This window comes from Anabas testudineus, chromosome 2 (assembly GCF_900324465.2).
Source record: "Anabas testudineus chromosome 2, fAnaTes1.2, whole genome shotgun sequence".
Taxonomy (NCBI): Eukaryota; Metazoa; Chordata; class Actinopteri; order Anabantiformes; family Anabantidae; genus Anabas; species Anabas testudineus.
Window position 1 is genome coordinate 339,119 of NC_046611.1, and position 66,354 is coordinate 405,472.

Consider the following 66,354-nt stretch of genomic DNA (forward strand, 5'->3'; position numbering starts at 1 on the left):
AACACAGCTACAGTCCAAACATGACTCAAGAACTGTCTGTAAAGTCACAGCTTATCTGAACTTTGATTTGATCATTCCAGGTTAAACAAAAGTACATTTCACAAATGAAAAAGAGTGTTTGTTTTGTGATACATAAGTCAAAGTGGTGGATCAGCGGGAGACGAGCTGTGGTCTGAGCTCAGCAGGGTTTAAGGCTCTAAATGATTTTCAGAATAAAAGCTGACACAGTTCTCCAGTCTCCCTGGACGTCGGAACAGCAACTAGATTAGGTTTTGTATTTTACATGAAGACCATGTCCTGCAGTTTCTTGACTCCATCTAGTGGACTGGGAGTAGAAGTCCAGATTACCCAGAATGCTTAGAGAGACAGTCCACCGGGGTTGAACTAACCAAGTCAAACCACTGCACAGGGACAGACGCAGTTTCATTTGCAGCTCCTGACTATGTCCAGCAGTTGGTGCCATCAGACAGGAAAACAGCAGCTGAACAATAAAACCTAGAATTTGGCTTTTCCGGAACCGAGTTCTGCACAAAGGTGAAAATAACAAATATTTGACTTAGTGTTAGTTAAACGTGACTGAATAGGTTTCTTCTCAATCTTCATCTGGCAGCTGCAGGATCAAATGGAAACTTTCAATAATCCAATAAAGACCTGAACTATAAAAACCACGTTTGCACAGATTTGATCTAAATTGTGACTTCACTGAGACCCAGTCATTGTTTGCTGACTAAGTCTCAGCTTGTTGGTCCTACAGGTGAGACGTCCTCCGTCTCTGTTAAAGCAGACGTGATGTTTTCTGACTCCACCGTTCAACCCGCTGTGTGTTTTAGTTGTTATGAATCAGTCGGTGATGCTGTTGGACTAACAGCGTCCTGTAACTGCAGCTTAGCCACAAACAGAACATTTCAATTATTCATGACGTTAATGCTGCTGAAGGAGGAGAACAAGTGATTCATGGTCTGAGACAGAGACACAGTGAGACTGAGACACAGTAAGACAGAGATAGAGACACACTGAGACTGAGACACAGTGAGACAGAGACAGAGACACACTGCATCAGCTCCAGACTCCTTAAGTCCTGCGCCAGTGAACTGTGTGGCGTTCTGGAGCATGTCTTTAACCTGAGCCTAAAGCTGAGGGTGGTACCAGAACTTTGGAAGACCTCCTGTGTGGTACCTGTGCCTAAGACACCACATGCCAGAGATCCCAGCAGCTTCAGACCAGTGGCCCTTACTTCACACCTGATGAAGACACTGGAGAGACTGGTCCTGGGCCACCTCCGCTCCACAGTGGGCCCTTCCCTAGACCCACTGCAATTTGCCTACCGACCTGGCATCGGAGTAGAGGACGCTGTTATCTTTCTTCTACACCGTGCTCTTACTCACCTGGAGAAGCCTGGCAGCACTGTGAGGATCATGTTTTTTGATTTCTCGAGTGCTTTCAACACCATCCAGCCGGTGCTTTTGAAAGACAAACTGGAGAGGGCTGGCGTGGACCTTGATCTTACAGAGTGGATCCTGGACTATCTCACAAATAGGCCACAGTTTGTGAGAGCCCGGGACTGTACGTCTGACCGGGTGACCTGCAGTGTGGGTGCCCCCCAGGGGACTGTTCTGGCCCCCTTCCTCTTCACCCTCTACACTGCAGACTTCAGGCACAACACAGACAGCTGTGTTCTGCAGAAGTTCTCTGATGATTCTGCGATTGTCGGCCTGATCACTGACGATGAAGACGCGGAGTACAGAGGACTTACGCAGAACTTTGTGGCCTGGTGTCGGCAAAACCACCTTCTGATCAATGCGAAGAAAACCAAAGAGATGGTGGTGGATTTTCGCCGACGGCAGCCTGCTGTCCCCTCACTGGTGAACATACAGGGAACAGATATTGAGAGAGTGGACTCTTATAAGTATCTGGGTGTTCACCTAAACAATAAACTAGACTGGACTCATAACATGGATGCACTGTTCAGGAAGGGTCAGAGCAGGTTGTACCTCCTGAGGAGACTGAGGTCTTTTGGAGTGAAGGGAGCACTCCTGAAGACCTTCTATGACTCTGTAGTGGCATCAGCCATCCTGTACGGTGTGGCCTGCTGGAGCAGCAGCATCACAGAGAGGGAGAGGAAGAAGCTGGACAAAGTAATCAAGAAGTCCAGCTCTGTCCTGGGCTGTCCCTTGGACTCAGTGCGAGAGGTGGGTGAGAGAAGGGTCCTGGCAAAACTGACATCCATGCTGGACCACGAGTCTCACCCACTGCAGGACGCCCTGTCTGCTCTGGGGAGCAGCTTCAGTGACAGACTGATCAACCCTCGCTGTGCGAAGGAGAGATTACGCAGATCTTTTCTCCCTGCTGCAGTCAGACTGTACAATGAACACTGCTGATACTCATATTACACCTGGACAATAATCATAAACCAACTTACACAATGTACATTTTCAATACTGCCATCTAGTAATATCCATATACTGTACATACTCATACTGCTACATATACTATACTTACATGTATATATTTTATTTATTACTGAACTGTTTATACTGTCAGGTTTCATAGCCTATTTATCTCGGACTGTGCCAGTTTAGTCTTTCGTCTCCTTTGGTCAGACTGTCTTTCTGACACTCTAGTATTTAAGCTGTTGTAAAAATGCAATTTCCCCATTGTGGGACTAATAAAGGTTTTCTTATCTTATCTTATCTTATCTTATCTTATCTTATCTTATCTTACACAGTGAGACTGAGACACAGTGAGACAGAGACACAGTGAGACAGAGACACAGTGAGACAGAGACACAGTGAGACTGAGACAGAGACACAGTGAGACAGAGACACAGTGAGACTGAGTGAGACTGAGACTGAGACACAGTGAGACAGAGACACAGTGAGACTGAGACAGAGACACAGTGAGACTGAGACACAGTGAGACAGAGACACAGTGAGACTGAGACACACTGAGACTGAGACACACTGAGACTGAGACACACAGAGACTGAGACACACTGAGACAGAGACTGAGACACAGTGAGACTGAGACACAGTGAGACTGAGACAGAGACACAGTGAGACTGAGACACACTGAGACTGAGACACACTGAGACAGAGACTGAGACACAGTGAGACAGAGACACAGTGAGACTGAGACACAGTGAGACAGAGACACAGTGAGACAGAGACACACTGAGACTGAGACACACTGAGACAGAGACTGAGACACACTGAGACTAAGACAAAGTGAGACAGAGACACACTGAGACTGAGACACACTGAGACAGAGACTGAGACACACTGAGACTAAGACAAAGTGAGACAGAGACACACTGAGACTGAGACACAGTGAGACTGAGACACAGTGAGACAGAGACACACTGAGACTGAGACACACTGAGACAGAGACTGAGACACACTGAGACTAAGACAAAGTGAGACAGAGACACAGTGAGACAGAGACACAGTGAGACTGAGACACAGTGAGACAGAGACACAGTGAGACAGAGACACACTGAGACTGAGACACACTGAGACAGAGACTGAGACACACTGAGACTGAGACACAGTGAGACAGAGACTGAGACACACTGAGACTAAGACAAAGTGAGACAGAGACACACTGAGACTGAGACACAGTGAGACTGAGACACAGTGAGACAGAGACACACTGAGACTGAGACACACTGAGACAGAGACTGAGACACACTGAGACTAAGACAAAGTGAGACAGAGACACACTGAGACTGAGACACAGTGAGACTGAGACACAGTGAGACTGAGGCAGAGACACAGTGAGACTGAGACACACTGAGACTGAGACACACTGAGACAGAGACACAGTGAGACAGAGACAGAGACACCGTGAGACAGAGACACAGTGAGACTGAGACACACTGAGACAGAGACAGAGACACCGTGAGACAGAGACACACTGAGACTGAGACTGAGTGAGACTCAGACCGAGACACAGTGAGACAGAGACAGAGACACACTGAGACTGAGACAGAGACACAGTGAGACTGAGACTGAGTGAGAAAGAGACACATTGAGAAAGAGACACACTGAGACAGAGACACAGTGAGACAGAGACAGAGACACACTGAGACTGAGACACAGTGAGACAGAGACACACTGAGACAGAGACACAGTGAGACAGAGACACACTGAGACTGAGACACAGTGAGACAGAGACACAGTGAGACTGAGACACAGTGAGACAGAGACACAGTGAGACAGAGACAGAGACACACTGAGACTGAGACACAGTGAGACAGAGACACACTGAGACAGAGACACAGTGAGACAGAGACACACTGAGACTGAGACACAGTGAGACAGAGACACAGTGAGACTGAGACACAGTGAGACAGAGACAGAGACACACTGAGACTGAGACACAGTGAGACAGAGACAGAGACACAGTGAGACTGAGACACAGTGAGACTGAGACACAGTGAGACAGAGACAGAGACACAGTGAGACTGAGACACAGTGAGACAGAGACACACTGAGACTGAGACACAGTGAGACAGAGACAGAGACACACTGAGACTGAGACACACTGAGACTGAGACACACTGAGACAGAGACTGAGACAAACTAAGACTGAGACACAGTGAGACAGAGACAAACTAAGACTGAGACACAGTGAGACAGAGACAAACTAAGACTGAGACACAGTGAGACAGAGACAAACTAAGACTGAGATACAGTGAGACAGAGACAGAGACACACTGAGACAAACTGAGACTGAGACACAGTGAGACAGAGACAAACTAAGACTGAGACACAGTGAGACAGAGACAAACTGAGACTGAGACACAGTGAGACAGAGACAAACTGAGACTGAGACACAGTGAGACAGAGACAAACTGAGACTGAGACACACTGAGACTGAGACACAGTGAGACAGAGACAAACTAAGACTGAGACACAGTGAGACAGAGACAAACTAAGACTGAGACACAGTGAGACAGAGACAGAGACACACTGAGACAAACTGAGACTGAGACACAGTGAGACAGAGACACACTAAGACTGAGACACAGTGAGACAGAGACACACTGAGACTGAGACAAAGTGAGACAGAGACACAGTGAGACTGAGACACAGTGAGACAGAGACACAGTGAGACAGAGACAAACTAAGACAGAGACACAGTGAGACAGAGACAAACTAAGACAGAGACACAGTGAGACAGAGACACACTGAGACTGAGACACAGTGAGACAGAGACAAACTGAGACCGAGACACAGTGAGACAGAGACAAACTAAGACTGAGACACAGTGAGACAGAGACACACTGAGACTGAGACAAACTGAGACTGAGACACAGTGAGACAGAGACAAACTAAGACTGAGACACAGTGAGACAGAGACAAACTAAGACTGAGACACAGTGAGACAGAGACAAACTGAGACTGAGACACACTGAGACTGAGACACAGTGAGACAGAGACAAACTAAGACTGAGACACAGTGAGACAGAGACAAACTAAGACTGAGACACAGTGAGACAGAGACACACACTGAGACTGAGACACAGTGAGACAGAGACAAACTGAGACCGAGACACAGTGAGACAGAGACACAGTGAGACAGAGACAAACTAAGACTGAGACACAGTGAGACAGAGACACACTGAGACTGAGACAAACTGAGACTGAGACACAGTGAGACAGAGACAAACTGAGACTGAGACACACTGAGACTGAGACACAGTGAGACAGAGACAAACTAAGACTGAGACACAGTGAGACAGAGACACAGTGAGACAGAGACAAACTAAGACTGAGACACAGTGAGACAGAGACACACTGAGACTGAGACACAGTGAGACAGAGACACACTGAGACTGAGACACAGTGAGACAGAGACAAACTAAGACTGAGACACACTGAGACTGAGACACAGTCAGACAGAGACAAACTAAGACTGAGACACACTGAGACTGAGACACAGTGAGACAGAGACACACTGAGACTGAGACACAGTGAGACAGAGACACAGTGAGACAGAGACACACTGAGACTGAGACACACTGAGACTGAGACACAGTGAGACAGAGACACACTGAGACTGAGACACAGTGAGACAGAGACAAACTAAGACTGAGACAAACTGAGACTGAGACACACTGAGACTGAGACACAGTGAGACAGAGACAAACTAAGACTGAGACACAGTGAGACAGAGACAAACTAAGACTGAGACACAGTGAGACAGAGACACAGTGAGACAGAGACAAACTGAGACCGAGACACAGTGAGACAGAGACAGAGACACACTGAGACAGAGACAAACTGAGACAGAGACACAGTGAGACAGAGACACACTGAGACTGAGACACAGTGAGACAGACACAAACTGAGACTGAGACAAACTGAGACCGAGACACATTGAGACAGAGACAAAGACTAAGTGAGACAGAGACACAGTGAGACAGAGACACAGTGAGACTGAGACAAAGACTAAGTGAGACAGAGACACAGTGAGACAGAGACACAGTGAGACAGAGACAAACTAAGACTGAGACACACTGAGACAAACTGAGCCGAACTGAGACGAACAGAGACTGAGACACTGTGACAAAAGTGACAAAACATCATTTCAGGCGTTCAGACGACTGTTGCTCTTCTGAGTCTCGTGCCGACTCTGGACTTTGTCTTCCTGTGTCCTCGGCTGCAGCGAGCTGAACAAAGATACAGTTCAACTGTTCTTGTTTGTTCCTGATGAAGCTCAGAGCCAACGATGCCATTAACTTCAAACGCCTTCCAGACAGAGATGTGGGCATCGATAACATCCTGTCTGCCCGACCGACATCCTGTCTGCCTGTGACCTCACAGGTGCTGAAAGATGCTGTTGTTGCTAACGGACCAATCACCATCTGCCCTCACTGCTGGAGGGGGGAGGAGGGGGAGGCTCGCTGGGACGTGTCTCTCTCTCTCTCTCTTAGCTGAACTTTGTTGATTGAGGAGTTTCTTCCAGGTCCCTGTGGAGCTGGCAGCCTTCACAGGATATTCACTGGAAGGAGTGGTGGTCCAGTAAGACGCCCCCACCTCCTGACGCTGTGGGAGGCAGGGAGGCAGACGGAGGGAGACAGAGGACACACACAGATCCTGAGATTTGGAGCGTCACTGTCATGGACTCGAGTGTTTGTGCTCTGGAGCTGCTGGGGGTCTTCCTCTCGGGGGTGGCCTGGCTCGCCTCCCTCACCACCACCCTGATGTCCACCTGGCTCACCCTGTCCACAGAGCTGCTCGCTACCGAGACTTTCCAGCTGGGGCTGTGGGAGACCTGCGTGGTCCAGGAGCTGGGAGGTCTGGAGTGCCGACCCTATAACAGCCTGCTGGGTCTGCCTCAGGACGTCATGTTGGCTCGAACCTTGATGTGCGTGGCCCTGGCTGTGGGGCTGCTCGGGTTCCTGCTGGCCATCCCCGGTCTGCACCTGGTCAACAGCTGTCGCGGCCAGGAAGACTTCAGGTGCAAGAGAGGTCTGAAGATGTCTGGGGGGCTGCTGGGCCTGGTGGCTGGGATCCTGGTGCTCGTCCCGGTCTCATACATCGCCCACCTTGCGGTAACACGGTTCTTTGATGAGACGGTTCCAGAGATGATCCCACGCTGGGAGTTTGGAGACGCGCTTTTCTGCGGCTGGACGGCCGGATTCGTCCACCTGTTGGCGGGAACACTGCTGGTGGTCTCCTGTCTGTGTCTGCAGAACCCAGACTTTCACATGCCTGGTCCCAGCCCAAAGGTCGGGGTGCCGCTGGGAATCCCTTTCATGAAGACCAGATTTGAGTATGTCTGAGACTGCTTCCCATCAGGGACTCCACAAGTCTGTCCCAGACTGATTTAACAGAATCAACCGAGTCTAGATAGTCCACATGGTCCACTTTACCAGACTCAGGTTTCTGCATATCCAAGTCCAAAGATAAAACCAAATTTTAATGAAGCTAAAGAAATAAGCTTTCTGTTTTCATCTAAAAATATGTTTATTTGTATTTATGTTTATATATGTTCTTATATGTTGTTGTATGTTTTAGATGTGATGTGAGGGAGAGACTGAATCTACTGATGTTTGTTAAAAATCATCTTTGTGTTGAGACTATGATTCAAACAGAAGAAAATCGATAAATATCAAACTACAGACGACAAACGTGTGAACATACATGTTTGAGAATAAAAACACGTTAAAGAAGAATTCATTCTCGTATTGATGGTTCTCCGAATATTAACGAGCTTCTCTGAATAGGAACAAGTTTGTCTGAATTTTAATGAGTCTCCTCTGAATATTAACAAGTTTCCTCTGAATATAAATGAGTTTCCTCTGAATATTAATGAGTCTCCTCTGACTATTAACGAGTTTCCTCTGAATATTAACGAGTTTCTTCTGAATACTAATGAGTTTGTCTGAATATTAACGAGTCTCCTCTGAATATTAATGAGTTTGTCTGAATATTAATGAGTTTCCTCTGAATATTAATGAGTTTGTCTGAATATTAGCGAGTTTCCTCTGAATATTTCTGTGTTTAACGTTGGTCAGAAAAGAAAAACATGTTCATCCAGGTTTTAGAGATTAAAGAAACATTTCACAGTTTTCTGACATTAAATCAACGATCAACTAATTAATTTTTCAGTTCAGTCACCTGAAGTCAAGTTTTTTGTTTCTGGTCTTGTTTTCTCTCTGGTGGTTTGTGGATCTTTTTTCTCTGTTTCTGAAAAACAGAGGTTTTTCGTCTGTCTCATGTCAGTGAGGTCAGGTCCTTATAAAGTCCAGGTTACGGGCAATGAGAGTTCTATACAGGACAGCGATGCGGCTCAGTCCTGATCCTGACTCTATCACGTGGTTGTGGGACAGTTCTTATTGTTTGGTTTTTATCCTGTGTTCCATTATTGTTCAGGGATTCTGTCTCGGCTCAGTTCGCTCAGTTCCTACTGAAATCACAAAACCCACAGCATGTTTCACACACAGACGTCCACCAGAATTTCTCATCTGGCCACAGGTTTCTGGCTGTTTAGAGTTTTTGCAATTGGGGGAAACCACATGTTGATCAGCAGCACTGATCCACATCCTGAGAGCTGCTGTTGTTCTGCTTCAACAATACGTTCATTCACATCTGTCGGCCCGCAGCAGCTGGATCCACATCAGTCCATATCAGTCCACCATCTGCACCATGTGACCCCAACACAGAGAAACCACGACAACCTGCCAAAGTATTTCAGTTAAATTAAACTAAATGATCCAAGATGAGAAATAAGGTTGATCGCAGCACTGAATCTGTCAACCTAACTGGACTCAGCAGGATTGGCAGGTCTGGGGCCTCACACTGATAGATAAACTGAGGAGTGTCACACTCTCTCAGATAAGTGAGGATGAAAGAGTCGGAGCAGCAGGTTCCCGCAGACCACCACCTTCTCTTTAATTGCCCTTTTCCTTTCTGGGACAATGGAGCTGTGGTTTGGAGAATCTGGTCTGGTGCGTCATGTGGTCCCAGTGGAAGGTGACCCCCTCATCCTCACATTGTTCTACAGCAGCTCTCATCATGAAAGCAAACAGGGAAACGCTGCCACTCTCAGCTCGCTCTGCCAACACGGTTCAACCCTCAGCCCCTCACAGACCGAGTCCAGGATGCAAGGCAGGTCCCTGCTGGTTTCTTACAGCAGCAGGTCTCTGTCTGCCCTGTAGGAAATCCATGATGTGTTTGTCAGATGCTCAGCAAAGAAGGATCCTTGTGGTCAGGGCCATGTGACGCTCTGGGGACCAAGCCGGTTCCGGACGGACTCGTCTAAACCAGATTATGTGCGTCATCCTCACACAGACCCTGCTGCAGGTTTTATTGTCTTATGCACAGCTTGGTGTGAAACTAAATCCTCACATTTGTATGTTTTCGTGTGTACTTTTGTGTACTTGTGTGTACACAGATCTGAGGTTGTAAAATGTAAATTTCCAGTTCAGGTTCTGGAGGCAGACACCCTCTTCACATTTAGGACTAGACTTAAAACTTTCTTTTTTATATAAATCTTATAGTTAGTTCTGCTGCTGTAGGTTAGTCTGCTGGGGGACCTCTACTGATACACTGAGCTCCTCTCCTCTCTCCTTTCTACTCTATCCATTCTAATTCTACCATTTCATGTCATTAACTTTGTGTCTTCTCTCTCCTGTAGTTGTGTTTCGTCCTCTCTGTCTCCCTCTCTCTGTACTTTTCTGCAGGTATCCTCCTCATTGGAGCTGTATATCTCCAGTGTCCAGTTACTGGTCCTACCAACCTGTCCAGTGTTTTTGCTGCTTGTTGTTGTTTTTTGTTGCCTGCTGTTCTTTTCTCTCTTCTCTTTCCACTCACCCTAACCGGTCGAGGCAGATGGCCGTCCACCCTGAGCCTGGTTCTACTGGAGGTTTCTTCCTCTAAAGGGAGTTTTTCCTCTCCACTGTCGCCTGGTGCTGCTCAGTGGGGTTGTTGGTTTTCTATATAATTCTGTGTCTTCAGTTATACTTTGTAAGGTCTTAAACCTTAAACACTGTAAGGAGCCTTATGATGACTTTTGTTGGGATTTATATAAATAACATTGAATTGAATTGACTTAAATTAAATCCAGAACCGGCCTCTGTGAAACTCTCTGAAAACCAAACCTAGTTTCAGTGCCGCTAATCAAACTGCAGCACCAGGAGCAGGAAGGAAAGTCCGAGACCTGGAGACCAGACGTTATCTACAGGATTCTGATTATCTAAGGAAAACAGCCAGAGTCCAAAACAGACTTATAAAACCTCAACAGTCCAAAAACAAACCAGTTTTAGAGACAGAGACCAACGTATGGTGACCTGGACAAACTTACCTGTGCATCACCTGAATGTGTGGTTTTATCAGTTTTCACAGTCTGTGGACTTTAAAACACCTGAATCAGACTTCCTGTGTCTCCAGGTCCAGCTATTTACTTCCTGGTTCAGATCAGATGTTTTGCTGATTATGACCTAGTTTCCAGAAATCCTGCAGTGGTTCATCACCTGCATGCTCTGATCACCTGTGTTCAGTCTGTCAGCTGGTGTTGGTGTTGATTCCGTGGTCCAGCTTTCCAGTCCTGTTAAACCTGGTCCTGAGGACTTTGGCTCTGTAAGTCTCTGTAATAGATTTTTTTGGTTTATTTGGAGGCTGGATTATGGATTTGGAAGTACAAACTAGTACCACAGTAATACTACACAGACATGTATTTATACTGTGAACATTTCTGTCTGACTCAAACTCTTTAACTCGTTTCTGACATCTAACTGATCATTAAGAGAAAACCCAGAGTTCAGTGTCGGACTGAGGTCGCTGCAACTTCCTGTGTGTGTGTCTTTGTTTACTGGGAGGCAGCGCATGGACCAGAGCTCCCAGTATCATCACAGTCACATCTGGGAACAAAAGGTCCCATTGTCATCTAAGTCCAGCAGCAGAGGACAGGAAGTCATTCAGAGGATCACATGAGGGCCTTTCAGAAATCAGGATGTCCATGTGTCAGAATAAAAGCTTCATTCAGTTTTATTTTGAAAACCTCAGTTGAAGCAGTAAGAGACCAGGTGGGTCAGTTCAGGTAGCTGAGTATTGATCATAGCAGATAAAATCTATAAATCATCAAATATCCAGTTTAATAAGAGGGAGTATTCTTTAAATCATCACATTTATAAATCTGTCAGGAAAATATAAATATATAAAATAATAACATGATGATTTGATATGATTGGTTGTTGATTAGTTTCAAGAATTAGCTGCTGAGTTCTGGTCGACAGAACAACAACAGCTACACACTGATATTTTGTCACAACTTAAAAGCTTTGTCTCTCAAAATGTATGAGTTTTTAGTGAATATTTAGTTATTATTACGTTTATTAGTTTCAAGTTATTTCAGTGACCTTTGTGGGTTTTTCTCTGTTTAATGGAAGGGTACCAACAACTGAGTCCACGTCTGTCGAAACTAAAAACACAATAACTCTTGACTTTTACAAATGGAAAATATCATTTACACATTTTATCTTCTCAAAGTGTTGAATGTGTAGCTGTGTTGTGGTTCTGCTGATGTCTCCAGCAGGAAGAGAACTGAACCAGATCTCAGCAGCTGATTCTTCAATAACAGTACAGCAGGAAGCTGCTGATGCTGATTTAACAAAGACAAACACTGTTCGTCGCTGGTGGAGGAGAGAATATCAGGATCAGTATGTACGGATCCGTATTGGTGTTGTTGAGTTAGAAACCTGCTCTTACCAGGATACCTTGAAGGTTCGATCAGACAAGTAGGACCTAAGCCAGGCCAGAGCTGTACCAGTGAAGCCCTGATTTCCTGTCCTAGCCCTGTCCTCACCTGTCACCTGATTTGTTTCACCTGGTCTGCCCTGCTCCTTTTTAAAGCTCCCCCCGTTTTGGATACTGCTCTCCAGCGCCCCTAGCCTTGTTTCTTGTCTGTTTTTGTATACTGCCAAGCTTTTTGTTTTTAGCTCTGTACTTGGACCCTGCCTTGCCCTATCCCCTTTGTGTTTTGCCTGGACTATAGACCTGACCACAGATTACGGACTTTGAACCTAACCCCTTCTGCTGCGGCTTTTGTTTTTACTTTGCTCTCTAGTCTTGAGTTGGTACTTTCAGCTGAGCCACTTCTCCTGTGTTCTTTTGTTACTTTGCTCTGCTGTCTACTGTTTCTCCTGTTTTTACAGCTTGTTTAATTTTTTACTTTTTTTTAATTGTATTTTTTTTATTTGAACTCCATAACCATAAGGCTGACACAAACATTCGAAAATAAGATTTAAATATCTAATATGACTTTTTTCTGTGTTATAAATCTGTCTCTTGTGTTGTGCACAACATTCAACTCTGTCCTTTCAGAGGTTCAGATCCATTTTTTCAGATGTTGTTTCAGTTTTTCACTGAAAACATACAATGCAAACATTCATTTATAAGACTTGAAAGTCTGCAGGACTCTTTGGCTACTAAATAATTTCAGGTAAATTTCTAACTCTTGCTAATTGTAGGGTAATGAATACTAAATGTGATTGTTTTCTCATTTTCAAACTTTTCATGTTCAGTGTTTGTAATTTTACTAATTACCCGATAATAAATCAATAATATTGAAAATTCCAACACATTTTACACAGCTTGCACTTATTTTATTTAAATTGGGAAACAATGTCATTTACTAAGTTACCGCAACATCCTGTATTAAAGGTGGGGGAGGAAACCTGAGAAACTCATGAAGATACGTAGCTCAAACACTCTCTATACATAAGGACTACACATTTAACAGAAGATTCATGAGGCAGCCTATGAGGTGGAGGAAGGGTCAGGTCTTCCAGGTTCTCCAGTTTTCTCGAAAACCCAGAGACCTGTCCAGGAGAACCCTCCTTTTCCTTAATGGTAACACAAACACACACATGAGCTTAGATTAGATTAATTCTTTATTATAAACTCTGCTGCCAATGCCTTGTTTTACCTCCAGTATTAAATAACTGATTATTTACACTTGGCTCTTTAGTATTTAATGGAACATGTCATTGTTCCCATTGATTAAAGTCATTAATCCAGTTCCACTGCTCCTATTTCCTGTTGTCAGCAGCACTGAGGATGGCGGCAGCGCTGTCCTTCGCCTCCTGCAGCAGCACTGATGCTCTCTTCTCAGTCTGCAGCACAGAACAGCAACAGAAAACCAAACAAGTTATGAACGAGTACGTTCTGATCTTTACCAAACACATTGAAAAAGCTTGAGGATGCTCACAGCCAGTCTGAAGACGTCGTCTGTGATGTCTTTCAGGTTGATCATGACGTTGTAGTACGCTCCAAACACTGCCGTCTCTAAAGCTTTAGCTGCTACCTGGAACCCACAAACACGAAGTAGCACGAAACTACTTTTGACACAAAACGTGAGGGATTCAAACCAGTGACATTTGGGTCTATTTTGGGAGGTGTCACTTTAATTGAACCTCACGTTTAAACTTGAATTTTCCAAAGTAGTTTAATCCGGATCAAAAAGGAAATCCGTGAATGTCAGCTGAAGCAGCACACCTGTCTATTCAGGTAGAAGCTGAGTGTCTGGGACTCACCTGAGCATCAGATTTGCAGGCGATGTTTCCGTAGGCGACCACTTCTTTAAGACACGGCCAGAGGACGCTGATCTTCTCAGCCAGAGACAGCGGGACGCTCACGGCTCGCTGCAGACCGTCCTGCATCGCAGCTTCTCTCCTGACACAGAAACACATCCGAGTGTCACTGCAGCTGCTGGTCTGAGCGTTAATGTTCAGTTTTTACCTTTGAACCTCCTCCGCCGTGGTCTTCGGCATTTTCAGCGCTGCCTACAACAACAAAACACAAATTCTATCAACACAAATCCGACATGAACAAAGTTTCAGACGAGCACAGAGTTTGTGCTTCGTTCAGACTCTGAGCTGACCAGCATGAATCACCCTCGAGCTGAACGGCGTGGACGTTCGCAGCAGAGAAAAACAGACAAGCTCAGACAACACGTCCGGGGCTTTTCCAGTCTAACCCTAACCCAGCTCGGTCGGTGCTCAGTCTGATTCAGTCTGAGTTTGTTGAATGACCCCCCCACACTAAGACCAGCAGCACTGAACAGGGACACGTGGACTGTGGGACACACACTGACCATGTAGCTGTTGAAGGCAGACGAGTCTGCGTCCACCATGTGCAGCAGCTCGTTCATGGCCTGGTGAAACGGAGGAATCAGCCTCCTCATCACAGAGTCCAGGTTCTCAAACTGCCTCTTCCCATAAGTCATCTGTCCCACCATGGCTCCCAGCGCCGCACCCTACAGGACACACACATCATGAAGACTTAGACAGGTGGTCTGAACCTGGAGGTCACTTCACCTGTCACCTCAGTTTAACCTCTGACACTCACGTCCTGCTGGTTTTTCCAAGTTCTGGATCTCTAACCTGATCTGATGCAAAAGGTCCGGTTGGATGTGGTTTAAGGAAAGTATATAGAAATAGATTGAAAAACGGAACCAGGTCTTTAGGAAGCCAGTACTTTAGTATCTCAGTACTTTAGTATCTTAGTACTTTAGTATCTTAGTACTTTAGTAACTCACTATTTTAGTATCTCAGTACTTTAGTATCTCAGTACTTCAGTATCTCACTACTTTAGTATCTCAGTACTTTAGTATCTCAATACTTGAGTAACTCAGTACTTCGGTATTTCAGTACTTCGGGAACTCACTCCCTAGTATCTCAGTACTTCGGTAACTCACTACTTTGGTGAATCAGTACTTTAGTATCTCAGTACTTTAGTAACTCAGTACTTCGGGAACTCAATACTTTAGTAACTCAGTACTTCAGTATCTCGGGCCTTTAGTAACTCAGTACTTTATTAACTCAGTACTTTAGTATCTCAATACTTGAGTAACTCAGTACTTCGGGAACTCACTACTTTAGTATTTCAGTTCTTCAGGAACTCACTACTTTAGTGAATCAGTACTTTAGTATCTCGGGCCTTTAGTAACTCAGTACTTTAGTAACTCAGTACTTCAGTATCTCAGGCCTTTAGTAACTCAGTACTTTAGTATATCAGTACTTTAGTATCTCAATACTTTAGTAACTCACTACTTGAGTATTTCAGTACTTCTGTAGCTCACTACTTTAGTATCTCAGTACTTTAGGATCTCAGTATTTTAGTATCTCAGTACTTCAGTATCTCAGTACTTTAGTATCTCAGTATTTAAGTATCTCAGTACTTTAGTATCTCAGTACTTTAGTATCTCAGTATTTAAGTATCTCAGTACTTTAGTATCTCAGGCCTTTAGTAACTCAGTACTTTAGTATCTCAGGCCTTTAGTATCTCAATACTTCGGGAACTCACTACTTTAGTGTCTCAGTACTTCAGTAACTCACTAGTTTAGTATCTCAGTACTTTAGTAACTCACTAGTTAAGTATCTCAGTATTTTAGTATCTCAGTGTTTTAGTATCTCAGTATTTTAGTATCTCAGTACTTTAGTATCTCAGTACTTTAGTATCTCAGTATTTAAGTATCTCAGTACTTTAGTATCTCAGGCCGTTAGTATCTCAGTACTTCAGTATCTCAGTACTTTAGTATCTCAGTATTTAAGTATCTCAGTACTTTAGTAACTCAGTACTTTAGTATCTCAGGCCTTTAGTATCTCAATACTTTAGTAACTCACTACTTTTCTATCTCAGTACTTCGGGAACTCACTACTTTAGTATCTCAGTACTTCAGTATCTCAATACTTTAGTAACTCACTAGTTTAGTATCTCAGTACTTTAGTAACTCACTAGTTAAGTATCTCAGTATTTTAGTATCTCAGTATTTTAGCATCTCAGTATTTTAGCAGCTCAGTGTTTTAGCAGCTCAGTGTTTTAGTATCTCAGTATTTTAGTATCTCAGTGTTTTAGCATCTCAGTGTTTTAGTATCTCAGTGTTTTAGTATCTCAGTGTTTTAGCATCTCAGTATTTTAGTATCTCAGTATTTTAGTATCTCAGTGTTTTAGCATCTCAGTGTTTTAGCATCTCAGTGTTTTAGCATCTCAGTATTTTAGTATCTCAGTATTTTAGTATCTCAGTGTTTTAGCAGCTCAGTGTTTTAGCAGCTCAGTGTTTTAGTATCTCAGTATTTTAGTATCTCAGTGTTTTAGCAGCTCAGTGTTTTAGTATCTCAGTGTTTTAGCATCTCAGTGTTTTAGCATCTCAGTGTTTTAGTATCTCAGTGTTTTAGCATCTCAGTGTTTTAGCATCTCAGTATTTTAGTATCTCAGTGTTTTAGCATCTCAGTATTTTAGTATCTCAGTGTTTTAGCAGCTCAGTGTTTTAGTATCTCAGTGTTTTAGCATCTCAGTGTTTTAGTATCTCAGTGTTTTAGCAGCTCAGTGTTTTAGCATCTCAGTGTTTTAGCATCTCAGTGTTTTAGCATCTCAGTGTTTTAGCAGCTCAGTGTTTTAGCATCTCAGTGTTTTAGCATCTCAGTGTTTTAGTCTCTCAGTACTTCAGTATCTCAGTATTTTAGTATCTCAGTATTTTAGTATCTCAGTGTTTTAGTATCTCAGTGTTTTAGCATCTCAGTGTTTTAGCATCTCAGTGTTTTAGTATCTCAGTGTTTTAGCATCTCAGTGTTTTAGCATCTCAGTGTTTTAGCATCTCAGTGTTTTAGCATCTCAGTGTTTTAGCATCTCAGTGTTTTAGCATCTCAGTGTTTTAGTATCTCAGTACTTCAGTATCTTAGTATCTCAGTATTTTAGTATCTCAATGTTTTATCATCTCAGTATTTTAGCATCTCAGTGTTTTAGCATCTCAGTGTTTTAGTATCTCAGTATTTAAGTATCTCAGTACTTTAGTATCTCAGGCCTTTAGTATCTCAGTACTTCAGTATCTCAGTACTTTAGTATCTCAGTATTTAAGTATCTCAGTACTTTAGTAACTCACTAGTTTAGTATCTCAGTACTTTAGTAACTCACTAGTTAAGTATCTCAGTATTTTAGTATCTCAGTGTTTTAGTATCTCAGTACTTTAGTATCTCAGTATTTAAGTATCTCAGTACTTTAGTATCTCAGGCCTTTAGTATCTCAGTACTTCAGTATCTCAGTACTTTAGTATCTCAGTATTTAATTATCTCAGTACTTTAGTAACTCAGTACTTTAGTATCTCAGGCCTTTAGTATCTCAATACTTTAGTAACTCACTACTTTTCTATCTCAGTACTTCGGGAACTCACTACTTTAGTATCTCAGTACTTCAGTATCTCAGTATTTTAGTAACTCACTAGTTTAGTATCTCAGTACTTTAGTAACTCACTAGTTAAGTATCTCAGTATTTTAGTATCTCAGTATTTTAACATCTCAGTATTTTAGCATCTCAGTGTTTTAGCAGCTCAGTGTTTTAGCATCTCAGTGTTTTAGTATCTCAGTATTTTAGTATCTCAGTGTTTTAGCAGCTCAGTGTTTTAGCATCTCAGTGTTTTAGCATCTCAGTGTTTTAGCATCTCAGTGTTTTAGCATCTCAGTGTTTTAGCATCTCAGTGTTTTAGCAGCTCAGTGTTTTAGTATCTCAGTGTTTTAGCATCTCAGTGTTTTAGCAGCTCAGTGTTTTAGCATCTCAGTGTTTTAGTATCTCAGTATTTTAGTATCTCAGTGTTTTAGCAGCTCAGTGTTTTAGTATCTCAGTGTTTTAGCATCTCAGTGTTTTAGCAGCTCAGTGTTTTAGTATCTCAGTATTTTAGTATCTCAGTGTTTTAGCATCTCAGTATTTTAGCATCTCAGTGTTTTAGCATCTCAGTGTTTTAGCATCTCAGTGTTTTAGTATCTCAGTATTTTAGTATCTCAGTATTTTAGTATCTCAGTATTTTAGTATCTCAGTATTTTAGTATCTCAGTACTTCAGTATCTCAGTACTTTAGTAACTCAGTACTTCAGTATCTCAGTACTTCAGTAACTCACTAGTTAAGTATCTCAGTATTTTAGCATCTCAGTGTTTTAGTATCTCAGTATTTTAGTATCTCAGTACTTTAGCAGGAGACAGTATATGTCTGCAGATGTATTTCTCTATTTGGACTCGTTTCCGTGTTGCTCCTCCACCAGCCACATCGTCTCCGATCCTCCTCCAACACAGAGAAACCGGTTTAATCATACCAGAGCAGCAACAGCAGCAGAAACCGATCCACCTCCAGGAGCCGCTGTCCGAGCTCCGACACTCTGAACGAACTGCTGCAGAGACAGAGACGCCAGCCGCCGGTCGTCCTGAGACCTCACCATGTACCTGCACGGGTAACACAAACAATATCTTCTCTTTATTGTGCCACTGACAAAGTGTAGACGTCTGCCGACTGCTGTTGGATCAGTTCCAGCTGATAAATAATCTTTTGCTAAGATTAAGGGCTCAGTCGTATCACACGTCCAACCTGAGAATATTAGTTAAGTGTTAAACATCCAACAGAAACCGCCAAACTGTGGAGAAACTCACTCTATGATTCGCTCCTTGGGGTTGAACGGACCCAGAGAGTCGAGGCCAAGTTTACTGACCACCTGATGACACACAAACCAACAAATGGTCACCCAGTCCTGGGATAAAATCACTCTTTGTGTGGTTTTACAAAGACTCGTCTGCTCACCAGACGAACTTTGTGCTCCTCTTCGAGGATGAAGAGCTGGTCTCTGTGGATGTAGAAGTTTGCCGAGTCCAGCAGAGCTCTGAGAGGGATCAGACCGACGATCTGAGAGCCGACCACGGGCAGCTTCAGATCCTGAACACACCAACAACAATGTGCTTACAAGTCTGTTTTTATTTCCAGTGCTGCATATCTGAACCTTTCACTTGTCTCTTATTTCACAGGTTTTAACTTCAGAACTACAGTTTTCCACGTCCTGAACTGAACCTGTGTCGAGCTCTAACCTCAGCATCCCTGCAGATCTCCTCGTACACAGCGTGGAGGGGCGTCTGCTCATAGTCCAGGATGTTGGTGGACACCTGAGCCAGGTTGGCCTCGTCCAGGTACCAGCCCATACCCTGCACCGCCTTCAGCAGACCAGGCTGGCCCAAACACAAGGACAATATGAAATGAAAGAATCCTCTTAAAAAGATTTCTAACTTTTTAAATCAACTGTGTTCAAGCTAAAAATCTGTTTGTGTCCTGATCATCACAGACCAAACGTGAAATGCTCCTCAGGTGTTTTTACTCTTACATCCTTTATTAGGTCAAACAACATAATAAACGGTAAGTAGTCTGAAGATGAAAGAGAAACTACAGTGAAAAGCAGCACAAAAACATGTATGACCTCCCCAATTTGAGAACAGACTCAATGTCCCAGCATGCACCTGCTCCTTCCCTCGGCCCTGCTCTCTGATGTCCAGAGCGATGCGATGGGCCTGTTCTTTAGTGCCGATCAGGTTCACGTTGTAGGCAATCAGGAACTTCCGAGCACCGGTTACCGTGGCGCCCCATGACGGCACGAAGGCTGCGGGACCAAAGTCAGGGGCCCAATCATCGCGCTTCAACTGGACGAGAGAAAAAGACACAATGTCAACAGCCCCATCTGAAGAGTGGAGACAGAACATGTTTCTGAAAGTTGAACCAGTTTCATTTTAACATAATCCTCATAAACTGGTGTCCACTAATCACTAATGTTTGATTTATAAATCCTCTAAAGCTGCCTTAACATGGTACCACAATACCTTGTGACAGCTCTCAGTCAGTTTCTGTCCTTTCTCTGGAGGCTCTTCTCATTTGCATCTCTTTAGAGAAAAGAGAAAGTCTGATCATTGACATCTCACCTTCTCAGGTAAAGCTTCGTACTCTCCGGCTCTCACCGATGGGAGACTCCTCCTTGACTCTTTTCGCGCTGCTTCTCCATAAAGATAAACTGTGGGGGAACATGTAACTAAGTAAATTTACAATTGTACTGCACAAACAGCAGTTTTACTTTTAGTACAGTACTTTAATTCTACTGCTCATACTTCAGACTGTCCTTCTTCCCCCGCTCCGTCTACCCTCCCTGTGGCTCTGTTTGTTTCTGGGATTTCCCTGGTTTTCTGGACTCGGATTGCCATACGACTGCGGCTTCTAGGATTGTGTTTTTGGCTTGATAACGTTCCGATTTGTTATGACCGACCCTGGACTGGATATCGACCTCGCTTTGTGTCATGGACTTGTTAACGCTTTAACTGACAATCGGGCCCTGGACTGGCCCCGCGACTAGAGCTTTGGATTACGGACGAAGAGTGTGCAACCAGGAGGACTGGGCTTAGCTTTTATTTCTCAGTGTGTTTTTGTTACTGTTACTAACCCACCTTGTTCCGGTCTCCAGTGTTTTTCTCAGTAGTTACGGCCGGCCGCTCGCTACTCGCGACGGCGGCCATTTCCGGAAGTAAATCTTCGACCTACGAACCGGACTTCCGGCTGCCCGCGGCCATCTTTGAAGTGAAACCAAACCTGGATAAATCGGTGTCTCTAACTATCTTTAGACTGAAGAAGCTACTTGATGAGTAGAGAAACGTTTCAACCTAACAAGAAGTTCAGCTGCCATGACACAACTTCCAGATATTAAAGCTGCAGGTTTAGAGACTTAGACAAAAACCCTACATAGCCTTTTTGAGTGATATTGTTGAAATCTGTTTGCTAATACTTGCTATTCATAAGAAACCTGAATGACGTGTTTTTCGCTTTTCACAGAACGTCCTCGTTCATTCATCAGTTTCCTGTAGAGTCTCACCGGGCACATGCAGCATGTCAGCCAGTCTCTGTCCGAAGACGTTGGCACAGTGGACACAGTCATCCATGCTGACGTTCTGGACGGGGATGAAGGGACAGACGTCCATGGCTCCGGTGCGAGGGTGCTCACCTGAACAGGTAACACATACGTTAGAAATCTCTTTCTTTGTGAAACCTGAAGGTGTGATGCTGCTGACCGCTGACCTGAGTGTTTGCTCATGTCAATGAGGCTGAAGGCCTGACGGGCGGCGTTCAGAGCTCCCTCTACCACCGCCTCTGGAGAGCCCACGAAGGTGTAGACGGTCCGGTTGGTTGAGGGCCCAGGGTCGACGTCCAGCAGGCTGCAACCGGAGGTGGAGGAGATGGCAGCAGAGATGGCATCGATCACCTGGAACATGAGAACAGCTGTCAGTTTACTGCAGAGAACCAGAACCTAAACTTGTTGAGTTGATTACTCACACATACTGCAGTAACTGTAGTACCTCTAAGTGACTACATGGGACTTTACTGTGCAGTTTGTTTGAATGTTAATACACTGAATCTCTAACAATGTGGGAGAACTGGTCTTTCTTTACTAAATTTTAACAACATCTGTCTGGTGACGTACTCTGTGTTTAACTACTGCACAGTCCTGAGAGGCAGCAGGACACAGGTCAAGGTCGAGGTTTTTCTTACAGTTTAGACCTCACAGATTTTAAAACAGTATAATGAAACCAAAAAGCTCTGGATTTTCTGATCTACTGCTTCTCCTCAGTTCAGTTTCATGTTGTGTTCTAAAACTTTTTGTATCATTTGGAACAAACTGAAAATTCACTTTTGACAAAAAAAAAAACTCAGCTCGAGGTAAATTTACTCACCGGCATCAGCACATAAGAACATAAAGACTTTTTAATCTGCTTCTGAAACAACCTGTGGTTTAACGCATGTCATTATGATTATCGGAGCATTAACAAACTGAATTGAATGGAAAATGACTCAATCCTGACTTAACCGTTTATTTTCTAATAATACTCTTATTAATTAAACAGTACCTACCAGATTCTAACACAGTGGAAACCAGGATTAAAGTGTTGACTGATGTATTTTTAATGACTCTGCTGCTGAATGAACAGATAATAAATTTAAAACGGCTCCGACACCTCTCCACACTCGGTTTGTTCCTGGTGGAAACAAACATCCTCAGACTGTGGAGGAACAGCAGCTGACAGAAGAAATCACAAACCTCTTTGTTTCTGCCCTCAGAGAAGTTGGGGACACACTCTACCAGCTGAGCCATGCCGTCTGCAAACGGAGCGACAAGCAAAGGAGTTTGTCTGTAAGACCCCAAAAACCCTGGGACACCCCCCCACACGTTTTTAACGAGAGCCCAGGGGGTTGAATGATTAACAGCTCAGCAGCAGCTCTGTATGTAGGTCACTGACAATGATTACACTCTCTCCTTTGTACAAACACTGGCTCTGAGTGTCAACATGTGAAAACTAGAACTAACAGTTGTACCGATACTAACAGTATTCATACTGCAGTTAGAGGATGTAGCAGTACACGTGTCTGTGTACTCACATTGAAAAACCTATGACTTGGAAATAAACCAGAGTCTGACAATGACGTCCTCTGCCTCAGTCCAGCGGTTTATTTGGGATCTATTGATCCTCACTCACAGAAAATCGAAGGTTGAAGGTCAAGGTCTGACAGAGGAACTCCTCTCGGCGTTGGACACGTTGATTCGTTAGTAACAACATAAGAAATCGCAGAGTGAAGCGTCAACACGATTCTGTTTCCTCAAGGTTCATCATAATTATACTCTTACATCTGTTCAGAGCTGCGTTTTGAATCCAAGTGATGAGCTCTACAACTTTTATCCCAACAGTGACAGTCAACCTTCCAAAGTCCTGCTGGTTTAGACCTATGCAGTTTTCTCCACCGTTTTTGCTCTTTGTAAGCCTCTCTATGCTTTCTACATTTGACTCATTAGGCCACAGAATTGTAACTCAGAAGACGAATTTCCACCTTGTTGAGTCTTGTGACCTGAAATTTGAACCTGGATAAGATTAAAGCAACAAACAGTTAACGTGTTGGGTTATACTTTATCATCTGACCTCCAGCAGACAGTAATAAGTTAATCAGTGATCGTCAGACTTTGTCAGGTCAGTGTTGATTGTTTTCTACAGGGACTGAACTTCACTCTGTCAGAAACACTGTAGATGGTGCTGTGTCTGCTGCTGCTGCCTGTAGGTGGCCCCCTGCAGGCAGAATTACAGGTTAAACTGAAAACAAGTTTTATTATCTCTAAAATCACCTTTTAAAAGGTGATGTATTTTTGCTTAAATCCAGAACTGAATTTAAAATTCTTCTCCTCACTTATAAATCCCTTAATAATCAGGCTCCATCTTATCTTAAAGACCTCATAGTTCCTTATCTTCCAAGCAGAACTCTCCGTTCTCAGACTGCAGGTTTACTTGTGGTTCCTAGAGTTTCCAAATGTAGAATGGGAGGCAGAGCCTTTAGCTACCAAGCCCCTCTCCTGTGGAACCAGCTCCCAGTTCAGGTTCTGGAGGCAGACACCCTCTCCATATTTAAGACTAGACTTCAAACTTTCCTTTTTTATAAAGCTTACAGTTAGAGATGGATCAGGTGACTCTGAACCATCTTTTAGTTCTGCTGCTATAGATTAGTCTGCTGGGGGAACTCTACTGATAATCTGAGCTCCTCTCCTCTCTCCTTTCTCCTCTATCCATTCTAATTCTACCATTTCATGTCATTAACTTTGTGTCTTCTCTCTCCTGTAGTTGTGTTTCCTCCTCTCTGTCTCCCTCTCTCTGTACTTTTCTGCAGGTATCCTCGGCCTGGAGCTGTACATCTCCAGAATCCAGTTGACCTGCCCAATGTTCTTGCTGCTTGTTGTTGTCTTTATTGCCTGCTGTTATTCTCTCTCTTCTCTTTCCACTCACCCCAACCGGTCGAGGCAGATGGCCGCCCACCATGAGCCTGGTTCTGCTGGAGGTTTCTTCCTCTAAAGGGAGTTTTTCCTCTCCACTGTTGCCTAAAGCTTGGTCAAATGGGATTGTTGGGTTTTCTGTATCATTTTTTGTATAATTATTCTCTGTAAGGTCTTAAACCTTAAACACTGTAAAGTGTCTTGAGATAACTTCTGTTGCGAATTGGCGCCATACAAATAAAAGTGCATTGAACTGAATTGAATTGAATTAATGCTTATCAATAATCAATCCATTTTTTTTCACATTAGCAATGGTTCAAATGTATCAACAGCAGCTAAATCAGCTAAATCTCCAGCAGACACAGACAGACGGTGGTCAGCCAGTCGATGTTAGCTGGTAGGTTTTGGGTTTGGGAAAGCCACTGGTCAAAGCAATGAGCCTCAGAAACAGACTAATGTCAGCTGGTCGACTTTCAACCTCTGTCTGTCGTCAGTCTCTCATCTTTGCCACCTCACAACAAACACCACTAGCTTTGTGCCGGGCGGCACACATCATCCTGTCTCGTTTTCTTTGCGGCTTTAAGTGTTGTAACATTTTGCTGTCTGAATATTAAGAAACCCTAGAAGATCTAGTTTGTGTTGATAACTGTAAGTCTGTGAAACCATCAACTTACACAAATCCTGCCTTTCTTTTCTTTTACTAAACACTTTATATTGAATACTAAAATATACTTTCCTTCTACTTCGTATTGTTTTGTGTTTATTCCCATTTTTGTTTTTCCGACATTTTTGACTTTAAATCTATAATGTGTTAACACTTATTTAACTGGTGCCAAACTTTAAATCCAACACAATTCCAACTTAGCACACTGACTAACTTGCGTTTTAATACTGTAAATGAATCCAATAACACAAAAATGTGAGCTGTTCTAATGCGAATGTATAAAGTCGTAAACTGTGGATCAGATAATGTCTGAACTTGTCTCTGAATGGACTAAACTGGTCTGTAATGGTCACCTGTTGTCTAAAGGTATATTTCCAAAGGTCTAATTAGTTGATTAGGGATATAAACAGCATCTCAAAGGTTCAAACATAGTTCAGTCAGCAACAACCTAACCGGTTTGACCAGTTTATTAAAGCTTTATTTAGCAGTAATAGTATAAATTTTGCCTACAGGTAATCCAAGTACACAAACTGAGAGCTCCCTGTTTTAACGAGGTTTGTATTACTGATGTTTTATTTGTTTGCTGAGCATGTGATTGAAAATATGACTGGTTATATATTTTAAGTCATATGAATTATAATAAAACTTTACAGAAACACTATCACTCACTGATTGTTGAGTTTCTGTCTCATTCTGTCTCCAGTCAATCAATATGAATTAATTCACCTTTTAACAGGTGAGTGTTGTTCCTGATGCTTTACATGTGATTAGCAGTGAAATGTAGCAGCGAAACAGACAAAAAGCAGCATTGAAATCTATCAAACAAAACCTGTTCAAACGTGAGAGGCCAACTGAAGTCATGTTTGCACAGTCTGATACTTAAGGAAGAACTTTGAGCCTCTGTGCTGTGTTTTACGATTTTATTGTGCAGCTCTTTATGGTCTCACCTGAAGATTTTCACACTGCAGCTCAAACAGCGTGTGATGATACCGAAGTGGACTATGGACGTCCACAACCGTCTCTGACCTGCAGACGTTCACCAACATGGATGTTTGGATTTTGTTTCTTTTCGGTAAGAAAACTTCTCTTTCTGTGACTTGTTTTTAAATGTTCCAGCAGAGAAGTGTTGGGTTGTTCTAACTGTATATTTTCAATATGATAACACCTGTAGAGTCACAAAGTAGAGCTGGAAAATACTGCATTTATCATAGTTACTCCTTTAACTTCATCCAACTTAAATTCCCTAAAGGTCCCTTTTAATAAATTATGTGCAGAAATACCTGTGGGGTCGAGATTGAAACATTAGATATTGAAATATCTATGTAGATAATAAAAAAGTATATTTATCATATCATTTGTTCACAGTCCTCTGTATCTACCTGATGTTGGCTCATTTCTGATCAGTCTGTCCTGATTATTTAATATTTACATATATATTTGATAGAATAAATTGATTTTGTTATTTTATGTTATGTTATTTATGTAATAACTGGGTTATTGTCTGACTTTTCATCCTGTTGTAATTTGTCCAATACTTTGGTTTTTTAACTGGAAGCTAGTGAAAAAACATCAACCCCTCTGTAGAAATACTAAATCCATCATCTTTTCAAGAGTCATTATTGTCTTGTTCACTACAATCTGATCCTCTAACAGGTGGATTGATGATGATTGTGGAAGTTTTGTTGACTGACAGGTCGAACTGACCATTTCTTTGTTTTTGTGTTGCTGCCAAACTAATTATTGTGATAATCACTTGTTTTATCACAGTTGTTGCACAGTCGTCTAGAACCGGAGCTCAGTCCACCACAACTTCATCTGAAATCACCGGTATAAACACCAGCACCACTGATCCCAACACGACTGCTAGTTTTCTTACTACTACTGTTCCTTTCACTACTACTGACCCTACTTACACCCCTAACACTAGTTTCACCACCAGTGATCTTATTAACACCTCTACAGAAGGTATTCAGAAAAGTACTAATACAACCATTGTCCCAGAAAGTACATATCCACCTCCTGCATCCAAAGGTACTACTGTAACTCCAGAAAGTACTTATACAACCACTGTAACAGACGTTACTACCGTAACTCCAGAAAGTACTAATGCAACCACTGTACGATACATTACTACTGTAACTTCAGAAAGTACTAATGCAACCACTGTACCTGATGTTACTACTGTAACTCCAGAAAGTACTAATGCAACCACTGTACCTGATGTTACTACTGTAACTCCGGAAGGTACTAATACAACCACTGTCCCAGAAAGTACAGATCCACCTACTGCATCCAAAGGTACTACTATAACTCCAGAAAGTACTTATACTACTGTAACTCCGGAAAGTACTAATGCAACCACTGTACCTGACGTTACTACTGTAACTCCAGAAAGTACTAATGCAACCACTGTACGATACACTACTACTGTAACTTCAGAAAGTACTAATGCAACCACTGTACCTGATGTTACTACTGTAACTCCAGAAAGTACTAATGCAACCACTGTACCTGATGTTACTACTGTAACTCCGGAAGGTACTAATACAACCACTGTCTCAGAAAGTACAGATCCACCTACTGCATCCAAAGGTACTACTATAACTCCAGAAAGTACTTATACTACTCTAACTCCGGAAAGTACTAATGCAACCACTGTACCTGACGTTACTACTGTAACTCCGGAAGGTACTTATACAACCACTGTACCTGACGTTACTACTGTAACTCCGGAAGGTACTTATACAACCACTGTAACAGACGTTACTACTGTAACTCCGGAAGGTACTTATACAACCACTGTACCTGACGTTACTACTGTAACTCCGGAAGGTACTTATACAACCACTGTACCTGACGTTACTACTGTAACTCCGGAAGGTACTTATACAACCACTGTAACAGACGTTACTACTGTAACTCCGGAAAGTACTTATACTACTGTAACTCCGGAAAGTACTAATGCAACCACTGTACCTGACGTTACTACTGTAACTCCGGAAGGTACTAATACAACCACTGTCCCAGAAAGTACAGATTCACCTACTGCATCCAAAGGTACTACTATAACTCCAGAAAGTACTAATGCAACCACTGTACCTGATGTTACTACTGTAACTCCGGAAAGTACTTATACTACTGTAACTCCGGAAAGTACTAATGCAACCACTGTACCTGACGTTACTACTGTAACTCCAGAAGGTACTTATACAACCACTGTAACAGACGTTACTACTGTAACTCCGGAAAGTACTAATGCAACCACTGTACCAGACCTTACTACCGTAACTCCAGAAAGTACTAATGCAACCACTGTACCAGACCTTACTACCGTAACTCCAGAAAGTACTAATGCAACCACTGTACCATACGTTACTACCGTAACTCCAGAAAGTACTAATGCAACCACTGTACCTGACGTTACTACCGGAACTCCAGAAAGTACTAATGCAACCACTGTACCTGACGTTACTACCGTAACTCCAGAAAGTACTAATGCAACCACTGTACCTGACGTTACTACCGGAACTCCAGAAAGTACTAATGCAACCACTGTACCATACGTTACTACCGTAACTCCAGAAAGTACTAATGCAACCACTGTACCTGACGTTACTACCGGAACTCCAGAAAGTACTAATGCAACCACTGTACCTGACGTTACTACCGTAACTCCAGAAAGTACTAATGCAACCACTGTACCTGACGTTACTACCGGAACTCCAGAAAGTACTAATACAACGACTGTACCTGAAGTTACTACTGTAACTTCTACTGTAACTTCTACCCCTCTACCTACTTTTAGTAATACTACTCTTTCTCCTACTATGATGAGTACTACTCCTCCAATTACTACTACTCCTGCTACTACTCCCCCCACCTCCACCCCTGTAGTCTGTCTTAACGGTGGCGTGTTAGTGGACGGTGTCTGCCTCTGTCCTGATGAGTGGGCCGGAACCAGCTGCACAGCGGGTAAGTCTAGGTTAACAGCTGCAGATAACGAAACACAACAGTTTAATTATTTAAAGTACTAACAGTGATTTAAAGTACTCAAGTTTTTTGCCACCATCGAGCCAAATGACTATAATAATAATAATAATTCTCTCCACATTCCACATAATCAACTTTCTCTATTTTCTGGTCAAAATAGAATCTGCTCTCATTTTTACTTGGTGTTAATCAAACATTAAACTTCTACTATCATAGAAAATTTCTGTGAAGCTGAAGTACTAGACAAATACCGTTTCCCACGTACACCAGTTGGCTGGTTTGCATATTCTGAGAATACTTGTCTCACAGGAACCAGCAATGGTGAGTTTCTACAGCACATCAATATACAGATACTGCTCACCCACCTAGGTGTCAGTTGATTTACTGCCTTCTCTATGCACCACACACTACCATCATCTGGTAATCAATAATACTGCTGTTTCTGTTTCCACCACCCCCATCAAGCTGGTAAACCACAGGCTTCGACTAGATGTTCCACCAAAACTGGACCACCGAGTTTCAGCCTTCCACCACAGGTCCTCCAGTGTGACCAGACACTCAGCGACATACAGCACAATGTGAGAAGTACTGTGTTTTATTCACAGTAAACATGTAAGAAATGAAATGACATCCATGAAATTCCGAAAGGTTCACAAAGTTTTTCTTGCCACTGTAGCTGAACAAATAGTTTTTTTTATGAGGTAAGGTAGAGGTAGAAGTGAACACATACATTCTAATACATCTGCCTAGGAATACACAGTAATAAAGAAAATACCATATCTTCCCTCTCTCAGCTCACCAGTGTGGCTGATTTAGAAACTCTGGCAGCCAGCACTCAGATTCTGACGTCCAGACCCGAAGAGCTGACAGTTGAAAACGTTACAGCAGCAGCTCAGATCGTCAACACGCTGCTGCTGTCTCCTAACGCCACAGAGGTACAAACACTATCAGCGAAAGTGAAGAGGAGACTCCTGAGGGGAATCCAAGCTACTAAAACTGTCCCAACTGAAAGACTAGAGACAGCTACAGATGAGAGTCACCATGAAACTGCTTCTACTCTGTGCTTGGCTGTGACAGTGATGCTGTGTCCTGTCTTCATATTTGTCCTGCAGAGTGTCAGGGTGGCAGCTGTAGCTACAGTCAGTCAACTGCTGAACACCAGTGTGCCGGACAACACAGAGGAGAACGACGCTACTCTGAGGTGCAATATCTACCACTGCCCTTCCATCAAAACCACACAGTCAAACATATCTGTTTTATCAGAATATGTTTGATTCAACGCAGTTTCACTAAGAGGCTGCATCGTTTCTGCAGTAAAGTTCTAATCAGACTCACAGTTACACCTGGAAGCTCAGTACAGCCACAGTCTGAACAAGTGAGCTGCTTCAAGATTAAGGGTTTGCTCAAGCACATCACAACATTAGAGTAACGTAGGAGGGAGAATGCTGCCCAGTGTACGTAAGGTGAGGCTGAAATGTGCTGGATTTAGGCCAAAACACTGTAGGATATGAATGAGTTATTTCTAAAAGCCTGGAAACTTACAGAAAGTAGGTTTGTTTTGAGGCTGAAGGCCCCCAGGAACCTGAAATAGATAAAAAAAAAAGAACTTCACAACACCAATACTGTAAAGACGAATCCTGCTGAGCTCCGATTAGCAGCATTCAAACCATGTTGTGGCTCAATAACTGCAACTTGTCTAAGGACCATAAATGCATAAACGTGGCCTTTTGATTTCAGCTGGTTAATGAGCTAGAAGTTAGTTTAGACAAGAGTTAAAGTAGAAGTTAGTTAAGACAAAAGTTTGTTAAGGTAGAAGTTAGTTAAGACAAAAGTTAGTTAAGGTAGAAGTTAGTAAAGGCGTTGGTGTTTCTGGGTGCTTTAAGTTTAGGTGCAAGTTGCCACTGAGCAGACAGGACATTAAATGTTGGATGTCTCCTTCCAGTCTGATGATCATAAAACTTGTGATTCTGTGTCCAGCCTGACGCTATCTCTGGACCAGCTCTCTGTGAACCTCAGCTCCAGTCTCAACACGTCTCAGTCTCAAGTGGTTCAACCAAACCTGGTGGTCCTGTCGGCACAAATCTCTCCTACCAACACAGGGGGAGTCCAGTTCACCTCCCTCACAGGTGAAAGTCCAAGTGATCTTAGCCTGAGTTTTTCTTTCAGTGGAATTCTTCAGGAAAATCAACTGGACTCCGTCACTTCTGTTGACAGAAGTTGATTTACATTTCCAAAAACTTTAAGTCGAGGAGAAAAATATCAAAATTCGTAAGGAGGCTGTTTTCTGAATCATTTGGGTTCATTCTTTATTAGGTGATTGTTCTTGAGTTATTTTTATGTATTTAATGACTAAAGGACAGTAAGTTATTATTTTATTGCTGATATAAGGAAACAGGGAGAAAAACAGTCTCACAGGTTGGTCAGCTGGCAAGTTGACCACAAGTTGACTCACTTAGTCATAAAGTTTAGTTAAACAACAACAGAGACTTATTTCTGTTCTGCTGTAGCAGCCTCACACTTCTCTTCACAGTCAAGATTGTTCTTTTCTTTTTTTTTAATTCTTACAACAGTGACGTTAAATTAATAAATTCTATCACTGTTTTCCACAGCGAAAGAAAATATGACAAGATCAGGGAGAAGGTTCAGGTCAATCAAAACTAGGAGTGACAGACTTAAGAAAAGTTTTCGTCCCGTACCAATAACTACATTAAAAACTGTAAAGAATGGACTACAGAACGGAACTGTGACAGAATGCTGACTTGGGTGGGTGTAAGCAGTGTCTGCTTCATTTAAGCTGGTCCGGTGTGCAAGGTTCTTTTGTTTACTTGATGTTTGTTTTGTTCCTTTATACTGATTTTATTTATTTATTTTTTTTTTTATATGGCGCAGACTGCACCTTAATCTTGTTGGCCGATGTTGTGACAATAAATGTTTTATTTTTATCTTTATCTTGTAGTGACACATCGATTCAATAATAACATTAAAAACGGGTTTGGGTCTGTCGTCTGCTGTTTGTAGGAAAATCTGGAAGTTTCGTGGCCGACAGGATTCAGCTGACGACCAACACGTCCTCAGTCATGGTGGAAAACGGCTTCATAGCCGACGCCCTGATATACGTACAATTCCCACCATGTAAGTTAGCTGGACCAGAAACACTGAACAACAACAACAGAAGTTTTACTGTGTGGACGATAAAGTAGAGATCAGTTACTTTATAGAGCTGTCATTGTTTTAATTGTTGAAAAATCTATAAACCAAACTTGAATGTGAGTTTCTTTTTCATACATCTGTCTTAGCCGTCAGTGCTCGTCAGAAATCGTCAGAGGCGTCTTTGGGTTTCGTCCTCTACCAGAACGATCGTTTCTTCAGGTCGAGGATCCACAGGAGGAGAGGGGCCAACATCAGGGTCCTGTCTGCCAGTATCAGAGGTCAGGAGAGCAGCGTGGTGCCACAACATGTGCAGATGCTGTTCAGACCAACAGTAAGAAAACTAGTTTCTGCTGGTTCAATTCTATTCAATTCAATGAAGAATTTTAAAATCAGTTCGGGATTTTACAGGGAGCCAATGGAGAGAAGCTAACGTAGGAGAAATATGATCTCTCTTGCTAATTCCAGTCGGAACTCTGGCTGCAGCATGTTGGATTAACTGGAGGCTTTTTAATGAGTTATTGGGACAAACTATTAATAATGAATTACAATAGTCCAGTCTGGAAGTAACAAATGCATGGACTAGTTTTTCAGCATCACTTTGGGACAGGATGCTCCTAATTTTAACTTTAATGTTTCTTAGGTGAAAAAAGGCAGTTCTAGAGATTTCTTTGATGTATGAAGTGAAGGAGATATCCTGATCAAAGATAACTCAGAGGTTTCTTACAGTATTACTTGAGGCCAGTACTAAGTCATCAAGGGTGAGAACATGATTAGACATAGTGTCTCTGAGATTTTTTTTGGTCCAAATAAAATAACTTCTGTCTTGTCTGGATTTAGGAGAAAGAAATTGGAGGACATCCAGGTCTTTATGTCTTTTAAGCATTCCTGAAATTTGACTAATTGATTAGTTTCTCCTGGTTTCATAGATAAATATAGCTGGGTATCATCTGCATAACAATGGAAATTTATAGAGTGTTTCCTAATAATATTGCCTAAAGGGGACATAAATAAAGTGAAAAGAATCGGTCCCAAACACAGATCCCTGTGGAACTCCATAGCTAACTTTGCTGTGCATGAAAGACTCATCATTAACATATACAAACTGAAATCTATCCGATAGATACGATTTAAACCACTCTAGTGCTGTTCCTTTGATCCCAATGACATGTTCCAGTCTGTGTAATAAAATGTTGTGATCTATAGTGTTGAATGCAGCACTAAGATCTAACAAGACGAGTATAGAGAGTAGTCCATTGTCTGATGCCAATAGAAGATCATTAGTGACCTTTACCAGTGCTTTTTCTGTGCTATGATGTACTCTAAATCCTGACTGGAAATCTTCATACAAGTTATTACTGCGCAGGTGGTCGTACAATTGCTTAGAAACTATCTTTCCAAGGATTTTAGAGATAAAGGGCAGATTGGCTATTGGTCTATAATTCGCTAAGACCAGGGTAGGCTTTTTGAGTAGGGGTTTGACTACAGCAACCTTAAAAGCCTGTGGTAGGTAGCCTATTTGTAAAGATAGATTGATCTAATCTAATATGGACGTGCTGATCAAAGGTAAGACATCCTTGAGGAGTCTAGTCGGGATGGGATCTAAGGGACATGTTGATGGTTTAGAGGAATTAATTACTGAAATTAATTCAGAATGATCTACGGGGAGGAAGAAGTACGAGCGTGGTCTTACAAATGAATCTAGAGTTGTTGTACAGTCCATGCTATATGCAGGGAGGATCTGATCAATTTTTTCTCTAATAGTTATGATTTTATTTGTAAAGAAATTCATAATATCATTGCTGCTGAGAGTTGAGGGAATACTAGGCTCAACAGAGCTATGACTCTTTGTCAGCCTGGCTACAGTGCTGAAAAGAAACCTGGGGTTGTTCTTATTTGCCTCTATTAATGAGGAATAATATGAGGTTCTACCTTTACGCAGGGCTTTTTTATATATTATTAAACTATCTTTCCAGGCAATATTCATCTAAATTGGTGGAACGCCACCTCCTTTCCAGCTTACGTGATTTCTGCTTTAAGCTATGGATTTGTGAATTGTACCATGGAGTTAACTTCCTCTGACTCACTAGTTTCTTTTTCAGAGGAGCAACAGTATCAAGTATTGTTCTGAGTGAAGCACCAGTACTATTAACAAGATAGTCCACTTGTGCTGGAGTAACATTGAAATAACTGCCTTCCTCTGTGTTGGTACATGGCTCTGAAATAAAAGATGGAATCAGCTCCTTAAATTTGTCCACAGCATTTTCACATAAACATCTACTGTAGTGAATCTTATCTGTAGGTTTAGTAAAGTCTGGTACTGTAAATTCAAATGTAATTAAGAAATGGTCAGATAAAAGAGGGTTTTGGGGAAAAACTATTAACTGATCAACTTCCACACCGTATGTCAGAAAAAGATCAAGGGTTTGGTTAAAACAGTGAGTGGGTTTATTTACATTTTGGGTAAAACCAATGGAGTCTAATAGAGAATTAAATGCAGTGTTGAGGCAGTTATCATCAACATCTACATGGATATTAAAGTCACCCACTATAATGACTTTATCTGCACTAAGAACTAAATCAGACAGAAAATCTGAGAATTCAGTTAAAAACTCAGAGTAAGGGACAGGAGGACGGTACACAATAACAAACAGGACTGGTTTTTGATTTTTCCAGTTAGGATCAGAGAGGCTAAGAGTGAGGCTCTCAAATGAATTAAAACTATGTTTAGGTCTGGGGTTGATTAACAAACTTGAGTGGGAGATTGCTGCTACTCCTCCACCCCGACCTGTGTTTCTAGGAACATGATAATTAACGTGACTTGAGGGGGTCGACTCATTCAGGTTTCAGTAAGACAGAATAAGTCTATTTGATGGTCAATTATCAAATCATTTACTGACAGGGATTTAGACGAGAGATCTGATATTTAAAAGTCCACATTTGATTGTTGTCTTTTTATTTTGTTCTGAGAGAGGAGTCGTCTTTATTTGTATTAGGTTTTTATCAATAACTTCTCTTGTGATAGTTTTAGATATAAATAATTTAGGTACTCGGGGAGCAGACACTGTCTCTATGGGGTTATGGTAGTTTTTTGGGGGGTGACGGCTGTAAGGAAGCTGCAGAGAGGTGTGTAAGACTGCGTCTCTGCGTCCTGGGCTCCACTCTGACATGTCAGGGTTTAGGTCGTCTAATAAAATCTGTCATATTTCTAGAGAGTTGAGACACACGTTCAGGTTAATGCTTACTTATGACTGAATGACTTTTGTCAGCTTGTATTGGCTTGACTTGAATTCTAGATTCTGATACTGCTGGGCCCTCTGACAAAAGATCCTTGGCACAGGGGACCTATCAGACGTCTAGAAATATGCTGAATCAGCTATTAGAAGTTTTTTCTCAGCAGGTGACAAATAATAATCACTAGTTTGTGCAGAACTTTAGACCTAAGAGATGGTGTTTTTAATCTTCAAGCTCCGCAGCGGTTCAAGAAAGTAGTTCTTGTGCAAACGTCTCTCTCTTACACACTTTTACTTACTGACTTTTAGCTTTTCGTGTTCTTAATAAAACTACATTAACTGTGACATATCAGGAACAAATGCTGTCTAACTTCAGTCGTCTCGTTGTTTTGATTAATAAATGTGAGAATTTACAGATGAAGATTTGTGTGTGTCTCTGTTTCAGATCATGAACGGGATGTCTCTGTTCGACTTCGCCTGTGTTTTCTGGAACTACAGTCTGCAGGACTGGAGCACAGTCGGCTGCTCTAAAGGAAACGCTTCAGACGGCGCCCTGACATGTTTCTGTAACCACACCACCAACTTCGCTGCTCTCTGGGTGAACACAGAGACAAGAGCTTGTTTCATTAAACTGAATCTCATCAATATTATCTAACTATAATAGAATGTATACTATATGATAATAGAGTCTTCTCAGTTTTCCCATTTGCTGATGAACTTTCTGACCCACCTGAATAATTTGACACAAAAGACGAGATACCTGAACTGAATCTGAGTCAAAGAAAAGGAGAAAAAACATCAGAAACTTTCTGTTTGTGTTTCAGTCCTTCAGAGGGAAATATGAATATTCTGAGGCCCTGAGTGTGATTTCCATCGTTGGACTTTCTTTTTCTATTCTGGGTTTGGTTGTAACCATCATCCAACACATTAAAGTGCAGTAAGACATATTACCCTACATTAAACACTAAATACGCTTCTCACTTTGTTGCAGATGCTATCGCACATTTTACATAAGACAGACACTCAATAAAAAAAGTTTCTTCAGAGACCAAATTCATGACATGAATTCCAGTTAATGCTTATGTCCTCTTTTTTCCCTGCTCTGAGGTTAGCCTTTAGCTTAGCATGTCCTTCAGCGTTTAGAATAACATGGAGACAGGTTTATAAGCGCCTCTTCACATATGAGGAAACTAACCTGTGTTGTGCTGAAAAATAAAGAGGGGAAACTGCAAAGGTTAAGCTAAAGGTCAGCTAAACATGTACTCGGGTGCAAGCTTATTAGGTCCACCTGTGTAAAACTAAGTCTAAAAATCTCTGCAATAATTCATGTACCCACCCTATTTAAACTAAAGAGGTTGAATAATTTATAATTCTGTTAATTACAAAGCTTCATTTCTGTGCTGAGTATTAACTCAGACTCTTCTTGTCTAGTTTCCTGAGAAAAGCTCGTGAACGAGGGAACAACATGAACTCAAAGATCTCTCTGCTGTGTATCTACGTCAGCCTGCTGGCCTTCATCATCACCTTCCTCTCTGGGGTGGAAAACTCCAGCAGACAGGACGACGCTCTGGTTCAGATCAACAGTGAAACCAACATCATCCCAGACTCTGACGAACACGTCGAACCTGATCGTGGCTCGTGTTCTGCTGTGGCGGCTCTGCTCCACTTCTTCCTGTTGGCCACCTTTATGTGGAACAGTGTGTATGGGACCCAACTGGTGCTGCTGGTCAGGACGATGCAGCACAGCCTCCCTCCACACTGGACTCCAGTCAGCATTGCTGTGGGATGGGGTGAGAGTCAAAGATCTGTTTACAGCTACAGACTGAGAAAGGTCCACTAAATTATTTATCTAAATGTTTTATCTTTTTATGTTCCCTCAGTTCTGGAACATAGTGTTTGCTGCCTTCCAATATAAAAAATCATCAAATCAATATACGTTTGTCGAGGGCTCAAAGTTTTCAGGAATTGCTGCAGGAAGGGGTTAACCCCGTCAGCTGCTGACATCAGCTCTCTATACTGTAGTTATTTATTCTACTTAATCTACTATCAGTCACTAAGTGTTATTTTGACTTCCTGTTTCCTGGTAGGTGTCCCAGCTGTCGTCATGGCAATCACAGTAGGAGCGACCTACAGCGTGGAAGATCCTCTGGGATACAGACAGGAGGAGTTGTGGGTTTGTCATTATTATGACATGAACACACAATGACACCTGATCTGTACCTGCACTAGTAACTTATTTGGCCTCTGATAAGTTACTGCTGTTCGCTCCGAGTGTCTCTCTCTCTGCTGGTCTTACAAATAAGAAAATACAGTTTGACATTTATATGGATAATAATTTATCAGCAAAAAGCAAATATCTTTGTTCAATATTTGACTTCAAATTAATTATATTTCTACTGAGACCATGTCCCTGTTATCTGTCGTCTAGCTGCTGGCTGGCAGCTCTGGATAAGTCCAAACAGTTTAACTTTGGGAAGCCGATGTTCTGGGGATTCCTCCTTCCGGTCGGTCTGATCCTGATCTACAACATCGTCCTGTTGGTTCTCATCTCTCTGGCGGCTTGCAGGGCAGACTCCAAACTGAGCAGGTACCACAGAAAAACACGTCATTATCTGTCAGGTCCACAAGGTCCAGCTGTGAACCAGTTCATCTCCTGGAAATGTCTTTTTTTTTTTCACCTTAGAGTTGAACACTTTTTTTTTTCTGTAAATAACAACAACAACAACAACATCAATAATAATGTTCCCTAAAATGTTTTTAGAAACATCAGCATGAGGGGAATTCATTTTTTTTCCCCAAATCAATTAAGTTTTATTTGTGTAGAGCCAAAACACAACAGAAGTCAACTCAAGGCACATTACAATGTTTAAGAGCTTACAATATACAACTGTATACAGAATTATATAGAAAACCCAACAACCCCACCGAGCAACACCAGGTGTTACATTTTGGACAAACGAGTAACAAAAAGGTTAATTTATTAACAAAATGCAGGGGACATGCTGAACCAGATACTAACAAAGTACCAATGTAAAGAGACCCGAAGCAAACAAAACAAAGTAACACCGAAAAAAGGCACAGTAAGAGCAGGAAAATACACAAACGGGAACAAAGTCCATAAAACATTGAAAGTCCTTGATGAAAAACGAACAAACAAACCGGAGTGATGGAGGGTGTAGCACGAACAACAGCCACACAAGACGAGAGTGACCAAGTGTGATGTAACAAACCTGGGGAGGACTGAGGGGACCTTATAAAGGAACAGAGACTAACAGGTGAAATGAATCAGTCAATAATGAGTGTGGTGAGTGGGAGAAGCGGAAGTCCAAATACGGGCAAACAGGAAGTGGCAGGAGAACAGGGTGAGAGCAGGTGACAAACAAAAACAAAACCAACAGAACGGGACCAAAGGGAGGAACTGTAACACCATGAGAGAGTGGAGAGGAAAAACTGCCTTTACAGCAGGCAACAAAAAACAACAACAAGCAGCAAAAACACTGGACAGGTTGGTAGGACCAGTAACTGGACTCTGGAGATATCCAGCTCCAATGAGGAGGATACCTGCAGAGGAGAATGGAGAGAGGAGGAGACACAACTAGAGGAGAGAGAAGACACACAGTTAATGAAATTGTAGAATTAGAATGGATAGAGGAGAAAGGAGAGAGGAGAGGAGCTCAGTGTATCAGTAGAGGTCCTTCAGCAGACTAAGCTATATCAGCATAACTAAGAGATGGTTCAGAGTCACCTGATCCATCTCCAACTATAAGCTTTATAAAAAAGGAAAGTTTGAAGTCCAGTCTTAAATGTAGAGAGGGTGTCTGCCTCCAGAACCTGAACTGGGAGCTGGTTCCACAGGAGAGGGGCTTGGTAGCTAAAGGCTCTGCCTCCCATTCTACATTTGGAAACTCTAGGAACCACAAGTAAACCTGCAGTCTGAGAACGGAGAGTTCTGCTTGGAAGATAAGGAACTATGAGGTCTTTAAGATAAGATGGAGCCTGATTATTAAGTGATTAATAAGTTAGGAGAAGAATTTTAAATTCAATTCTGGATTTTACAAGGAGCCAATGGAGAGAAGCTAACGTAGGAGAAATATGATCTCTCTTACTAATTCCAGTCAGAACTCTGGCTGCAGCATTTTGGATTAACTGGAGTTATTGGGACAAACTATTAATAATGAATTACAATAGTCCAGTCTGGAAGGAACAAATGCATGGACTAGTTTTTCAGCATCACTTTGGGACAGGATGTTTCTTAGGTGAAAAAAGGCAGTTCTAGAGATTTCTTTGATGTATGAAGTGAAGGAGATATCCTGATCAAAGATAACTCTGAGATTTCTTACAGTATTACTTGAAGCCAGTACTAAGTCACCAAGGGTGAGAACGTGATTAGACATAGTGTCTCTGAGATTTTTAGGCCCAAACAGTAAAACCTCTGTCTTGTCTGGATTTAGGAGAAGGAAATTGGAGGACATCCAGGTCTTTATGTCTTATAATATTGCCTAAGGGGGCATGTACTGTAGTATAGACGTGCTAATGAAAGGTAAAACATCTTTGAGCAGTCTAGTTGGGATGGGGGGAGGACACATAGGTTAATGATAATTAATATTTAATATTCTCACTGATACACTGATGAAACATTATTTACATCTGTTCACATCATTACCATCAGTCCATGAACTGGTTTTGTTGCAGCACCAAACACTGGACCTGGACAAAAAAGTTCCTCACCAGCTTTTCTTTGACTGTCTTACTGGGTCTGTCCTGGACTCTGGGATACCTGGTCCTGGTCACTACAGGACACTCCCACCTGGTCTTCAGCATTTTCTTCTGCCTCTGTACAACCACACAGGTACATCTGTTGTGTCAGTAGAAGTGTTGGTACCCCAGAAGTCATGGCATTGGGACAATTGTCTTCCTGCTCTTATTTTTCAGGGTTTCCAGATTTTCATCCTGTTCACAGCCAGAACTCGGACCTTCAGAGCCACCGTATCCAAGTCTGTGCAGTACGTCTCCTCTGTCAATATCCCGCTACACAAGACAAAGTACAGTTTCACTAATAGCTGGGACACAACCACCACGTGCGAGTCCTACAGAGACCTGAAAGACGAGCACACGTCTACAAGCAAAATCCCATAGGAGCTTTATTCTGACAAGGACCAGGATCTGATAGAGGGAGGCCTGATGATATTTTTCATTTACTTGGTTAATGCTCAACACGATCAGCAGCTGAGACGCATTAAATCTGTTTACATCCTTTTTTTTTTTTGTGATTTACAGTCGGTCGAAATGTTAGAAACTGGTAACTGATCTGAACTGGTCCCTACCGGTCACTGATTTTAGTCTTTAAGAAATCTACAGTGATCGTACATCATGATGAGTTTAAATGGTCTACACTGTTTTTAATCAACTACAGCACTCTTAACTCTTTTTAAAAGTCTGCTAAACTGGTCCAGCTGTGAATGGTACCAGTTTGACCAGTTTATGATGGCTGGTTGTTGATTTTTTAGCAGCAGAAGTAAATACATCAAAATTGAATAAATTGACTCACACTGAGCCACTGGAGGGCGTCCGCTCCTCACTCCTGTTTCACTAAAGATCCACTGTTTCACAGGACATATCACTCTGTAAGACCTGACTCCTCATTTCTCAGTGAGAACACATCCAAAGATTAAGTCAGTTACAGTAGACTGATGGTTAAAGCTTAAAAGGTTGAATCACATTAAAATTCATGTCCAGTCTTATTTTCTGTCCACTCTGCTGGTTTAAACATGGAAACAGAAGATAAGATAAGATAAAGCTTTATTGTCATTGTACAGTCACACTTGGTACAACAGTACAACGAAATTGCAAACTGTCCCACATTGGTGCAAGGAGAGAGTAGAAAACAACATAATAATAATAAAACAGCTTACAATTACCTTTCATACAAAAAGTATTTAAATGTATATACATATATTCATATATATATATACACAATTATATATACAAATATACACATGCACACCAGCTGTATATACAGAATATACATTCTACATTCTTCTAGAAAAACTAAACCAGATGTGTGTGTGTGTTCATGAGGGCTATTGCTCTATTGTAGAAACTGTCTCTGAGTCTGTTTGTCCGTGACCTCAGCACCCTGAGTCTTTTTCCAGAGGGCAACCATTTAAACACCCGGTGTCCCGGGTGTGTGCAGTCTTTCAGGATGTTGCGTGCCCTCCTAAGACATCGGGTGCTGTAGAGGTCCTTCAGTGAGGGAAGAGGGTAGCCAATGATCTTTTGGGCAGTGTTTATGACCCTTTGTAGAAACTTTTTGTGTGCCATGGTGCAGCTTGAAAACCACACGGGGATGCAGTATGTTAGCACACTCTCAATGGAGCAACGGTAGAAGGCAACCAGCAGCTCTCTCTTCAGGTTGACCCTCCTGAGGATCCTCAGGAAGTGAAGACGCTGTTGAGCCTTTTTCATTACCTCTGCGGTATTGGAGCTCCATTGGAGGTCTTCATCTATGTGCACACCAAGGTACTTGAAGCTTGGCACCCTCTTCACACACTCCCCATTAATGACAATGGACTGCAGATCTGACTTCTTCCTCCTGAAGTCCACGATCACTTCTTTTGTTTTTGAGGTGTTTAGGACCAAGTTGTTGTCTTCACACCACCCCACCAGCCTCTGGATCTCATCCCTGTATGCCGTTTCATCACCGCCAGAGATAAGCCCCAGAGATAAGCCCCACCACAGTTGTGTCATCGGCAAACTTAATGACGACATTGTCTGGGTGTGTGCTGACACAGTCATACGTGTACAGGGTGTACAGCAGAGGACTCAGCACACAGCCTTGTGGGGAACCGGTGTTTAGTCTCAGGGCTGTGGAGAGATGAGGACCCACTCTGACTCTCTGTACTCTGTCAGAGAGAAAGTCTCTGATCCAACAGCAAGTGGTGGGAGGAAGTCCAATGTCCAACAATTTTGCTGACAGTCTGTACGGTATTATTGTGTTAAAGGCAGAGCTAAAGTCGACGAAGAGCAGCCTAGCATAACACCCTTGTGTTTCCAGGTGTGAAATGGTGGTGTGCAGCGCTGTGACGACGGCGTCCTCTGTCGATCTGTTAGCTCTGTATGCAAACTGTAGTGGGTCGAGTGTGGGTGGGAGGTAGGACATGATGTGACGTCGGACCAGTTTCTCAAAACACTTCATTATGACAGGTGTCAGAGCTACTGGTCGGTAGTCATTGAGGCTGCTGATGGAGGTCTTTTTAGGCAGTGGGACGATTGTGGCTGACTTCAGGCATTGTGGGATGTAGGACTGAGACAGTGAGGAGTTGAAAATGTTGGTGAAGACCCCAGCCAGCTGGTTTGCACACTCCCTGAGGACCTTCCCAGCCTTTCTGGGGTTCACTGCCCTCAGCATACACCGCACTTCATGCTCCTGCACGAGCATGAAGTGCGGTGTATGCTGAGGGCAGAAGTGAGAGAGTGTTTGATGAATTCAGTTCATTGAATTGGAATTGAATTGGAATTGAACCAGGCTCATAGTGGGCGGCCATCTGCCTCCACCGGTTAGGGTGAGTGGAAAGAGAAGAGAGAAAAGAACAGCAGGCAATAAGACAACAAGAAGCAGCAAGAACATTGGACAAGTCAACTGGATTCTGGAGATGTACAGCTCCAGGCCGAGGATACCTGCAGAAAAGTACAGAGAGAGGGAGACAGAGAGGAGGAAACACAACTAAAAGAGAGAGAAGACACAAAGTTAGTGACATGAATAAATAGATATTTGAATGGAGAGGAGAGAGGAGAGAGGAGAGGAGCTCAGTGTATCAGTAGAGGTCCCCCAGCAGACTAACCTATAGCAGCAGAACTAAGAGATGGTTCAGAGTCACCTGATCCATCTCTAACTAAAATCTGAATCCTGATGCAGGCACGTGAAATCAGCTACATTTACTATTAAAGTTAATTCCACTTTAGCTCCTGGCTGCAGCTGCTGCGAACACTCAAAGATCATAACATCAATACTCCTTCGATTTCTGACCACATTTTGTAGTTTTCAGTTCCTCTTAAATTGACTTCAGTTCTAAAAACTAATATAAAAATATCCAACATATTACAAGTGTTTAACCAGGGCCTCTGTCAGATGTTAGCAGGAGTGCTTTCTGTGCTCTGAATGTGTGTTGACAGGTTACTGAGGTGTGTGCAGCAGTTGTCATGTTCTGGCTTTTTGTTTGGATGCTGTGAGCAGATGCTTGAGGCATCTTAAGCTCCTGCACATGGTTGCTTTGTCCTTGTCAGTGACGGGTAGCAGTTTCTCACATGGTTTCTAATGTTGTTCAGTCTGGTTGTGAAGGCCTTTTCAGGCCTTCGCCTTATGAGCCTGTGCTAGTTCTGCCTTCTGGCAGGTTGCTACAGGCTGCTCAATGGTTGGCTAGTGGTTTTTGAAGTGTTTATTAAATGGTTTCCAGTGTAATAAGAGCAGCTTAACTACAGTGCTTAGTTTGGCTTTCTGAAGGGCTGTTAGTGATTACAGTATATTTATGGTTAATGTGAAGCTGATGTGATGTTAGGTGGTTGCTGTAGTGTTCTGCAGTTTTCATGTCAGGCAAAACTTTTCAGCTCACTGGTTCCAGTTCCACGATGGTGGAATGACCAACCCACCTCTGCACGCTCAGCTGCTGTAAACAGGATGTTCCCCGACCAACCATCACAACCATCACAACCATCACAACCTACACCCCATTTTCATGGGGGGTAGGTTGTGATGGTTGGTCGGGGAACATCCTTGGCTGTGCAGTGGTTTCTAGGGTTTGTAGATTGTTCCCAGGTGGTTGCTATCATTCTTTCAGCAGTAATGGAGAGCTTAGTTTAGCTTCTGCAGGTTCACAACACAGACCATGTCCTGACTTTATTTTGTGTACTGTACAAACTCAGGCTTTATGGTCTTTGCAGAGCTGTGCCAGAGTTCTAACCAACTCCAGTTGAGTTGATGACAGATGTTTCTTGGGATTCCCTTGTTTATAGGAAATAGTTGCTTTGTAGACTTGTAGTTGCTCAGTCTCCTGTGTTCATGATTGGAATAAACCAGATTTATCTATAAGAATTATGTAACTGTTTGGCTCAGATGTGACGGGTTAGCCCCTTGTACAGTTGCCATAGCAGCTGTACAACACCACACTGTCAGTTTGACATATAAAAGCAGCAACAATAGTGTTTTATATCTTTGGCTGCATGTGTTTTCTCTTTCCTAACTAAGCAGACTGACTCATCCTGGATTCTTAGCTGTAGGCAGTTAAAGGGCAAATGATTGACTGCAGAAATGAGCAGATGCATGTTACACATGTTTTTAGGTGCTTGTTGTTCACATCAAAAACGGAAGGAATGACACTGAACAAAACAAACTTTACGGCCGCATCAGAAAACTATGCCCAGCTCGCAAAAACAGATGGTTACCTAGGTAATGGGTAAGCAGAGTCCCAGCACTGCCCAGAACAACAAGAGAAAAGAAAAAGAGCACAGATTTAGAGATGATAGAAGAGAAAATGTCATCGAGAAGGAGAGAAAAGTGCAAAAACAAGGGTAGAAGGGAGGAAGGATGGAAGGAAAGATGGTAAGGACAGAAGTGACACAGATTCATAGATAAATGCAGAAAAACACCTATAGATCTTTGTAGGGTGGAAAGAAGAAGTAATTAGTGGAGGTTTAAAAGGACAAAGAAGAGGAGTGATACTAAAACACGTGCAGCTCCACTAAAACTCAAACGACAAAAATCCAACCAAACGTTTCTTCCTGTTGCACCTGAGCACGTTTTAATTTTCTAACTCACCTGGTTTTGTGACTTCACCAGCTCAGACCTCTGACCTCTGACCTGTGAGGTGACAGATGATAGATAAGTTCTTTCTTTAACCTGCACATATGACATGATATCATTAAATAATGATATTTACTGCAGCTAGTGTTCCGACTCCTGATAAAGTATAAAGCTCTTGTTCAAAGTGTCTCACAAACGGTGTCATTTCTTGGTAATTACCTGTATTTAATCAATATTTATTAGTAATATTAGTTTAATTTTAGACCCAGAAGGTGATTCTGATTCTGACCTGAGGTCAGATCTATGTGTTCCCTGTCTGCTGGTCCTGATTCTGGGCTTCAGGCAGTCGATGGGGGAGATTCCCCGAGTCTCCCGTCGTGACTCATCGTCAGTGTGGGAGAGTCCGAACACTCTCAGGGTTTCCCACTGACTCACGGCTTGGCTCCGACTGTCTGTTTGTTGTGGATTCTCACAAGTGGAAACTAGAACCACCTGCACGATGCGACGAGGTGGCAAAATTCAGTTTTAATTACATAGCACCAAATCACAACAGATGTCATCTTAATGTACTTTACAGTGTTCAAGGTTTAAGGCCTTACAAAATATAACTGTGTATGTTTTGTATCTCCGGAGTCCAGTAACTGGTATTTTTCCTTCTTCTTCTTGTTTTTTGTTGCCTGCTGTTCACATTTATAAAGCAGTTGCACTTCTTTCTGGCTGCTGATTGGTCCACTAAACAAATCCTGGAGCTACATCCATATGAGAGCAATATTAATGACTCTCGTCAAGGCAAAGTCATTAAAGTCTCCACAGCTAGTTGCTAGAGTTGATGCTAAAAGTGATCAAGTGTGTTCTCTATCACGGAAATAACGCAGACGCCTCCTGCAGTCCACACGTCTCATAACACAATGCGGCTTCTCTTCAGCCTCTAAAGTTTTGTAAAACCAGAAAACAGATCTGGAGAGTGAGTCATGATTTTATTTGAAGCTACACATACTGCAACATAAACATTTATTAAACCTCCTGTTGTTAAATGTCGCAGCACCGAACAGGCGGATCATCATGTGAGGAAATCTACGTTGGACAGCTGGTGGATATTTAAGCAGCTGTCTTACCTGTGTCAAAGTTAATTTAATAAGACAACATGTTTTCTGCAGGTTCATCAGGTTCACACAGAATGTGAACTGCTTCTCTCGTACTGCTATTCTGGATTCTGTCCCAGCATGCACTGGGAGTGAAGCAGGTCACCAGTCCAAGCTGAACTCAGTCACACAGGGTTTTGTTGCCGTTTGGAGCCTGAAAGACAAATAAAGAATTAACGTTTCACCTTAAGGCTGGATTATTTTCGTTTGATCAACTGATGGTTTCAGATATGATGACAGATCTCACTTTTGTGTGTGCAATTTTACAGGATAAGTGATGGACAGCATCACTTTTATTAATGTTAAAACCCAAATTCCACTCTTTTTGATCTGTTAGTTTTGTCTTCACATGTGAAATAAAGTCACAGAGAAAGTAATAAGATCCAAATACAATGTTACCTATTAGGAGTCTAGAAAAGCAATTTAAAATGAATCTGATTCAAAACATTTGTGGTTTGATCAATATTTTTTACTGCTATTTAGTGAATCTTATCACATTTAAGGTGAGTGTGAGTATACAGTATACTGTATGAGAACCGAATATGTGCCACAAGAACAGTGCAGAGAACAACAAAAGAAGACAAGCTTGTTCCACGTTAAATTTATTATGTATCAAAATGTAAAATAAACCTGAGCTTCGGACATTTTACTTTAGCGATAAACCTCCGACGTCCCAGACCAGTCCAGGTGTGTTTTATCTATCTGTACTGACTGCAGTCCGATCCTTCTACCGGACTTCACTGTATCTTCTAACCCCAGGCTGCTGCAGTTGCAGAGCTGCTCGAGCTTGCTGAGGACCCTTCACTTTAGAGCAGGGGTGTCCAAACCTGGTCCACTAGAGGATCCTGTCAGAGTCATGTTCTCAGAGTTCTTGTTTCATTCAGATCAGATCAATAACTGAGGCTGATGCTACGGAACAATCTGTATGTAAAGGCTGAACAAAAAGCATGTAGCGTGTAAGAAGACACCTACGAGTGAGTGACCTGTTACATAATCCATCCTGATGTGACCCTTCTGCTGCAGGGAGGTTGGTTTCCTCTGAGGGGGTGTGCAGGCGGGAGGGTGGGACAGTATATGGAGTCTGCAGCAGATTAAAACCATGTGAAGGGTCTGATCAGACCTCCTCTGACTGGAAGCAGATGTGGAACTGCAGTGTGTGGTTTGGTGACTTCATGAGTCCTGTACGGGGTTTTTCTCCAATGCTGGATCCTTGTGTTGGACGTAAACCCGTGAGTGTGTGTTCGTGTGGAGTCACACCAAATCTGGTCCTGAGGCGGTTTTCATAAATCCGACAGGAGGGAAACATCCACCGTGCTCAGAGAGAGATTTTCTCTTCAGCTGATGTGTGGTTGAGCTGAAGCTCAGGAAACGTCTGAGAAAATGTTTGTTTCATGTTGTTTTCTGCAGGTTTCTCTGCTTTAGAACTTCCTGTCCTGCTTCTTTCTTAACGTGGAGCTTTCATCACCCACTCTTGGTTTCCAGGCTCCCAGGAGTTTGTCCCAGTCTGCAGCAGATGTGAAGTAGGTGCAACCTGGACTTGGGGTTATTTGTTCAGCTTCCACTCCGAAGGTCAATTAAAAAGTGAAGGTTTTAACTTCAGGCTGCAAATAATGCAAATTTTTCAAACAGTACAGTGAAGTCATTATCTGTAGAGGTCAAGGATTTAAACAGGACTTTCTCCTTTGAGAGACCACGACCTGGCTCAGCATCTGACAGCTTATCTGAATGCCAACTTGGTCCTCCGTAGTCTAAAGAAACCTGATCAGGGAATAGTTGTTCTAATGTAAAAACCGAGACATAAAATATACATGGCCATCAGAGCACTGATAAAAAACTAAACTACTTTACATTTACTTTATTGTCTAAACAGTTTGGAACTGGAACAAGATCATATGTGTCAGCGTACATTTTCTTTCAATCAACAAACTGATCGTTTCAGTTCTAGCTCAGATACAAGTCTACAAAACAATCTATTATCATAGGTAGATGACCAGACAGAACGTGTAGTGCAAGAGAACAATCATCAGAGAACAGTTTGGACTCCTGAAGACCGGCATCAGTAGAAAAAAATGTTCTGGTCATAAATTCCTTTTCAGAAATATGTGAAACACAAACACAAAGCTGAGTGCAACAAGACAAGTAAAACTTAAGGAGCAATTATGGAACTAGACGACAATAAACTCACCAAGTACCGAACCTTTATCGTAGAAATTCTTCATCTCTTCCAACTCTGCACAAACAGTAAAACGTGACATTGTCAGACAAACTTGTTTGTATGAAAAATTGAAACTGTTGTACATGTGCAGGTCGTGGACAGTGGTGATAGAAGTGTCGAGATTCTTGCCAAACCAAAACTCAATGTTTACACATGACAAAATAATAAAGAGAGTAAATACACGTGATGACACAACTTAAAGAAAGACATGATGGAGACAATACAGGCTGAAAACTGCACAAATAAGTACTGAAAAAAATCCTCACAAAACTAAATCAAAGTAATTTATACTTTCAAAAGAATTCATAAAGGTTTATTAGTGATACATACATATACATAACTGACTAATTATAGCTACTCTAATTTATTATTTAGTTTCTGAGGAACTGCTGGCGTCATTAAAAGAAGCTGAATAAGCTGTTAGCAGTTTTTCAATTTCCTACTGGAATACTGATGGCTGTCACTGGATCACAGTGATACTGAAGAAACTTCTCTTCTAAGGCAGGTTCTGCACTTACAGGAAGCGGATTTATGAATGTTTACGTGTCATGGACATCAGAGATGCTCACGCCCCTGTAAAGAGTTATGATTATTAGAAAGCATTCACTCTCTTCCGTATCTGGTTTGGTCTCTGTAGCTGCACAGTGTTCACTGGTTCTTGTTATTATGTGGGAATCGTCATACATGTTCCTATGTTTCCAACCTTGAACTCTCAGCCAATCAGCTCTAAGGCTTAGATCTGCCACGGCCAATCAGCAGCAGTGTTTTCCAGGCTGATCCCGGCTCTGTGAGTGCAGCGGTGGTTTGGATAGAAAGCCTCATAGCTGTAATTGAATTTTCTCTGTAATGACGGTGACGAGCGCAGCAGAGTGGAAACACGTGCAGAGCAGAGAGATGATAGAAAGATGAAAATGAGGAGACAGTAAAAATATGCTGCAGACTTTCTGTTGCAACAAAATACTTTATTAAGGTCTGCTGTTGAGGTGAAGGTACTTTTCTCCAGGTAAAAAAAACCAGCTCCGTTATAGTAGGAGGTGAATTACTCAGTAAGTGAACATACAACCATTTATCTCAGGTTTATGTCCTGATATATGTTTACACAGGGAGCCACTAACTAAGATGTGACGCCTGTGGGCCTGAGGCTGCTGCTGCAGGTCTAGAGAGAAATACGTGCAATTCAACAAAACAGTGTGAACATCTCTGAAATATTTGGCTCTGATTGTTGTGAACACTAGAAGGAGAAACTGGGCTGGATGCAGAGCTGCTGGATTTACTGTTATCTCCAGGGTTGGTGCTACATGATAAAGTCAAGTATGCTTAGCTGGATCACAGCTCGCTCACAAATCTCTCCTCTGGAGGTGAAGGAGTCCAGCAGCCAACGATCTGCCAGCATCCTCACATCAAGTCCCAGAAACCAAACAGAGGAGGTCTTAAATGTCTGGATCAACCACCACAAAACTACTCAGGTTAAAGCAAGATCAGTTAGAACTGAGGTCCGGATCCAGACTCAGCAGGAGGTTTTCAGCTTCTTTCCAGCAGTGAACGACTTTGATTTTTCCATCCTAAAAGACGTGAGTATGATTTGATTTGATTCAGGTTCAGTTCCCTCCGTGGCCTCATCGAGGAGAACAGTCGGAAAAAACGAAGCTGTTTGACAGATTTTTTTTTTCTTTATGGAGACCACAACCTTATTTTTCTGGGATTCATCTTTCAGGCCACATAAGAATGCGCAATAACTAACTGGACTCCATATTAACTTAAAAGACATTAACTGTTATACTGGACTGCCTGCTGCCTACACAGCATGTAATCACCCATATGAGGATGGGTTCCCTGTTGAGTCTGGTTCCTCTCAAGGTTTCTTCCTGTTGCCTTCTCAGGGAGTTTTTCTTGCCACTGTCGCCCTCGGCTTGCTCATCAGGGACAATCTGATCATTATAATTCTTACACATTCACTGTTCATGTACTGTTCTTTGGTTGTGTAAAGCTGCTTTGTGACAATGTCAATTGTAAAAAGCGCTCTACAAATAAAATTGAATTGAATTGAATTGAATTGAATAAGAACCACCTTACCCCTCACTGTGATCGGTGGGTTTGGTGGCACCACTAAAACTAACAATAACTGATTAATCTACCGTGTAATTTGAATTACAGTTCATATTCTCAATAAACGATGCCAGAATTAACAGTGCTGTGCACTTCTTATTATTATGGAGCACAACATCTAATTTCATTATATATTGTATAACCTACTAGACTGATATAAATTTATATAAAAGTGGATAAAGCAGCATTTTAAATCTGACATTTTCTGAAACCTCCATCTAAAAGACACATGGGCATTGTACGGCCCATTGGTTGACCACGACCGGCCGCATGAGGTTCATTCTAAATTTCAAAATAAACACATTTTCATATTTTACCTAATTCAGTTCAATTCAGTTTTATTTGTATTCACAACAGAAGTCATCTCAAGGAACTTTAGTGTAAGGTTTAATGTCTAATGTGTGGACCAAAGCTGCGCTGCTTTAATTTTGAAGTTGTTTTTATTCACGTGCACATTCACTGCGCATGATCAAATCTGTCACAACTTTAGCCCTCAAAAATGTCCGTGCACGTATTTCTTTAGTGAAGTCAGCAGATTGCATCTCTGTTCGTCATCTGTCAGCTGTACTTGGCATCTCCACCTCAGACATTCAACCTGACTTTGATGCACTCGTTAAAGCCCAGCAGAGACAAGATATCTCCCACTAAAGGAGTAAAATAAAATGAATCACAATGGTAAAAATGTTATATTTTTTATAAGGCAACTTCACTTTTTCATTGCTTAATCAGAACATACCAGTCTTACCAGTTTGTCAGAACAGTGCTATGTGCTGCTTTTCATAAAGAAATACATTATGCAGAATTAAGTTCAGCCTTTTGGTCCGGCCCTCCACAACAGTTTTATTATACTATACAGTATATTTTATTATACCCTGGCATCGGTACTGAGCCGCCAAGTCGGAGGCATCAAGAAGATGCACATAGATGTTGACTGATCATTGCCAATCCCTTTCATCATTCCGTGGCACCAAAGAGCGACCTGACACCTTTAGCTTCGGTGCTGAGACCTGTGGGATGAGAAGCTGTGGGACACGTGCAAATTACAATTTCACTGGTTGGTGAAAGACTGAAGTGCAGGTTTAGGGTTTGGGTTACTAACCTTAACCGCAGTGAAGGGTTAGGGATAGTAACCCAAACCCTAACCCTAACTGCAGTGCAGTTTGTAAGTTCGACAGAATACATTTCATACAAGAAATAACATCAGTTTTTATGATGTCTCAGTGTTCTAAAAGGTATTAATACATATTTTTAAGGGACTGTTTATACTCAGTGTGTTTTTTGTGTGTGTCTTTGTATTGTATCATGTGCTGTCTCAGATAGAATTGTTTTATCTTTTATTCAGTAGATGGGAACTGTCCCTTTGCCTTGAGACTGTGTTTGCCTCTGGTGAATCGAGGTTTTTGCAGTGTACATTTTTTAGACTGAGGGTCTCCGCACACGTGATGACACATGGTGGAAGAAACGTGTTAATATGGGTTCTGCAGGAATGTTAAATAAAAATGAAAAACACTTTAGTGGTGTCCAGAATGTACCAAAACTTTCCAAAACTTGTTTTCCAGGCTGAGTAAAAGCCTGGTTTCAGGCAGCAGCACACTTTCTGCTTCATTTACCTCTTCAGGTGAAGCTCTCTGCCAGTTCTTCCAAGAGAAACAGAAGAAAACAATCAATCAGAGTGATGAAGCTGTCGGCTCGGACACCTCCACTCATCCCAGAGAATGAAAGGCTTTTAGAGGAACATCCATCTTGTGTCCAGTCCAGGTTTTATTGAGGGAGAAGTTGGGCAGTAAATCAGAGTTACAGAGCCACAGACGTCGTTAAACGGCCCGTGAACGACATTAATCTTCTTCTCAGCGATTTCCTAAAGGAACAGTTCGTCTCAAAATGAATGTTTACTCATCAGGAGGAGCAGCCACCTGGCTGCAAATTCTACTGCTCTCTGTGTTTTTTAAAGACAGAAAAACATTACAGTGATATTAGGTTTCCATCATTTGTCACTGTTATTACGAGTGACGCATGGTTTTAATTTTTTAAAACTTGTTTTTAACTATATAAAGCTGTTTTGAATCAATTAACTCAATTAAGTACTTTGCAGTCTGTCTGGTCAAGTTCATCTACAGCACAGGTGTCAAACTGAGGCCCGCGGGTGTAATTATATTTGACCCGCGGGATCATATCAAATGTGTGCTAGAGCTGGCCCCCCAAGTATACTGCGTATAGGCCTCTAATACTACAAATCCCAGAATGCTTTGTTAGTGCTTTGGTGCGTCAGTCGATACCGCCAACCCCCCCTTTCACCCCCAAGTGCAGAGTTTACTAAAAAACTCGGCAATTTGCCGACTTTGAAGCCCAGAAATGCAGATTTTAACTGTTCAGTAATCCGTTTGCAGTTGACGTGGAAAGCGAAACAACCAACTTCCTAATGGAGCTGATTGAACTCCAGTGTAGTAACACGTTCAAGTCAAAGTAGGACTCTGTGGGTGCTGCACAGTTTCGTTGTTTCCTCCCGACACACTGCCCCAACTCCGTGCCCAAGTTGCTCAAATGCTCTCTATGTTCGGCAGCACATATCTATATTGATGAAAATGAACAAAACACCACTCGGGTCGTCTCATTGATGAACACCTTCACTCAATCAGCTCAGAGCCGAACCCCAGACATCTAAGAAGAGATACCAGGTATCTGAGTTGAACCAATGTGCATCGGAGTAAATCAGAGTGGAGCAAACTGAGCTTGAATGATGGGTCTTTATGCCCTTTTCCTACTCCAAGACATGGACTGTTAGAAAGATGGAAGTAAATTATTATTATTATTATTTGGTTGTTTTGTTGTTGGCCTGTGAAAAGATTTTCATTAAAAGAGAACTCAAAAGACTACAGATAGAAAGTGACATAATAAGAAACACTGATTTGTTGTTTTATTTCAAATGTAATTTCTCATTTGTTTATAATATTACACTTTACTTGCTCCATGTTTATGCAAAACTAAAGTTTGTTTCCATATGAAAAGGTTCAACATTACATATGTGGACAGATGGAAAACATGCACAATTGCAAGTTTGTCCACTCTGACGACTTCAAACCACCGCAGAATGTCACATGTCATGTTTTCCTGCAGCGGCTGCAGAACAAAGACGAGAAAAGAGAGAGAAAAGACGGATCTGATAAAACTGAGCCAGTGTCATATTTCATATTAACCCAGTGCACCTCAGAGAGTCTTGTTAAAAGTAAAAAACGTTTCATAGAGATTCTGCTCAAACAACAGGTCCAGTAATCCATTATTAACAACACATTATTAACAACACATTATTAACAAGGTCAACGTGTCAATAACAGAAACCGATGTAGCTGTGTCAGAGCTCTCGGCTCACCTCGACAGAGTCACGCGTCGTTTAAATAGCGACTGATATGTGGACATGTTGCCCTCCGCCGTCATCTTCTCCTCTTCGGGCAGTTACATAACTCTGCTCTGCTCGAAGGGATTTTCCTCTGAAACACTAGATCCATGCAGAGCAGATCTGGACCTGCCGCAGCTCTTTACTTCCCCACTAACATGGTACAGCGAGCTCACGTGAGGCCTTGTGTGGCCCTGGGGGCCTTCGGCAGAGCCAATTATATTTCAAAAGAGCTTTTGAACTAACTCTGTAACCCATAAAGAGCTCGGTGTGCTATACAGCTCACATTTGGCTGCAGGTCGACTGTCCCCTCAAGCTTAGATGTTTACTGCTGTCATGTTGTCAGATCTGCCGCTTTACAAGCCAGAGCTGCCCCGAGGAGTCCTGTCAGAGCCACAAAAACACTCCACATAACTGCTCTGAAAGCCTACCCAACCACACACACCAGCACACAGATGTTCCTCTTCCTCCTCCCCCCAGTACATCTAAAACCTTCGATGAAGCCCATGCCTCTGGGAATTCGACCCTGCTGAAAGCCACACTGAGCCTCGCTCTCTGTTAAAACAATCAGGTCGTCTTTGGCCCTGGTTCATGTCTGTTTAAGTAATCAGGTTCCTGGACCCAGCGGGGCCGGTTTGGCCGGACCCTGGTGGGATATCTGGGAGCCAGCGCTGATTAAGTGATTCTTCTAGAAGAGCTGGTTTGGTTCAAGTTTAGGCTTTTCTTTGAAACTCAGAGGAAAATCTCCATGAGAGCAGATGGTGCAACCCAGAGAGGAGTGATGCTCTGCAACAACAGATCTGACAAATGACCCAACACTTTCCTTAATTAAAGAGGGATTTCCTCTATGGAGCTACAGTCAAATTGATATTAAGTTAATGAAATACAGTTTCACTGGAACTCAAGGCTTTGTAGCCTATTCCACCCTATTAAATGGCTGTTATCAGTTGTCAACACACATATTGTGCTATAGGAGTGTGAAACTGCACCTATCTGTATGCATATACTGTAAACACAGGTGTTCTCTGACCAGTTAATAATCATGATCCCTTTTATTTGTAAAGCACTTTACTATTAACGGGTAAATCTCAAAGTGCTAAAGAAGCGGTGAACAGCCAGTGCCTACATCCTCTCCAACGCCCGATCTACCTAACATACACCTCTTTGGAGGTGGGAGGAAGCCAGAGAAACTAATAGAGTAAATTTAATAGAGGAAATTTATAGAGTGTTTCCTAATAATATTGCCTAAAGGAGACATATATAAAGTGAAAAGAATCGGTCCAAGCACAGATCCCTGTGGAACTCCATAGCTGACTTTGCTGTGCATGGACTCATCATTAACATATACAAACTGAAATCTATCTGATAGATACGATTTAAACCACTCTAGTGCTGTTCCTTTGATCCCAATGACATGTTCCAGTCTGTGTAATAAAATGTTGTAATCTATAGTGTCGAATGCAGCACTAAGATCTAACATGACGAGTATAGAGAGTAGTCCATTGTCTGATGCCAATAGAAGATCATTAGTGACCTTTACCAGTGTTAAGACCAGAGTAGGTTTTTTGAGCAGGGGCTTGACTACAGCAACCTTAAAAGCCTGTGGTACGTAGCCTATTTGTAAAGATAGATTGATCTAATCTAATATGGACGTGGTGATCAAAGGTAAGACATCCTTGAGGAGTCTAGTCGGGATGGGATCTAAGAGACTTGTTGATGGTTTAGAGGAAGCAGTCTAAGTACGAGCATGGTCTTACAAATGAATCTAGAGTTGTTGTACAATCCATGCTATATGAAGGGAGGATCTGATCAATTTTTTCTCTAATAGTTATGATTTTATTTGTAAAGAAATTCATAAAATCATTGCTGAAGCCAGAGAAACTGGACAGAACCCACGCCAACGTGGGGGGAACATGCAAACAAATTCTAACCCGGGTCCCTCTTGCTGTTAGGCAACCCCCCCTAATGTTGTTACAATCCGAAAACCATCATGATAAGTAACTGACACATGATAACTGCATTACTAAGCCAATTAGGATGTGGCAACCTTGTCCCCTGAACGAGAACGGGAATTATGCTTTTATAGCAAATTTAATTATGTAATGATTTTTGATCGTTGAACAAACGAAGCCCTTCGATAGTGAATCACCAGGAGGTGGTTGAGCTGAATGTACACCTGAGAGTCCCATGTATAGGTTTGTTAAGGTTAATAAGGTTCTCTATTAATCCAGCCTACAGTCTTCTCTCTAAGGTTCACCAAACCAAACTAAAGGAATTTTGAATCGTGAAATTCATTCATTTAGGTTGAGAAGAGATTCTGTCGTTGTTGAACGGTGCGCATTTTCGTCAGGTGTTCAAGACAGATGGTGAGACCAGCAATGCAGGAGGTAGCCGAGCTGAAGATGTTCAATTCAATTCAACTCAGTTTTATTTGTATAGCTGCAATTTACAACAGAGGTTATCTCAAGGCACTTTACAGTGTTTAAAGTTTAAGACCTTACAGAAAATATTTATTCAAAAAATTATAGAGAAAACCCAACAATCCCATTTGAGCAAACTTTGAGTTTTAGTCTAGTCTTAAATGTAGAGAGGGTGTCTGCCTCCCGAACCTGAACTGGGAGCTCGTTCCACACGAGAGGGGCTTGGTAGCTAAAGGCTCTGCCTCCCATTCTACATTTGGAAACTCTAGGAACCACAAGTAAACCTGCAGCCTGAGAACGAGTTCTGCTAGGAAGATATGGAACTATGAGGTCTTTAAGATAAGATGGAGCCTGATTATTAAGGGATTTATAAGTGAGGAGAAGAATTTAAAATTCAATTCTGGATTTTACAGGGAGCCAATGGAGAGAAACTAACGCAGGAGAAATATGATCTCTCTTACTAATTCCAGTCAGAACTCTGGCTGCAGCATTTTGGATTAACTGGAGGCTCTTTAATGAGTTATTGGGACAAACTATTAATAATGAATTACAATAGTCCAGTCTGGAAGTAACAAATGCATGGACTAGTTTTTCAGCATCACTTTGGGACAGGATGCTCCTAATTTTAACTTTAATGTTTCTCAGGTGAAAAAAGGCAGTTCTAGAGATTTCTTTGATGTATGAAGTGAAGGAGATATCCTGGTCAAAGATAACTCAGAGATTTCTTACAGTATTACTTGAGGCCAATACTAAGTCATCAAGGGTGAGAACGTGATTGGACATAGTGTCTCTGAGATTTTTAGGTCCAAACAGTATAACCTCTGTCTTGTCTGGATTTAGGAGAAGGAAATTGGAGGAAATCCAGGCCTTTAAGTCTTTTAAGCATGCTTGAAGTTTGACTAATTGATTGGTTTCTCCTGGTTTCATAGATAAATATAGCTGGGTATCATCTGCATAACAATGGAAATTTATAGAGTGTTTCCTAATAATATTGCCTAAAGGAGACATATATAAAGTGAAAAGAATCGGTCCAAGCACAGATCCCTGTGGAACTCCATAGCTGACTTTGCTGTGCATGGACTCATCATTAACATATACAAACTGAAATCTATCTGATAGATACGATTTAAACCACTCTAGTGCTGTTCCTTTGATTCCAATGACATGTTCCAGTCTGTGTAATAAAATGTTGTAATCTATAGTGTCGAATGCAGCACTAAGATCTAACATGACGAGTATAGAGAGTAGTCCATTGTCTGATGCCAATAGAAGATCATTAGTATTCTTTACCAGTGCTAAGACCAGAGTAGGTTTTTTGAGCAGGGGCTTGACTACAGCAACCTTAAAAGCCTGTGGTACGTAGCCTATTTGTAAAGACAGATTGATCTAATCTAATATGGACGTGGTGATCAAAGGTAAGACATCCTTGAGGAGTCTAGTCGGGATGGGATCTAAGAGACTTGTTGATGGTTTAGAGGAATTAATTACTGAAATTAATTCAGAATGATCTACGGGGAGGGAGCAGTCTAAGTACGAGCGTGGTCTTACAAAAGAATCTAGAGTTGTTGTACAATCCATGCTATATGAAGGGAGGATCTGATCAATTTTTTCTCTAATAGTTATGATTTTATTTGTACAGAAATTCATAAAATCATTGCTGCTGAGAGTTGAGGGAATACTAGGCTCAACCGAGCTATGACTCTTTGTCAGCCTGGCTACAGTGCTGAAAAGAAACCTAGGGTTGTTCTTATTTGCCTCTATTAATGAGGAGTAATATGAAGTTCTAGCTTTACAGAGGGCTTTTTTATATATTATTCAAGATTCAAGATTCAAAAAACTTTATTAATCCCAGAGGGAAATTGTTTTGCCTCATTACCATTGTTCTGAAAACAGACAGAAAGAAAAGGAACCACAACCACACAAGCACAAACATAAATACATAATAACATCAATACCGAAAAACTCAATATATATACAGAATATGTAAATAGATAAATGAAATTGGGTCCATATATTCACAGCAAGTATATGTTTCACTTCCCCCACCCCTTACAGAGGGGGGAGGAATTGTACAGATTGGTTGCCACAGGTAGAAAGGATCTTCTGTGGCGCTCTGTGGAGCATTTAATGTTAATGAGTCTTTGGCTGAACGTGCTCCTCTGTCCAGCCAACACACTGTGCAGTGGGTGGGAGGGATTGTCCAAGATTGAGAGGAGTTTGGACAGCATCCTCCTTTCAGCCACAACATGTAGAGGGTCCAGCTCCACCCCCAGAACAGAGCCAGCATCAGTTTGTTTAGTCTGTTAGTGTCTGCCACCTTCATGTTGCTGCCCCAACAGACCACAACGTAGAAGATGACACTGGAACCACAGACTCATAAAACATCCGCAGCATGGTGCTGCAGACGTTGAAGGACCTGAGTCTCCTCAGGAAGTACATCCGGCTCTGAGCCTTTCTGTACAATGCTGATAAGTTCTTAGTCCAGTCCAGTTTGTTGTCCAAGTACACTCCCAGGTATTTGTAGTGGGACACAACCTCCACCTCCTCCCCCTGTATAGAGAGAGGGATGACAGGACTCCCAGATTTCCTGAAGTCCATCACCAGCTCCTTTGTTTTATTGATGTTGAGTTGCAGATGGTTGAGTCCACACCAGTCAACACAACTGTCCTCCACCCCCTGGTACTCTGTGACATCTCCACCCTTAATACATCCTACAACTGCAGAGTCATCAGAGAACTTCTGAAGATGACAGGACTCTGAGTTGTACCTAAAAGTCCGAGGTGTACAGGGTGAAGAGGAATGGAGACAGAACTGTCCCCTGTGGAGCACCTGTGCTACAGACCACAGTAAGACACACAGTTCTGCAGCCGGACGTACTGTGGCCGGTTGGTGAGGTAGTCCATGATCCAGGAAATCAGGGGAGTGTTGACCTGCATGTTTTTTAATTTCTCTCCCAGCAGTGCAGGCCGGATGGTGTTGAATGCACTGGAGAAATCAAAAAACATGGTCCTCACTAAGCCTCCAGGCTTGTCCAGGTGGGTGTAGGTGCGATGGAGAAGGTGTATGATGGCGTCATCCACTCCAATATGAGGTTGATAAGCAAACTGGAGGGCATCAAGTGAGGGTTTGACCAGAGGTCGGAGGGACTCCAGGATCAGCCTCTCAAAAACCTTCATAATGTGTGATGTCAGAGCCACTGGTCCGAAGTCATTGAGGAATCTGGGACGTGGCGTCTTATTCACAGGAACCAGGCATGACTTTTTCCACCCTAGAGGAACTCTCTCCAGTTGCAGGCTGAGGTTGAAGATGTGTTGGAGAACAACACATAGCTGAGGAGCACAGGCTTTCAGCACCTTTGGGCTGACTCCATCAGGACCTGCAGCCTTTGTGAGGTGAAGCCTGTTCAGCTCTCTTCTCACCTGCTCAGCTGAGATTGTTAGGGTGGTGGCTGAGTCGTGTGGGGGAGGGACTGAGGAGCAGTTAGTGAACTGAAGTGGGCTCTGTGGCTCAGCCTGGAATCGATTGAAAAAATTATTCAATTCATTGGCTCGGTCCACTGTCCCCACATTCTCCTGGCTGCTGGACTTGTAGCCAGTGATGGTCCTCATGCTCCTCCAAACCTCTCTGGTGTTGTTCTGTTGAAGGCGTTGTTCCAGTTTTCTCCTGTAAACCTCCTTCCCCTCCCTGATCTTGACAGACAGCAGTCTCTGGACCCTCTTTGCTGCCTCCCTGTCTCCTGATCTGAATGCCTTCTTTTTGTCCTTTGGGATGGCTTTGATGTCCTGAGTGACCCAGTGTCTGTTGTTTGGGAAGCAGCAAATGTTTTTTGTGGGTACGTGTGTGTCCACACAGAAATTAATGTAGTCAGAGATGCAGTCCGTCAGTCCATCGATGTCCTCACCATGAGGTTCACAGAGAGTCTTCCAGTCTGTCTCTTCAAAGCATCCCTGCAGGGCAAGGTGTGCCCCCTCTGTCCACCACTTTACAGTTTTAATGGTGGCAGGCTGCCTCTGAACCAAAGGTGTGTATTGTGGGAGGAGATGTACCAGGTTGTGATCTGATCTGTCCCAAAGGGGGGAGGGCAGTGGAGCTGTAGGCATCTTTAACATTAGCATACATCAGGTCCAATGTCCTCTCCCCCCTGGTGGGACAGCTCACAAACTGGGTAAAGGTAGGAAGTGTCTTATTGAGGGTGGCGTGATTAAAGTCTCCAGAGATCATAAAGAAGGCGTCAGGGTGTCTGGTCTGCAGGTTGGAGGTGACCGTCTGAATGACGTCACACGCAGCAGCAGTGTTAGCAGATGGAGGAACGTAAACAGATTAATATGGAGTGTGAAAACTCTCTGGGCAAATAATATGGACGAAGTCCCACAGCCAAAAGTTCAATGTCAGGGCTGCATACACGCTCTTTCACAGTTACATGACCAGGATGGCACCACCTGTTGTTAATAAGAACGTCGAGCCCCCCTTCTCTCCTCTTACCGCTCTCCTCTCTCCTCCTGTCCCAGCGCACGGTGTTAAAACCGTCTATATTATCACTTCATCATGCAGCCATGTCTCTGTGAAACACATTAAACTACACTCTGTAAAGATTTTCTCAATCCTCACCAGAGCCGTCAGTTCGTCCATCTTATTGTCCAGTGATCTCACATTACCCATAATCAGAGAGGGGACATGAGGTTTGAATCTTCTCACCTTCTCTCTGAACATCGCTCTTCTCCGTTCCTTATTTCCTTTTTGCTGTTTTTTGCCTCCTCTACATCCCCTCGTTGTCCTTCTTCTGATCTCCTCTGGGATGTTTAAAGTCCCGGACAAAGTTTGATCCTTTACTCCGGCCGTCCTCAGTAAGATCAGCTGATCCCGGGTGTAAACAAAGGAGCTGGCTCCATGGTGATGGAGCAGCTGTTGTGCTCCGGTCTTTCGGATTAGGGAGGGGTATGAAACCAAAGGTAAAAACGGAGATAAAAAATCTCTCGAACAACATGATCAGAGAGAGTAGAACTTAATTTCAAAACTAGCAACTTATCTACACAAAAGGGATAAAAATAATAAGATAAAATACAGAAAAACACACACACACACACACATCACAACATGGGAACCACGGTAAATCGGCTGCAGCAAGGCTCGCGCCTGCGCACTGATCTTATTAAACTATCTTTCCAGGCTAGGCAATATTCATCTAAATTGGTGGAACGCCACCTCCTTTACAACTTACGTGTTTTCTGCTTTAAGCTACGGATTTGTGAATTGTACCATGGAGTTAACTTCCTCTGACTCACTAGTTTCTTTTTCAGAGGAGCAACAGTATCAAGTATTGTTCCAAGTGAAGCACCAGTACTATTAACAAGATAGTCCACTTGTGCTGGAGTAACGTTGAAATAACTGCCTTCCTCTGTGTTGGTACATGGCTCTGAAATAAAAGATGGAATCAGTTCCTTAAATTTGTCAACAGCATTTTCACATAAACATCTACTGTAGTGAATCTTATCTGTAGGTTTAGTAAAGTCTGGTACTGTAAATTCAAATGTAATTAAGAAATGGTCAGATAAAAGAGGGTTTTGGGGAAAAACTATTAACTGATCAACTTCCACACCGTATGTCAGAATAAGATCAAGGGTGTGATTAAAACAGTGAGTGGGTTTATTTACATTTTGGGTAAAACCAATGGAGTCTAATAATGATTTAAATGCAGTGTTGAGGCAGTTATCATCAACATCTACATGGATATTAAAGTCACCCACTATAATGACTTTATCTGCACTAAGAACTAAATCAGATAGAAACTCTGAGAATTCAGTTAAAAACTCAGAGTAAGGGACAGGAGGACGGTACACAATAACAAACAGGACTGGTTTTTGATTTTTCCAGTTAGGATCAGAGAGGCTAAGAGTGAGGCTCTCAAATGAATTCAAACTATGTTTAGGTCTGGGGTTGATTAACAAACTTGAGTGGAAGATTGCTGCTACTCCTCCACCCCGACCTGTGTTTCTAGGAACATGATAATTAACATGACTTGAGGGGGTCGACTCATTCAGAGAGACATATTCATCCTGCTGCAGCCAGGTTTCAGTAAGACAGAATAAGTCTATTTGATGGTCAATTATCAAATCATTTACTAAGAGGGATTTAGACGAGAGAGATCTGATATTTAACAGTCCACATTTGATTGTTGTCTTTTTATTTTGTTCTGAGAGAGGAGTCGTCTTTATTTGTATTAGGTTTTTATGAATAACTCCTCTTGTGTTAGTTTTAGATATAAATAATTTAGGTACTCGGGGAGCAGACACTGTCTCTATGGGGTTATAGTAGTTTTTTGGGGGGGTGACGGCTGTAAGGAAGCTGCAGAGAGGTGTGTAAGACTGCGTCTCTGCGTCCTGGGCTCCACTCTGACATGTCAGGGTTTAGGTCGTCTAATAAAATCTGTCATTTTTCTAGAGAGTTGGGGACAGCTAATGGGAGCTATGCTAGCTAGCTCCACACCGGCTACCGGGACCTGGCTAGCTGGCTTATTTTCCACGGTGCGGAGCCGAGTCTCCAAATCAGTCAGCCTCGCCTCCAATGCTGCAAATAAACTGCATTTATTACAAATTCCCTTCTCACTAAAGGAGGTCGAGGAGAAACTAAACATGTGACAAACCGAGCAAGAGAGAGCAGGAGAAGAAGTGGGAGAAGAAGAAGAGGGAGAAGCAGCCATGGCTAACAGAGTTTAGCTAGCAGACCTCACAACACAAGAAATCAAGAAGATTAAGTATTATAAATGGTCCTTAAGCAGCACAGGTGTATGTTACAACTCTTATGCCAGTAGTGCTTTTCACTAACACTATGAATTTAGCTTAAAGTTTGTTAAATTCAGCAAAACAAACAGTAGGAGGAGCAGCCAATCAGCGAGCAGGAGCAAAAAAAAACACCTTTTGCAAAAAGTACAGCCTGGCAGCAAGTATAATGTGATGTAATGTAATGTAATGTAATGTAATGTAATGTTGAGGTTCTCTTTGGGAGTGACGAGGATGGAGAGAATCAGGAGTGAGTCCATCAGAGGGACAGACCATGTCAGATGTTTTTGGAGATAAAGTCAGAGGACAGATTGGGGTGCAACTATTGGTGATGTCAATAAATACTTGACAATGTGTTAAAATGTCAAATTTCCTTTGTTAGTTTTACCCCATTAATGGTACATTAGGTGCATAACATGTTTTAATTGTCATCAAGACAAATGTAAATAAAAAAATAATTGTGATATGATAAAGCAAACTACCTACCTACTACCTACTGCTGTGTTCTTCTCTTCTGCTGTAAATGCCCATAGTCAGCAAACAGTCCAGTTTAGCTGCCTCTTGTGACCTTGTGTGAATTAAAAATGGCAAAATACATGAAAACAGTCAGTGTAACGTTAAATTATGAAGTTGGCAAAATAAAAAACATAAACCTGACATTATATTATAAGATAGTTTAATAATATATAAAAAAGCCCTTCATATTACTCCTCATTAATAGAGGCAAATAAGAACAACCCTAGGTTTCTTTTCAGCACTGTAGCCAGGCTGACAAAGAGTCATAGCTCGGTTGAGCCTAGTATTCCGTCAACTCTCAGCAGCAATGACTTCATGAATTTCTTTACAAATAAAATCATAACTATTAGAGAAAAAAATGATCAGATCCTTTCTGCATATAGCATGGACTGTACAACAACTCTAGATTCATTTGTAAGACCACGCTCGTACTTCTTCCTCCCCGTAGATCATTCTGAATTAATTTCAGTAATTAATTCCTCTAAACCATTAACATGTCTCTTAGATCCCATCCCTTAGATCAGATCAATCTATCTTTACAAATAGGCTACGTACCACAGGCTTTTAAGGTAGCTGTAGTCAAGCCCCTACTCAAAAAGCCTACTCTGGACTCAGGGGTCTTAGCGAATTATAGACCAATATCCAATCTGCCCTTTATCTCTAAAATCCTTGAAAAGATAGTTTCTAAGCAATTGTGTGATTTCCAGTCAGGATTTAGAGTACATCATAGTACAGAAACAGCACTGATAAAGGTTACTAATGATCTTCTATTGGCATCAGACAATGGACTACTCTCTATACTCGTCATATTAGATCTTAGTGCTGCATTCGACACTATAGATCACAACATTTTATTACACAGACTGGAACATGTCATTGGGATCAAAGGAACAGCACTAGAGTGGTTTAAATCGTATCTATCAGATAGATTTCAGTTTGTACATGTTAATGATGAATCTTTCATGCACAGCAAAGTAAGATATGGAGTTCCACAGGGATCTGTGCTTGGACTGATTCTTTTCACTTTATATATGTCCCCTTTAGGCAATATTATTACAGAGGAAACACTCTATAAATTTCCATTGCTATGCAGATGATACCCAGCTATACTTATCTATGAAACCAGGAGAAACTGATCAATTAGTCAAACTTCAAGCATGCTTAAAAGACATAAAGGCCTGGATGTCCTCCAATTTCCTGCTACTAAATCCAGACAAGACAGAGGTTATACTGCTTGGGCCTAAAAATCTCAGAGACACTATGTCTAAACACATTCTCACCATTGATGACTTAGTACTGGCCTCAAGTAATACTGTAAGAAATCTCAGAGTTATCTTTGATCAGGATATCTCCTTCACTTCATACATCTAAGAAATCTCTAGAACTGCCTTTTTCCACCTGAGAAACATTGTTAAAATTAGGAGCAGCCTGTCCCAAAGTGATGCTGAAAAACTAGTCCATGCATTTGTTACTTCCAGACTGGACTATTGTAATTCCTTATTAATGGGATGTCCCAATAACTCATTAAAGAGCCTCCAGTTAATCCAAAATGCTGCAGCCAGAGTTCTGACTGGAATTAGCAAGAGAGATCATATTTCTCCAACGTTAGCTTCTCTCCATTGGCTCCCTGTTAAATCCAGAATTGAATTTAAAATTCTTCTCCTCACTTATAAATCCCTTAATAATCAGGCTCCATCTTATCTTAAAGAACTCATAGTTCCATATCTTCCAAGCAGAACTCTCCGTTCTCAGACTGCAGGTTTACTTGTGGTTCCTAGAGTTTCCAAATGTAGAATGGGAGGCAGAGCCTTTAGCTACCAAGCCCCTCTCCTGTGGAACCAGCTCTAAGTTCAGGTTCGGGAGGCAGACACCCTCTCTACATTTAAGACTAGACTTAAAACTTTCCTTTTTTATAAAGCTTATAGTTAGAGATGGATCAGGTGACTCTGAACCATCTCTTAGTTCTGCTGCTATAGGTTAGTCTGCTGGGGGACCTCTACTGATAAACTGAGCTCCTCTCCTCTCTCCTTTCTCCTGTGTCAATGCAAATGCCACCATTGCATGTCATTAACTTTGTGTCTTCTCTCTCTTGTAGTTGTGTTTCCTCCTCACTTTCTCCCTCTCTCTGTACTTTTCTGCAGGTATCCTCGGCCTTGGGTTTGTACATATCCAGAATCCAGTTCATCTGCCCAATGTTCTTGCTGATTGTTTTTGTCTCATTGCCTGCTGTTCTTTTCTCTCTCCTCTTTCCACTCACCCCAACCAGTCGAGGCAGATGGCCGCCCACTATGAGCCTGATTCTGCTGGAGGTTTTTCCTCTCCATTGTTGCCTAAAGCTTGCTCAAATGGGATTGTTGGGTTTTCTCTATAATTTTTTGTATAAATATTTTCTGTAAGGTCGTAAACCTTACACTGTAAAGTGCCTTGAGATAACTTCTGTTGTGAATTGGCGCTATACAAATAAAACTGAATTGAATTGAATTAAAATATTCTGTAGACACCCTGTAGGAAATGTGAGCTGAGAGGGAACAGCTGAATGGAAACAAAGAAGATTCACAGGCAGCAGTTTGATGCTTTAAAGTTAGAGCTGTGACTAGTTTGATGTAGTTTCAGTGTATTTACTGGTGAGCAGATATTTTAAGGTTGTGTCTAATGACTGGGGTTAGGCGTGCTGCATGCGGCATGGCCTACCAAAACATTCCTCAAAGAACGTCAAAGAAATCCAGACATTTAAAAAGCCACAGAGGAATAAACCGGTCAAGCATGATGGACAACTGGACCTGGACTCTTCTTTCCCTGGTTACAAAACTGACTTTGACCAATACCAGCTCTATAGCTGAAGGACACACATCCTCTCAG

The 66,354-nt window shown here is 42.2% G+C and overlaps 4 protein-coding genes across 4 annotated transcripts; 3 read left to right on the forward strand and 1 right to left on the reverse strand.

Annotated features, from left to right (window-relative positions):
- Positions 1–6,967: 6,967 nt before the first annotated feature.
- Positions 6,968–8,098, forward strand: LOC113164009 (putative claudin-24). The gene has a single exon (XM_026363090.1). It carries the CDS (start codon positions 7,124–7,126, stop codon positions 7,787–7,789), a length of 666 nt encoding a protein of 221 aa, XP_026218875.1. The 5' UTR covers positions 6,968–7,123; the 3' UTR covers positions 7,790–8,098.
- A 5,288-nt stretch (positions 8,099–13,386) lies between these two features.
- On the reverse strand, positions 13,387–22,529 carry ftcd (formimidoyltransferase cyclodeaminase). Its single transcript, XM_026363088.1, has 14 exons — positions 22,387–22,529; positions 21,369–21,552; positions 21,166–21,294; positions 20,228–20,316; positions 19,772–19,951; positions 19,349–19,486; positions 19,068–19,199; positions 18,920–18,981; positions 18,589–18,715; positions 14,602–14,763; positions 14,247–14,290; positions 14,042–14,180; positions 13,717–13,812; positions 13,387–13,621 (listed from the first exon to the last, which is right to left on the reverse strand). The coding sequence occupies exons 1-14, from the start codon at positions 22,438–22,440 to the stop codon at positions 13,538–13,540; spliced, it is 1,620 nt and encodes a 539-aa protein (XP_026218873.1). The 5' UTR covers positions 22,441–22,529; the 3' UTR covers positions 13,387–13,537.
- A 4,022-nt stretch (positions 22,530–26,551) lies between these two features.
- LOC113163954 (adhesion G-protein coupled receptor G7-like) lies at positions 26,552–37,619 on the forward strand. The gene is made up of 13 exons (XM_033326476.1): positions 26,552–28,735; positions 28,970–29,074; positions 29,219–29,331; positions 29,548–29,688; positions 29,866–29,954; positions 30,731–30,879; positions 31,772–31,885; positions 32,050–32,234; positions 35,579–35,731; positions 35,958–36,070; positions 36,565–36,923; positions 37,221–37,306; positions 37,562–37,619. The coding sequence occupies exons 1-13, from the start codon at positions 28,591–28,593 to the stop codon at positions 37,583–37,585; spliced, it is 1,776 nt and encodes a 591-aa protein (XP_033182367.1). The 5' UTR covers positions 26,552–28,590; the 3' UTR covers positions 37,586–37,619.
- LOC117152979 (adhesion G-protein coupled receptor G7-like) lies at positions 37,614–40,677 on the forward strand. The gene is made up of 4 exons (XM_033326467.1): positions 37,614–37,761; positions 38,372–38,408; positions 39,826–39,982; positions 40,066–40,677. Exons 1-4 carry the CDS (start codon positions 37,614–37,616, stop codon positions 40,267–40,269), a joined length of 546 nt encoding a protein of 181 aa, XP_033182358.1. The 3' UTR covers positions 40,270–40,677.
- Positions 40,678–66,354: the final 25,677 nt, after the last annotated feature.

What these genes read in the sequence shown, in the direction of transcription:
- LOC113164009 (XM_026363090.1), top strand. Translation starts at nt 7,124, where the DNA reads ATGGACTCGAGTGTTTGTGCTCTGGAGCTGCTGGGGGTCTTCCTCTCG.
- ftcd (XM_026363088.1), bottom strand. Translation starts at nt 22,440, where the DNA reads ATGGCTCAGCTGGTAGAGTGTGTCCCCAACTTCTCTGAGGGCAGAAAC. An exon ending in TGACATGAGCAAACACTCAG is followed by an intron (nt 21,295 to 21,368) that starts GTCAGCGGTCAG and finishes TTACCTGTTCAG; the next exon opens with GTGAGCACCCTCGCACCGGA. An exon ending in AGATCTGCAGGGATGCTGAG is followed by an intron (nt 19,200 to 19,348) that starts GTTAGAGCTCGA and finishes TGGTGTGTTCAG; the next exon opens with GATCTGAAGCTGCCCGTGGT.
- LOC113163954 (XM_033326476.1), top strand. Translation starts at nt 28,591, where the DNA reads ATGATGAGTACTACTCCTCCAATTACTACTACTCCTGCTACTACTCCC. An exon ending in AGATGCTGTTCAGACCAACA is followed by an intron (nt 32,235 to 35,578) that starts GTAAGAAAACTA and finishes TCTCTGTTTCAG; the next exon opens with ATCATGAACGGGATGTCTCT. An exon ending in ACAGACAGGAGGAGTTGTGG is followed by an intron (nt 37,307 to 37,561) that starts GTTTGTCATTAT and finishes TCTGTCGTCTAG; the next exon opens with CTGCTGGCTGGCAGCTCTGG.
- LOC117152979 (XM_033326467.1), top strand. Translation starts at nt 37,614, where the DNA reads ATGTTCTGGGGATTCCTCCTTCCGGTCGGTCTGATCCTGATCTACAAC. An exon ending in TTATCTGTCAGGTCCACAAG is followed by an intron (nt 37,762 to 38,371) that starts GTCCAGCTGTGA and finishes AAACCTGGGGAG; the next exon opens with GACTGAGGGGACCTTATAAA. An exon ending in AAAGGAACAGAGACTAACAG is followed by an intron (nt 38,409 to 39,825) that starts GTGAAATGAATC and finishes GTTTTGTTGCAG; the next exon opens with CACCAAACACTGGACCTGGA.